This window comes from Neoarius graeffei, chromosome 3 (assembly GCF_027579695.1).
Source record: "Neoarius graeffei isolate fNeoGra1 chromosome 3, fNeoGra1.pri, whole genome shotgun sequence".
NCBI lineage: Eukaryota > Metazoa > Chordata > Actinopteri > Siluriformes > Ariidae > Neoarius > Neoarius graeffei.
Genome location: NC_083571.1, coordinates 61,191,623 through 61,263,711, shown reverse-complemented (window position 1 = coordinate 61,263,711; position 72,089 = coordinate 61,191,623). Strand labels below are relative to the sequence as shown.

Sequence of the window (72,089 nt, the reverse complement as noted above, 5' to 3'; positions counted from 1 at the left end):
GACCACGAAGAATAATCATTACACAATCAATGCATAACTAGCCATGAATCCTTCCTCCAGTACTCAGAATTAGCCCCGACTCACTGATCACTGTCTATTTACTGATGGACAGATAATGAAATAGAAATAAATTCTTGTGTATTCAGTAGAAATACAAACTCTGCTCCAAGCCACTGCTGTTTAATGAGCTAGAAGAATTACAAACTGTTTAATGAAGGGTTGGGATGGATGGATGGATGTTGACCAGCTGAGCAGAGCTTGGCTGGACATTGGATGTGTTTGGAGAGGATGCAGATGGTCAATTATCTTTGACAGATGCTCTTTTATGTGGCAATGAGAGTACTGTTGGAAACAAATTGACTTGGTATTTATGTCCCAGCTAACAAACAAGAAATTTGAATTTCTCTCTTCAGGACTGATTCTCAACACCTCACTCTCAGTGACTATGGTAATAGTTTAGATTTTAGCTGTCATGAGTTGGAATGATGCAATTTCACTGAAAACTGGAGAAGTGAAATCATTTCTCAATACATATGGCAAGGTGGTGAAAATTTTGGCTGAGAGCACTGAAAGAGATAAATATCAGACTATGACAGTTACACTTAGTGGGGGAAAGTGAACTCCCTTAGACCACAGAACTCTCGAATGCTAGACTGGAAGGTGGTTGGAAGGTGTTGATTAATTTTCTACAACAGAACAAATTCATATAAAACATTCACAAGTGTGGAATCATTGATATGACCTCAGCTATGAAATTTTTTTTTATATTTATGGAAAAAGTCTCCACTGTTAGCACTTTGTAACAGAACTTTGAGAGGAAAAGGCTGGTGATTACAGTGTGACCACGATAAATAATTTCAAAACTTTTCCCACCTTTAATGTAACCTATAATCCGTACAATTCAATTGAAAAACAAACATTTGTTGTGGGGGAGTACAATAAGTTGGTTGCACAAGTGTGCACACCCTTAAACTACTTTGTTGAAGCACCTTTTGATTTAAATTACAGCATTCAGTATTTTTGGGTAGGAGTCTATCAGCCTGCCACATCTAGACTTGGCAATATTTGCCCACTCTTCCTTGCAGAAGCGCCCCAAATCTGTCTGATTGGAAAGGCATCTCTTGTGCACAGCCCTCTTCAGGTCTGGGCTCTGGCTGGGCCATTCTAAAACTTTTTTGGGGTCATCGTCATGCTGAAAGATGAAATTCATCTTCAGCTTTCTAGCAGACACCTGAAGGTTTTGGGCCAAAATTGACTGGTATTTAGAACTGTTCATAATTCACTCCACCTTGACAAAAGCCCCTGTTCCAGCTGAAGAAAAAACCCAAAACATGCTGCCGCCACCACCATGCGTATGGTGGTGTTTTTGTGCCAAACATGGTACCTTTTGGAATTGTGGCCAAAAAGTTGAACCTTGGTTTCATCAGACCATAACATTTTCCCCACATGCTTTTGGGAGAGTTGTATTTTTGCAAAACTTAGCCAGGCTTAACCTGGATGTTTTTCTTTGTAAGAAAAGGCTTGTCTTGTGACCCTACCCCATAGTCCAGACATATGGAGAATACAGGAGATTGTTGTCACATGTACACAACCAGTACTTGCCAGAAATTCCTGCAGCAGTGTTGCTGTCGGCCTCTTGGCAGCCTCCCTGACCAGTTTTCATCTCGTCTTTTCATCAATTTTGGAGGGACGTCCAGTTCTCGGTAATGTCACTGTTGTCCCATATTTTCACCACTTCTTGATGACACTTCACTGTGCTCCATGGTATATCTAATGCCATGGAAAAATTTTTGTCCCCTTCTCCTGACACCTTTCAACAATGAGATCCCTTTGATGCTTTGTAAGCTCTCTGCAAACCCTGGCTTTTGCTGGAGGATGCAACTGAGGAAATGTTTGAACTTTATTTGGGGTTAATCTGTCATTTTAATTGATTGCAGGTGTGAACCCAAAAAGACCGAATGCTGTAATTAAATCAAAAGGTGCTTCAACATAGTTTAAGGGTATGCGCACACATGCAAACTGCTTATTGTACATTTATTTTATGCTCTCCACCCCCAACAGATTTTTCAATTGAATTGTACAGGTTATAGGTCACATTAAAGGGAGAAATTTTGAAAATCATGGTCTTTTTTACATCAGAAAAATCTCATTTTAACGGGGTGCATACACTTTATATCCACTGTAACTGTTTTTATTCTATTCACATTCACTGCATAGAAGTAGTCATGCACTCATAGCCTAGTAGTAGAGTAGCCAATCCGCTCATATACCATGAGTAGAGAAACAATGTTGCTGAATCAACCGAGGCCAAAATAAAAAAGTACTTGAAGAAACCAAATAAAAATGCAAAAAAGGAATAAGTAGTATTTGATGGCAAGAACATTATTTTTTCAAGAATTATAGCATTTCACAAATTGCTACAATCATTTTGCCTGTTTACATTCATCTTTAAGCATTAATAACTGTTGGATGATTTTTTTTTTTAGACTGGTTCAAAAGCTCAAAGTAGTTTGAAAATTACACAACTGAAATGCCCAAAGAATTAAATGCCTAAACCTATTCTACACCTTGGCACAACAGCAAGACGACACTTTCTACAAAAAAAAAACAAACAAACCAAAAAAACACTAAGTCAATTCATGCAGCCATCAATTGGTTAAGAATCTGCCTGAGAGGAAATTTTGGACATTTTGTACAATTTATCAAGTTTGCAAATCAAAAAAAATGCTCCATTTCTCAAAAGGCAGATTCTGTCCTGGCTGTGGAATGGTGACTAGCTGTCCTGGCAGTTTTTTTTTTTTTTTTTTTGGGGGGGGGGGGGGGGGGGGGGGGGGGATGGTTTGTTCATGGAGGTATGACCAGCCAGTCTACATGTGTTTTGTAGATTTGGAAAAGGCTTATGACCATGTCCCCTGGGGGCTTTTGTGGGGGGCACTGCAGGAGTATGGGCCATCAGGGTCACTGCTACGAGCCATCCGGTCCTTGTACAACCAAAGTGTGAGCTGTATCCGTACATTTGGCACAAAAAGTCAAACATGTTTTCGGTGGGTGTTCGACTCTGCCAAGGCTGCCCCTTGTTGCTGATCCTGTTTGTGATATTCATGGATGGGATCTCAAGGCACAGCCAGAGTGAGGAGAGTGTCTGGTTTGGGAACCTCAGAATTGCATCTCTGCTCTTTGCAGATGTGGTTCTGTAGGCTTCTTCAGAGCACGACCTTCAGCACGCACTGGGATGGTTTGCAGCTGAGTGAAGCAACTGGGATGAAGGTCTGAGGCCATGGTTCTCTGCCAGAAAACAGTGGTGCACTCCCTCCAGGCAGGGAGTGAGTTGTTGCCCCAAGTGAAGGAGTTCAAGTATCTCAGGGTCTTGTTCACGAGTGATGGTAAAATGGAGCGTGAGATGGACAGGCAGATTGGAGCAGTGTCTGCAGTAATGCAGGCGTTGTACTGATCCATCATGGTGAAGAGGGAGCAGAGCCGGAAGGCAAAGTTTTGGTTTTACCAGTCGGTCAGTCTACGTTCCAACCCTCACCTATGGTCATGAGCTTTGGGTAGCGACCAAAAGAATATCACGGATACAAGCGGCTGAAATGAGCTTCCTCCAGAGGGTGGGTGGGCTCACCCTTGGAGATAGGGTGAGGAGCTCAGACATCTGAAGGGATCTCTGAGTAGAGCCACTGCTCCATGTCAAAAGGAGTCAGCTGAGGTGGTTTGGGCATCTGATTAGGATGCCTCCTGGGCACCTTCCTTTGGAGATTCTCTGGGCATGTCCAACTGGGAGGAGACCTTGGGGTAGACCCAGAACACAGATTATACATCTCATCTGACCTGGGAGCACCTTAGGATCCCCCAGGAGAAACTGGAAAGCATTGCTGAGGAGAGGGATGCCTGGAACACTCTGCTTAGCCTGCTGCCACCGCGACCTGACCCCGGATAATTGGAAGAAAATGGATGGATGGACAAATGTCTCAATCCTGCAAATGTGGACAAAACAGTTCTTCCACTTAATCTAGTCATACATGCCTTATAGCCAACTTGGTGCTACACACCTCATCAGCTATCAGCTCATGTATGACAATTTTGTGGAATAATTTTTAAATAACTGCTTTAACAAGTGATAAAAAGGAGCCAACTTGTTTCATGGACATTCAACAATGTTAGATGATGCTATAAAACGGCTAAAAACCATGACGTGTTCAATGTAATCAGTGTCAAATAGCTGTAGCACAAGTGGAATAAAGCGTTTCAGGACATGAAGTAATGGTAATCGTAACTGTGTTGCATCAGGTGGCCGATTATTTTCCTAACAGCTCACCCTCCAAGTGGTTTATTCTTTACATATGAAGTATGATCTGCAGTTCATGTAGCTGTGTATAGAAAAGGGGGGGGGGGGGGAGGAGTATTTATCCCTCTTCAGCTTCAGTAATGTTACTAATCCTTACCTGGGTCAATAATTCACACTCAAACTTTGTATTTCTCATCTCATTATCTCTAGCCGCTTTATCCTTCTACAGGGTCGCAGGCAAGCTGGAGCCTATCCCAGCTGACTACGGGCGAAAGGCGGGGTACACCCTGGACAAGTCGCCAGGTCATCACAGGGCTGACACAGACACAGACAACCATTCACACTCACATTCACACCTACGGTCAATTTAGAGTCACCAGTTAACCTAACCTGCATGTCTTTGGACAGTGGGGGAAACCGGAGCACCCGGAGGAAACCCACGCGGACACGGGGAGAACATGCAAACTCCACACAGAAAGGCCCTCGCCGGCCCTGGGGCTCGAACCCAGGACCTTCTTGCTGTGAGGCGACAGCGCTAACCACTACGCCACCGTGCCGCCCACTTTGTATTTAAAAAAAATAAAATAAAAAGGAAGCCATTGATCTTTTTCATACATGAATTTGGAGAGGGTGTGGAGATTAACATGGGTTAAGTGGTGAGCCACTCAAAAAAAAAAAAAAAACACTCCGATTTGCACATGAAGCAAGCTGGAGGAGAGGAAGTTCTCCCTCAGTAGCATGTGGGTGGGTTTGTGTTGACTGCTATTTGCTGAAAAAGGCCAGAAGCTGGAGACAGACAATTCAGCACAGGTTACCGTTTATACAGCTTTGTTCATTACATAAGGGATAAAGTCGGATTGATGTGCTGGAAAAGGAACCTAATCAGTGACAGGCTGGTGTAATGTGATACAATATGGAGTTACAGAAAGAACACACTCTGGGACACTCGTACCACATCAATTTGTTAATGATTACAATTTATTACTTGGTAATAAATGAAGTCATTTTTGAAAAATCCATTCAATCAATTACTTTTAATGTTGTGGAATGTCCAAAGAAAGTTTGCTCTTTTAATCACTGATAAAAAAATTAATTATATATATATATATATATATATATATATATATATATATATATATATATACTCCTAAAATGTTAAACACTTCCTTATTAAAAACTTCATATGGAGCATCTGCCATAAATGAGAATGCACAACAAGAACAGGTACATTAATATAAACCCAAACCTTCCTGTCACCTACTACAACTATTCAGGTCTCCTTTAAGGCCAATTTATGCTGACAACGCAGTCCTCGCAGATGGCGTCTGCGTAGCCCCCCCTTCGCAGACGCTCTGCGCGCACCTCCCAAAAATTGTGACCACCGCAGAAGCCTCGCAGACAAGAGGGCTCTGATTGGTCCACTCTACATCCGCTGTACACGCACTTCCGCTTCCCTACTTTCCCAGTTTGGTTTGTTTTCACTACTGCCATTTTTAAAAACACGAGCGAAGATGGAGCAGCACGAAGAGCGGTTGATCGAGGAAGTACGTACATCTATACGACTCCAGTTCTAGTCATAAGTAACCGGAGGATAAACACTCCACTAACCACACCCACCAACTACTCCTAGCGATTTCGCGACTTCGCGCCCCCTTGCGTTGTGGCGGTGAATAACATCACACATGCCTATTACTCCCCGCTCAACGATAAATTACAACTGTCTGCAAAAAGCTACCTGAGAAAGCCTTGTCGCAAGAGCATGCAGAGGCCTTTAGTCCTCTGTAATATGAATGCAGGTCAAAGGTCATCCATCTGAGGCACACTGACTAAAGAACCTCAATTTCTCAGCACTTCCTGGAAAAGAGTGAGCCACCAGGCTGGGTGGTTCAGCAGAGGAAAATAAAGTGGACAGACAGAGCTAAATGAAGACGACACGGCGAGCAAGTGGAGATTTGATTTTTCTTCACAAAGCCTCCCAGCTGTTTTGGCCATTACTGTGTGTATCTGCTTGTTCTGAAGTGTCCTGAATGCTGCTTGTTATCCAGTGACTCTCATTGGATAATGACTCGTCATTGCATCAGTTTTCTCTCTCTCAGTTTTTTCTTATTCTGTGGCCAGAATCTCATCATCTTTCCTGCTGAGATGCTGAAGCACTCAATGAGCACAGTTGGAGGGCTAAACAGTGTCTCTCTCTCACACACACCACATGGTCATGATTCTAGATGCTATGGAGAGACCAGCTGCTGTGCATGTGTTTACAAACAGGGCAAGGGAGGGGAGAAGAAGTCTTGACACCAAGTATAAGGTTTACATTACATTTTAATAGAAATACATTTCACAAGTTTGCAGTTACACAGAGAATAAAGTGCATCTTTACTGTATCTAATGCTGCCTTCAAAAGCAGCCACGTTTATTGCAATTATGACATGCACTCAAACGCCTCGCTAAAGTCAGCCATTTATCCATCCCAATCATTTTAGGATTCTCCCAACATTGTACTTCCAACCTAAAGGGTCATTTATGTACAACTCCTTTACATTCATTCAGATTTCACATGAAGGCAGCATGAAAATCAGATTCAATTGATTCACAAAAAGAGACATTTACCACTTGACCATTAGACACTTCAACAACCTGAATATTAAAGCCTAGCAGTTTTCATCACCCCACTCTGGGGTTAAGGTTAGGAGAGTCCTATGCAATTTAAAAATACATGATCCAATATTCATATGATCTCAAGAAAACGGAAACATCGGACAAGGGAGCGAGTGCTGTTATGACCCTGGATCATAATGTGTTCTATTATTGATTTCTTTGTTGTTGCTGTTCTCCCTCCCTGCCTCAAGGGGATCCCTTTCATTTGTTCCTGTGATTTTTCTTGAAGGATTTTCAGTATCAGGTGGCAGCAGCTGATTGGACCATGGTTAATTACACCCGTTTTAAAATGCTTTCTGGAGAAGATGGATGCGCTTTACTTTCTCCTGATTCCCAACAGGATTGTGCCTTGTATTGTCAACTGATTGAAGTGTTTGAATTGTAAATATTTCCCTAAAAGCAGTCCAGGTGACTGTAGGTGTGAGAAGCCCCTTTTTGTTGTATTTTGTTTATGTTAGAGAATTGGGTAAGATCCCTGCATTGTGTCTTATCCCGCTAAGTTAGTGGAGATTTAAATAGATTGATTTACTTATTTTGGACCATGCTCACCCTGATGCTAATTTTAACCATGTTGAAATAAACCAGTTGTGTTTTGGACTGCAATCAGCTATGGCACTGGTCATCCTTGGGAGTGGGGAAAGGGGAAGTAATTTTTATGCTACATTCTGGCTTCCCCTAGGCCAGGGCATAACAGCACTTATACTGAACATCAGCACAGCTGTGAACTGGCTGTACGTGGCCTCGTGCTGTAGCTAATCTCATATAACCACAACTACAAGGGTGATGCTGCTTTTATACAACAGTGATAAGCATCCCCTCCTTGAATTGCCACCTTAACATGGAGGAGTTTGAATGCCTCAGTGAGTCTAGGAGCCTTGTCTGGAGCATTTGCCCTGGTAGAGTCACCCAAGGCATACAGGTCCTAGATAAAAGGTCAGACCAAGAGCAGTTCTGAAGACCCTTATGAGAAGAAAAACAAGGACCCAAGTGCCTTCGCCCAGATCAGGGATAAAAGGGGCCCCATCCTGGAGCCAGGCCCAGCCTGAATGAGTGACACAGAACCACCCTCTTGTGAACCCACCACCCGCAGGAGGTGCTGGAGGGTCTGGTGCATTATGGCTTGGGTGGCAGCCAAAAGGCAGAGGCCCTGGCGTATTGATCCCCAACTAACAAAACTGGCTTTTGGGACATGGAATATCACCTCTGGTGGGGAACGAGTCTGAGCTTGTGCATGAGGTTGAGAGGTACCAACCAGATATAGTTGGGCTCACCTCAACACATAGCTTGGGCCCTGGAACCAGATTTCCTGGAGAAGGATTGGACTCTTCCATGATGGCGTTGCCAAGGGTTAGCAGCGCCAAGCAGGGGTGGGGCTATTGGTAGCCCCCCCCAGTTCAGCGTACCAACATTGGAGTTCTCCACAGTAAATGAGGTGGTCGTTTCCCTGTGCTTTAGGGTTGGGGGACGATCTCATTTGTGCTTGTGACAAATCGTAGTTCATAATACCTAGCCTTCTTGAAGTCCTTGAATGGGGTGCTAGACAGTGCACTGAGAGGGGACTCCATTATTTTACTGGGGGACATCAATGCTCACATGGACAATGACTGAGACCTGGAGGGGTGCGACTGGGAGGAATGGCCTGCCCGATCTGAACCCGAGTGGCGTTCTGTTGGACTTCTGGGTCATGCACAGTTTGGCCATAAGGGTGTCCCATAAATGCATGTGGCACGAGGACACCCTAGGCTGTAGATCGATGATTACAGTCATTTCGTCTGATCTGCAACTATGTGTCTTGGACACACTGGTGACAAGAGGAGCGGAGTGGTCAACTGATCATTACCTCGTGGCAAGCTGGGTCAGATGGCAGGAGAGGAGGCTAGACAGACCTGGTAGGCCCAAATGTATAGTGAGGATATGCTGGGAACATTTGGCAGAGGCTCCTGTCTGTCGGATCTTCAACTGCCACCTCCAGCAGAGCTTCAACTGCATACTGGGGAAGGATGGGAACACAGCCTGAATGGACCATGTTCCATATCTCCATTGCTGAGGCAGCTGTGCAGAGCTGCGGCTGCAAGGTTGTTGGTGCCTGTCGTGGTGGTAATCCCCGAACCTGGTGGCGGATACCTGTGGTGAGAGGAGTCAAGCTGAAGGAGTCCTATTGGGCTTGGTTAGCCTGTGGGTCTCCAGAGACAGCTACCGACAGGCTAAGCAGAATACAGCTCTGGTGGTCACTGAAGCAAAAACTCTGGTGTGGGAGGAGTTCGGTGAAGCCATGGAAAGTGACTTTTGGTCAGCATCGAGGATATTCTGGCAAACCTTCTGGCAGCTCAGGAGGAGGAAGCAGTGCTCTGTCCCAACAGTTTACAGCCAGTGCTGTTGACCTCAACTGGGGACATCTGATGGTGAAAGGAATACTTCAAGGATCCTCAATCCCACCTTCACGTTGTCCAAGGAGAACGCAGAGTCTGAGGGTGCTTGGGAGGACACACCCATCACAGGGGCTGAGATTACCAAGGTGGTTAAAAAGCTCAGTGGCTGGGCTCCAGGGGTGGATGAGATTCACCCAGAGTTCCTGAAGGCACTGGATGTTGTTGGGCTGTCTTGGTGGACACACCTTCAAAATTACATGGAGATTAGGAACAGTGCCTTTGGCTTGGCAGACTGTGGTGGTGGTGGTCCCCCTTTGCAAAAAGGGGACTGGAGAGTGTGTTCCAACTATAGGGGGAAAAAAAAAAATCACTTCTCAGCCATCCTGGGAAACCCTATGCTGGGGTGCTGGATAGAGTCTGGTCAAGAGTCAAACCTTGGATTCAGGAGGAACAATGCAGTTTTTGTCCTGGTTGTGGAACATGGGACCAGCTCTTTACGCTTGCAAGGGTGCTGGAGGGTGTGTGTGGGAGTTTACCCAATTGGTCTACATACGTTTTATGGACCTAGAGAAGGCTTACAACCATGTCCCTCATGGTGTCCTGTGAGGAGTGCTTCAGGACCCACTGCTGCAGGCCATTCAATCCCTCTATGACCAGAGCAGGAGTTTGGTTCGCATTGCCAGCAACAAGTTGGACTTGTTCCCAGTGCATGTGGAACTTCACCAGGGCTGCCCTGTCACTGCTTCTGTTCATTACTTGTATGGACAATTTCTAGGCGCAGCCAAGGGGCAGAGGGTGTCTGGTTTGGCAGCCTCAGGATCATGTGTCTGCTTTTTGCAGATGTGGTCCTGTTGGCTTCATCAATCTGACCTCCAGCAGGTACTGAGATGGTTTGCAGCAGAGTGTGAAGCAGCTGGGATGAGGATCGGCACCTCCAAGTCCGTGATGCTCAGCTGGAAATGGGTGGAGTGCCTACTTTGGGTGGGGGAAGTTGCTGCCTCAAGTGGAGGAGTTTAAAGGAGATACGCAGAGCCTTTATTTTTAAATAAATTTGAGTGGATAGTATCTATCCTTGACTCTTGTATGCTGCATAAATGGGGAATTAAAAAAACAAAAAACCCGACCGCAAAGTTGGTATTCAAGCTGCTCCGCTGAGCCAGCCAGCCCCGAGTACGTGATGTCACCGTAGTAACCGGTTTTAAGGCCGAGGCCTTTTACAGCTATAGACCAAAGTCATAAATTTATGGTGAAAGTAAGAAATACAGTTACCAACTTGCTCAACTAAGACTGATTTGACTTCATTGTGGGTTGACTCATTAAAACAGGATAGGTGTTATAACTTATGCAACATACATGTACCTGCATGCATTTTCACTGATCAAACGTAAAAAGCTAATTAAATAATCAAATGAACTGAGAATCACATTCTGAAGCAAATTAAATAATCTTATACTGGTAACTTAAACAATACAAGTTGCATGTATTAATCTAAATGCAGGTAAATGTGTTTTTTTAATCCAAATGACAGTTGGAGCTTACCCGTCTGCGTTCTTACTTCTTGAAGGCCGATATTGTGGCCGGTTGTTTTTGAAACTATCTGACTTGCAGTTGTTTGTTTAGTTCTGTTCATTCACTTCTTCCACGTAAGGGAGATAGCAGCAATATCCAGTTTAGAAACAAGACTGGTCCACTCATTTCTTCATTTTCTCCATGCTGAGTACTCCACCATTACTGCTGGGCTCAGGCAATTACTAAAACCCAGGATGGAACGGAACGTCACTGGTTTTAGCAACAACTGCAGGGAGGTTACTGCTCGAGCAGTATGTCCCATCCCATTCTGTCCTGGGTTTTAGCAACAACTCTTGGCTCACTCCAGGAGAACTGGTGCAACTGAACTCACTTTGCTTTTAAAATAAGCAAATATTTTCCTTTTCTTGTAGTTTCTTTAATTGTTGATACTGCACCCTCTTTCAATACAGGCTTCTAGCCAATGCTCAACAGATCAGAGGTCTCGTACAGTAAAATGTGCAAAACAGAGGAGAGACCACTTCGTAGCCGCCCAATGTACCCATGAACTTCTCACAAAATGTGAGAATCTTTGCAGTTTGAACATTCTTGGGCCATGAATGCAATGTAAATCCAGCTTCTGTCATGTTGCTGCACCAGCCAAAAACAAATCTACATGGCATGGCGATAAATTAGCTCAAAATGGAGGATCAGAGTTGCAGTCAGCTCTGTTTGAGTATAGCGGAAATGGCGAAGAGACCAACAGACTTCCTGCTGCGACGTTATGGACATCAAGGTCACTCACTCAGACTGCTACCTACATGAATCATTTTAAATCAAAAATTACTATTAGATTTATTGATAAAGCTTAAAACTATTCCTGTGCCATTCTTGAGGTCTCAAAGCATTTCTAAACGAAAGTGAGGCCATGGCTCTGCATACATGCTTTAAGTATCTCAGGGTCTTGTTCACGAGTGTGTGTGTGTGTGGGGGGGGGGGGGGGGGGGGGGGGAGTGGAAGTTGGACACAGATCAGGGGGGGCAGCCTCAGCAGTGATGCGGATGCTAAACTGGTCTGTTGTGGTAGAGAGCAAGCTGAGCCAAAAGGCAAAGCTCTCAATTTACTGGTCCATCTACATTCCCACCCTCACCTATGGTCACAAGCTATGGGTAGTGACCAAAAGACTGAGATCACGGCTACAAGCAGTTGAAAGGAGTCTTCTCCGCAGGGTGGCTGGGTTCTCCCTTAGTGATGGGATAAGAAGCTCGGTCATTCAGGAGACTCCGAGTAGAACCGCTGCTCCTCCACATCGAAAGGAGTTAGTTGAGGTGGTTCAGGCACCTTGTTAGGATGACCCCTGGATATCTCCCAGGAGAGGCTCTCTGGGCATGCCCCACTGGGAGGAGACCCCAGGGCAGACCCAGGACACGCTGGAGATTACACATTTCTCGGCTGGCCTGGGAATGGTTCAGTATTCCCCTGGAAGAGCTGGTGGAGATAGCCAGGGAGAGGGAAGTCTGGGCAGCTCTGCTTAGGCTGCTCAACCTGGGCCTGGATAAGTGGCAGAAGATGGATGGATGATATAAACAAGAAACTGATAGAGTAACATTGACAAACCATTTAACCATATTTGTGTTCTGTGAATGGAAATTGGAAATGGATCCTGAAGAAGCCACACTCACTGAAAGCCCATCAGCTAGTTTTCTGCTCCTTGGGTCCCACAGTGATGTCCCTTTTATGTTCATCTGATGAGCTTTCATATTTCAAGTTATTTTCATGAAAAATCTCATTTGACATGTCTACTGATGTTAACACACCAAGAGTCAAGATTTCAGTTCACTGTTGCTAGAAATGAAACAGAAGCGTGATCCACACAGTTTAACATCCCAGTGCAGTTATATTAAATAAGCACTCTGGGAATGCTACACAACCAGTCAGATTAGTAAACCAGAACCAACTTCTGCATTTACTTTAAAAAAAAAAAAAAGACAAAATTAATCTGATCTTGCTGAGCTTCACCTCACAAACTCGTCATTAAAACGTTAACAGTGAAGCAAAAACAGGAGAAAAAAGTCAACAGAAGAGTACATTATGATACTCATTCGTGTTGATTTACAGAATCAAAACAAGGTTTGCAGTACCTTAGAGTATTTAATTGCACCTGTAGTGTGAGGATAATGCAAGAATATTGTTTAGTGGATTAACAGGATTCCTTTGGCAAACAATTCAGTTTTTGTCCTTGAGCATAGCCTTGCCAGTGACAGCTTCAGGGTTTTAAAAATCTGTCCACGTGTAAACAAAATCCATGCCAAACACTCTGCATGCACAAACACACGATGTTTTCCTTTGCTTACCTTCTCACCCAACATTAATAGCTTCAAGAAAAAAAGTTTGTGTACACAAGTATGAAATATAACTAGAATGAGCGCGCACAGTGTATGGTGGGATGCATGTTGTTCCTGAAGTTGGGACTGCTGGCTCAAAGTGGCCGAGTTAAGGGTTTCTAACATTATTACTGGAATATGGCTTACTGTAATTAGGGATTGTGCTCGAGTTGGTTACTGTGACAGGACTACCAAGTGTTATTTGGGTTAACTTCACTGAAAGTAGGCTTAGAGTAACTATGGTTAAAGGTTAGGGCTACTGAAGTTGGGTTCAAGTGTAGGTACACTACCGTTCAAAAGTTTGGGGTCACCCAGACAAATTGTGTTTTCCATGAAAAATCACTTTTATTTACCACCATAAGTTGTAAAATGAATAGAAAATATAGGTCAAGACATTTTTCTGGCCATTTTGAGCATTTAATCAACCCCACAAATGTGATGCTCCAGAAACCCAATCTGCTCAAAGGAAGGTCAGTTTTATAGCTTCTCTAAAGAGCTAAACTGTTTTCAGCTGTGCTAACATGATTGTACAAGGGTTTTCTAAATCATCCATTAGCCTTCTGAGGCAATCACTACGTTTACATGCACATAGAGAATCGAATTTCTGCCGTTGTTCGACTGAAATCGAAGTTCAAAATGCCACCTTAATTCAGCTGAAATTGAACCGAACTTGATTTCTCGGAATCGAGCTACACGACCTAGTTTATGCGATTTCTGCCGAGCTACTTTGTGCATGTATACCCTATCGAGCTAGTTGTCAAGCTACTTCCGGAAGTGACGAGTGACGAGACCACAAGTGGGAAACACAACAGCCTCGGTCGGCATGACAACAGTAGTAGCGAGCAGCAGAAGAGGTCAGGAGGAACAAACGAAGGAGAAAATGGCGATGTAGAGCTCTCTGAAGTGTGGGTGGAGCACAGAGGACGGCAGGACAAAGCTTCTAGTACTAATAGGCTTTTTATTGTCAGACTTTTCAGTTTAACAGCCTACTTTTATTCTTGAGAGAAAAAAAAAAAAAAAAAAAAAAAAAAAAAAACAACACACGCGCGCGCTGTGTTCTAGTCCCGGGATGAGCTGTCCCCTCTGCTCTCCCTCTGCCTCCTTAAATAGGGCGCGGTTACTGGGAAGACACACAAACTGGTTAATTACCGTCAGGTGAAGTGATTCTGCCACTCACCTTCCCTGGCTCCGCCCTCCTGTCACAGACCGGCGCTTGACCACGCCCCCACTGCCACAGGAAAGCAGAAACGTGCACTTCTGGAGCAATGAGGAGACAGAGTTCATGCTCATTCAGCTTAAGGAGTTGAATATATTAAAATTCATGGACAGGAGAAAAACACGCAATGGAGAACACGGAACTGATAACTGTTTACACTCTTGAATAGCTCTTCTTCATGACGACAACCAGAAGTGTACCAACACGATGGGGCGTGTTGCGCCACCTGTGGCTCGGGTGCACAATGCACCTCACACAATAGCCCGATTTCATTGTGTGCATGTAGGATTGGATTTCTCTGGCACCCTGCTGGGACCTTCAGCTCGATTACTGACAGCAGCTCGATTTGGATGTGCATGTAAACGTAGTCAATGAGCAAACACATTGTACCATTAGAACACTGGAGTGATAGTTGCTGGAAATGGGCCTCTATACACCTATGGAGATATTGCACCAAAAACCAGACATTTGTAGCTAGAATAGTCATTTACCACATTAGCAATGTAGAGTGCATTTCTGATTAGTTTAAAGTGATCTTCATTGAAAAGAACAGTGCTTTTCTTTCAAAAATAAGGACATTTCAAAGTGACCAAACTTTTGAATGGTAGTGTATTTTTTTTAAGCTTCAGTAACACACAAGGCAGTGTAAATACTCTTCAAAGAGTAAATAAGTGTGAGAGACTCAGACTGATCTACCCACGTGTTTTTTTTTTTTGGGGGGGGGGGGGTGCTCCAGAATAATGGCTAAGTAATAATTGGTTATCAACCTGATAACAGTGGTAGCTTAATTTCACGCATCACCATACGCTGTTATATAATTAACAGAAACCCTGCTGTGTGGGAAAAGCCTGGTATTCCTCAGTCTTACCAGTTCAAGTTTGAGGCGGCCATAACGTACAGCCACTCATTATTACATCGTAAACCCTGACAGGAATCAGGACTCACACGAAGCACGCTTGATACACATCTACTGAGGAAAGAGCGTTAACACGACAGGGTTTTGATTTAGAATTATATTTTCATTACAACCAAATAATGGAGAAAGTGAGGAACCATTGAAAGGGAAAATAGAAACTGGGACTCTGGAGAAGCATTGTGGGTAATTTTCACTCCAGTAGGTAATTAGCATCATTAACATGCAGTGTTGGACACAAACCCTGGTGCTGAGAAGATTAATAATCCTGTTAATTTGGATAAAATTGTGTGCCATTTGTTGACTCAAAGTTAAACTTAAAAAAAAAAAGTCATGGAGCTTGAAAACGGACATTTAAAAAAAAAAAAAACTTCCACTGAGCTCTGCAGATTGAAGTACCTGTATGGCAGTGGCGGCTGGTAGTCTTTCAAACAGGGGAGGCTGGTCGGTTACGATATTTCCAGATTTTAAAAGAAAAAAACAATTTTGCCCATACTCTTGCCTCTGATCTGGCTGATTGATGGCAGGGTCACAAACTGAAATAACAGGTTCTTTTGGCCCATTAGCCTACTGTCCAATATACATGATGGTGGTGTTGGGGGGGGGGGGGGGGGGGGGCGCATATTTTAACATTTTATATTTTAAAATTGTGGCATGTTTAAAAATTGACCTCGGCTGTGTTTTTGTTTAAAAATGTTTTCCAAATTGTAGCTGTGTTTAATTCATATCCAGAAAAACATGTATTCCAATAGAATATACTCAGCATAAACACTTTAAATAGATTCTATATTTTTGGTCCATCCATGACGTATTACTAAAGTAGCCTATTTACTGTTGTTGATGTGGGTCACTTGCTGTTAGCAATTCACTTTCTCGTACCAGGAGAGCTAAAAGGAACGAGTATTATTCCCTACCTTTTTCACCAAGTCAATTTGAGGCGTTGGTCTACCCTGCTCTTTAATTATTTTTTCCTCGAAAGGAAGACTGGCAAATGGCTTCGCCAAAATTAAATCAGCAATGCTTGGCATCCGTGCGCAGCTTTCTTGCTAGCTGACTAGCCCCCTCAAGTTCAGTCACTCAAATAAACGAAATTTCTGGAACCAAGATAGCAAACTTGACAACACTATTTACAATGAAAATATATACAAACTAAAAAAGCTGGTAGAAACCGTATGTAATGAATGAAATCGAAATGTAAGCTGATCTCTTACAATACACCACAGCACTCGCGAATCCGCATGGGACTGAACTGATGTTGCCAGATACTGCTGACGTTATCCAGCCCAAAATATGTTCAAAACCCGCCAAAATGCACTTAAAACCGCCCAATCTGGCAACACTGTACCGCTGCCTGTCTATAGTTGAAACGAGCTGTCAAAGAAAATATCCGGCCGCTTTCACCAATCACCAGTCTCCTCGCGGAAACTGCCATGTCCCTCCCATGTGAGGCTCGGAGTCCGTGGGCGGGCATTTTCGCAGTATGTGTCCAATAACCGTCTTGCATTTTGAGATTGACCAGCACATAGCTCCCAATCCACTGAGGCTGGGCTGCATTGCGCTGTCACGAGGGGGAAAAACTCACGCACACATTAGGTGAACTGGGGAAAGTTATAACGGAATGATTTCGCACTGTAGTTGGGTTGAGCACATATTTCTATGATTCTGGATCTGAAATAGCAATGTTATAAGCTCGGCTATAACATAAGCCTAGCACAATTCATCCTACACGATGTTCGTCATTTTTAGAGGAGGTTGAGCCTCCTTCGGTGTCTTAGAGCAATCGCCCGTGCTGTATGGTAACCGTGCTGCTGAACTACGAAAGGCTGTTTTAGTCTTAGGAAATTTATTTTTATGGTTCTGTGGCTGAGGAAACACATAGTACACTATGACTGCATGCAAGCATGCACACAAGAATAAGAGCAAGAATCCTCAATCTATGAATGTGATGCTTCCAAGTCCATGATGCCCCTAAACACAGCATTGATGCAATTTTAAAAGATGTTCTGATATCTGGGTCACAGGTGTGTGAATTACATTACAGGCATTTAGTAGATGCTCTTATCCAGAGCGACGTACAACATATCCAGAGCAGCCTGAGGAGCAGTTGCAAGTTAGGTGCCTTGCTCAAGGGCACCTTCAGCCATTCCTGCTGGTTCAGGAATTTGAACTGCCAACCTTTTGGTCCCAAAGCTGCTTCTCTAACCATTAGGCCATGGCTTCACCATTAGAAGACTTGAGGCATCCACTGGTATTGAGATGCACCTACTGATTTTGACCAAGCTGCTTTTTTCCCCCTTCAGTACAGCAAGAGAAATGAAGCCGAAAGGCAAAGGATGTACCGACGTCCGTTGACTAAAAATCACCAAAGAATAAGTCTAACAGTATTTCCTTTTGTTGAAGTTTGAATGCTGAAGACAAAATGGCTGTTCCTTTATTTCTGAGAACAATTAACAGACCAGTATTGTATCGTCTAACCAGAAAACAATTTATTTCGTTAACTTTTTAAAAAAAGATTTTTCAAACGAGCAATTACCAAGTTTAGTCGATGCATATTTTGCAGGTAAAGTCTGTAAATTGCATTTTTGCCCTTTTTCCTCACTAACGCAGTCGTCGATATGCGCATCAGCCCACCCTCTTAAATCAGCAGCCCTGTGTGCAGAGATTAAATGATTAAAAACTGCGCTACACTTTAGCCATTAAGGATAGCCATTGGGGGGGGGGGGGGGGGAGGAGGACCCACACACATGCATGCAGTGTTCATAATGAGATGCAAATTAGATGAAAACCAGACCCGGCAGGTGAACAGTCAAGCTTTCAAAACCGTTAAAAGACATTTTAAAAATCCATAGATATCAAATCTCAGGAATAACTGCCCAATCCTGATTCACAGCTAGAAATAAAGGACACGTCCTATGAAAGGCCATTAATTTATTTGTAAAGCTCATTACCAACACATAGCACCTCGCCACTTGGTAAACTTGTATCACAACACTCATTCTCTGATCTGAAAGTGAGGTGTTTATTCATTTCAGTTTCTCAAAGACAACCTGCATCTCTCACGAGAGAGGCTGGTGAGAGAATGAACATTTATACCTACTATAACGCAAGTGATAACCAGAACTAACTTGTTTCACAGACATTTCACAACATTAAAAGTGCAACTACAGACAAAAAGGACCTTTTAATGAATAAAAACGGGCATCATAAAATTACTGCATTACAAGACAGGAAAAAACCCACACACACTGGGTTGTGCTGTTACTGGAAAATAAAGTCAACTTCTGGGTTGGAACAGTAACTGCTTACCATTGGGCCACATCCCACTGCACTGTTGTTGACTGTCCCATAACCACTCACCCACAACCATTTAATCCCTTACATAACATAACGTAGGATGAGGAGTGTGACATGTCCACATTACCACTTTCACACTTCATCTGGATGCAAATAAAGGCTGTATGTTGATGTGGAGCAGGTGCTACCGACAAACACTGCTGTAAACATCTGTCAGAGGAAATTCAGCGCACGATGAATCACTCAGCCTGGAACAGCTTGATGTGCACACAAGGTGGCTCCCAAGAACAATGGTGTGAGTAAGAACAGCAAAGGGGGGGGGGGGGGGACTAGTGTGGGTTGTGGCAGGGCAAGTGTATATAAACAGTTATTTTTAAGCAACCTGTTGGGGATGACACTGGAAGTGTTCTGTCCGACCCGCACTTACTGTGGTCCTTCAGTGAGGAAGTCCAGCAGGCAGTTGCATGGGGGGGGGGCCTGAAGCCCAGGGGACCCAGTTTGTTCACCAGATGCTGTGGAACGATAGTATTAAATGCTGAACTGAAGTCCAGGAACAGCATCTGTACGAGTGTTGTTCTCCAGGTGTGCAAGGCTCAGGTGAAGAGCGGAGAAGATGGCGTCTTCAGTGGAGCAGTTTGGCCAGTAGGCAAACTGGAAGGGGTCGAATGTGGGAGGGAGCCTGGAGGTGATGTACTTCTTTACCAGCCTCTCAAAGTACTTCATCATAATGGGAGTGAGTGCAACAGGCTGGTAGTCACTGATGGGGGGGGTTGGCACTGGGATGATTGTGGCAGTCTTGAAACATGATGGGACTTTGGCTTGATCCAGTGAGGTGTCCATTAGAACATGAGCCAGCTGGTCTGCACATTCCCTGAGCACCCGACCAGGAATATTATCGGGGCCTGGGGCCTTCCGCATGTTGACTTCTCAGAGTCCTCAGCACCTTAGCTGTATCAAGACAAAGTGCCTTTTCATCCTGATGGGGAACAGCCTTCACTGCAGGAGTGTCATTTAGTGCCTCAAACCTCCCAAAGTTGTTAGAGTTCATTGAAGTATGTGTCATCACACTCAGGAGAAGCTATCCTGTAGTTTGTGATGGCCCGTATGCCTTTCCACATATCCCTGGTGTTGGTGGTGTCATGGAAAAAATCCTGGATTTGACTGAGCACACTGCTAATCTAATGGCACAGTTCAAGTTTGCTCTTGCTGTTCTCAGTGCCTTCTCATCACCAGACTTGAAGGCTGAGTTCCATGCCTTTAGCATTTTGCATACTTCAGAAGTCATCCAGGGTTTTTGGTTGGCCTGGGTGGCAGAGCATTTAAGGATTTTCCACTAGGAAACCAACTGGTCTGGGCAATACAATCACAGGCCCCAGAGTCCATGTGGCTGCACCACTGCGGCATATTCTGTGATGCAAAATGGTTCACCAATCACCATACAGACAAACACTACAGTGACTACACAGTTATCAAGAGCAATTACCAAGCACAAATGTTATGTCAAAGACACTCAAAGTTACAAATTAAATGACATCGGATTCTGACATCAGCCATCTCAGTAACCAAATTTTAGTTTTGTTTTTCTTAACCAACATGATCATGTGTACATCTTATAACATAGATCTTCGTTTTCCTTGTTAAATGTATACCTACATTGTACTTGGTTAATTAATTGGAACTGATTGAACCAAATGATGAGACATAACATGGTTTAAAATATGGTCTCCCAGTGAAGCATTGACTAGGAGACCAAATCTGGCCACTGGGAGACCATTTGGTCTCCCAGTAACCATGTTAAAAAAATGCTCTGCTGGGTGGTGCTCTATGTCACTGACATCCTCCACGCATTTGTTGATGTAGGCTGACACATGGCATACTCATCCATGTTATGCTAATAGGTGGCAGCTTCCTTGAACATGTCCCAGTCCATGCACTCAAAACAGTCCTGTAGTGCCTCCATAGCCCCCTCAGACCCACACCCTCACCAGCCTCACTGTAGGTTTCCCTCTGATCAACAGGGGCTTATATGCAGGGACCAACATAATGGATAAATGGTCAGAAGAGCCAAGGTGGGGGCGGGGGGCTGCTTTGAATGAATCCTTCATGTTGGTGTAGGCTAAGTCTGTGTTCACTCCCCTGGTTGCACAATCCACATGCTGGTGACAATGAGGGAGGAGTGTCATGTTTGCTTGGTTAAAATCTCCAGCCACAATGAAAAAGCCCTCAGTGTGAGCAGATTGCAACTCACTGATGCTCCAATAGAGAACACTCATAGCCTCCTTTGTGTCATACACAGCAGTAATGGAAACTAAAGTAAACTCCCTGGGAAGATAGAATGGTCTACAGCAGGGGTGTCCAAACTGATCCATAAAGGGCCGTGTGGCTGCAGGTTTTCATTCCAGCCATGCAGCAGCACCCTGATTTGGTTTATTCAATCAACTGACACACCCACCCTTTAATCAAGGGTGGGTGTGGCTGCAAGTATTTGTGTGAAGACAGTTCAATTGATTGAATGAGCCAAGTCAGGTGTGCTGCTGCATGGCTGGAATGAAAACCTGCAGCCACACGGCCCTTTATGGATCAATTTGAACACCCCTGGTCTACAGTTTACAGTCAGAAGCTCAACGTCCAGTGACCAATGGCTTGAGACAAACAGCATTTTTACACCAACTGTTGATATAAATATATAAACCACCCCCTCGGGATTTACCACTTGGTACGCAGCTCTTGTCAGCACGAAACGTAGCTAGCCCCTTGATGCCAACAACATTGTCTGGAACTGAAGAGTTAAGCCATGTCTGTCAATTTTAGCACAGCAGTTCCTCAACTCTCATTTTGATGTTAATTCCAGCTGGAGATGATCCATTTTGTTATCCAAGGAACGTTAGAGAGGAAGACGGATGGAAGCAGTGTTTTATAAGGGCTAGCTTTTAGCTTCGCTGAAGAGATTAAAAAAAAAAAAGAATCTTGAATCATGTTAAAAAAAAAAAAAAAACACTACTAAGACCTTGAAAGGTAAGGAGAAAATGTTCCAGTACCATTTTACTTTATAGGTTTTCAGCACGTCATTTTAGTCCTTAATCTGCTTATATTTTCACATGGTGCTGTTCATAGCTAGTGTTCTGCCAATTACAGTGTTGCTCCATGTTTGAATTAACACTGACTGGAGGGAGCTATAATTGGTGCCCAACAATTAATCTTGATGTAATGAGGAAAGGCAAAGCATACACAACTTAAACAAGAGTAGCTGGTTATTGTAAATTAGTACTAGATTTTTTTTTTCCCCCTTCTGTGGAAATCATACTCCTCTTTAAGAGTATAAAACCATAATTATGTACAGTTAGTATTAAGTATTTGGCAAAGTGACTCCTGGCTTACGTAAATCTTATTGTAGTCAGGAGTTCTACAACAATGCCACATTTCCACCGATTAGAGCTGTGTATTAAACACTTAAATAATATTGACTGGCTTTAAGTGGTATATTAGATGTATTCCATTCAGTGAGCATACTACTGAACGAGACAAAGACAAGTAGCTGAATAGAATACATCTGATATACCACGAAAAAAGCCGTTATTACTACTTCAATAGAACATTATAGCTTTTACAAAAAGAATTGGGGGTACCGATATTGAATGCTGATTCTGATCAAGCATAATTCAATGTTCTGTCAATCCAAAGTCAAAGTTCTAACAATTAAAAAAAAAAAAAAAAGGTTCAAATCCAAAAAGCCTGAACAACCCAACTTGTATACAAGCCATGTACAGGTTGACATTTCAAAGTTACTTTTGGTAGTTCATTGTTACATTGCAGTTGTTCAAAACAAAAGGGCTTTGCTGAGTGAAGTCCTCTTGTAAAAGCCCGTCACTTTTCCTCACCTCCAAGTAGAACTTTGACAATATTTCCACTATTGCTGTCTTTTCCAGTTTTTCGATGTCCACTGGTATGTTTTTCCTCTTGTACATACACATGAATAACATCCAGTCAAGTTTTGGTAGCCTTTCGAGTGTACAACATGTCTCTTTCAAAGTTCTCTCCAAACCTTCCACTTTTGACAAACCTTGCAGCCATTTTTGTTTACAAATTGTCATGGTCACTCACTAGCACAGAAGTTTTACATCGATGTATCTCCTCCAGTTTTTTGATGTCCGTTGGCATGTTTTTCTCTTGTAAACGTGTGAACATCTAATGAAGTGTTGGTAGCCTTTTGAGAGTTCAGCACATCTTTAGTTTCAGTTTATTTAGCGCTTAAACCTAGCACTTCTCTCTTTCCTGGCCGACAAACAAATGATTGTGCACATGCGCAGAAGTGGTCATTGGATCTTCACGAGCGCCGATGTGATGTGTTGCCTTGACAAAACAATATTGCATGCTCATTCTTCATTGGGGAAAGTGGCGTAATACATGGAAGATAATCACTATAATATTGCATGCTATGAAACCTGCTTGAAGAGGAGAGTACATGTTTTTATTCCATTGAAAAAAGTACTGTATGCCTAATAACCACCGATATTGGTTATTAAACCAATAAAATGATTGTCGGTTGCTAGCATGGAAGTTATGTCTCTGATGTCGTGTCTTGACAGCCATGCAATATCAAACCATATTCAATGCTCATTCTCCATTGGGGAGAGTGGCAGAATACACTGAGGACAATTGATATGAGAATTATTAACCACCATTAGTTATTAAACCAACATCAGTGGTTCGACATACAGGACACTTTAGATGGAATAAACAGGTACTCTATTCCCTTCTAGTGGGTTTCATAGCATGCAATATATTGATTATCCTCCATGTATTATGCCACTCTCCCCAATGGAGAATGATTATTGAATATGGTTTATAATATTGCATGGCTGTCAAGACATGACATCACCTAGACATAACTTCCACACTAGCAAGTGACTGAATTTGTAAACAAACATGGCTGCCAGGTTTGCTTCATTAAATACGGAAGACTGAGAAAATTTTGAAAGAGACTCATTGAACACCCATAAGGAATGTGCATAATATTGGCTGGCTTTTTTTCATGGTACATCATGAACTCCTCTCAGCTAGCATGATATTGAACTCAACTCCAACATCATGCTCGCTGAATGGAATACATCTGACATACCACTCAACACCAGCCAATATTATTTAAATATTCATAAGTCTCATGGCTTTGAGATGGTTAAAGGAGAGCACATCACAATCTCATTTTTGGAATAAAACTTTTACTCTCTTCTCATCAGGCACATTATCACTTCTACACAGAGGAAAAAAAAAAAAAAAAAAAAGAGACCAGTTTTAACAGCAAAGCTGTGAAGTCTCAGCTTAATATGCTGTGTGCGCACATGCATTTTATTGCAACACCATTTTGGATCTGGTTGCAGTTTTTATAGCGTTGGCTATAAAAGCCGAGCAGAAAGAGAAACATTGCCCTGCCGCAGCATCACTTTACCTGCTGTTGTAGAACAAAACCAGCAAAGAGAGTCAGTCATGGCTCCGGTTTAAACACCGAACTTTCAGTGTCATTTATAGCACCAAGAATAAACTAACGAGTAACCCCATCACTCCCTCATTTTCTCTTGTAGTTAATCAAAAAATATGGAACTTAAGAAAATACGGTCCATCCTGAAGACTTTCCTGCAGCATAAAACGTAAAGGCCGACACTGGAGACTCCTTAAAACACCTTGTAGAAAACGTCACTATGGCAGTGAATAGATGCTAACAGAACATTGTTAAAAACAGGTTTATCACATCCCTGTCAAAGAGCTGTTTCTAAAGAAACATTACAATTCCAATGAGCACATTCACAAACCTGAATTACAACAGTATAAACTGTTACAGATGCTCTTATCCAGAGCGACATACAACATACCAGTAGGGGGAGCAGTAAGGGGTTAGGTACCTTGCTCAAGGGTACTTCAGCCAGTTCTACTGGTCTAGAGAACTGAACTGGCAACCTTTTGGTCCCAAAAGCTGCTTCTCCAACCATTAGGCCATGGCTTCCCCCTTTTGAACCAATCCAACATGTCCAGTTTCAATTCTTCTGGCTGTTCCTGTTCGGGGTCACCACAGTGAATAAAGTCCTTCCATCTCCTCCTGTCCCCCATATCTTTGGGTCACACCAACAGTCTTCCACCACACCCATAGACCTGATCTTTACTCTTCCAGTTTTCCTACCACCTGGCAACTCCATCCCCAGCATTATTCCCCCCCCCCCAAATATACCCTGGATTTCTCCTCTGTACATGTCCAAGCCATCTCAATCTCACCTCTCATGGTCTCCAAGCCATCCTACATGTCCTGTCCCACTAATATACTCATTTCTCATCTTGTCCAACTTCGTCACTCCCAGTGAGAATCTCAGCATCTTCAGCTCTGCTACCTCCAGTTCAGCCTCCTGCCTTTGTGATTGCCACAGACTCCAAACCATACATCACTGCTCTTACCGTCTTGTACACGTTCCCCTTCACTCTTGCTAGCAACCTTCTGTAGCAAAGTCACTCCAAACACACTCCTCCAGCCATTCGAACCTGCTTGCACTCTTCACTTCTCTTCTGCACTAGCCATTACTTTGTCCAATGGACCAGATATTTCAGCTCCTATTTTGACTACCTCTATTCCTTGTACAGTGGGGCTTGAAAGTTTGTGAACTCTTTCAAATTTTTTTTATTTCTACATAAATATGGCCTGAAAGATTTTCCACACAAGTAGAGAACCCAGTTAAACAAATGAGACAATATACTTGATCATTTATTTATTGAGGAAAATGATCCAATTACATATCTGAGTGGCAAAAGTACATGAACCTCTAGGATTAGTTAATTTGAAGGTGAAATTAGTCAGTCAGGTGTTTTCAATCAATGGGATGACAGTCTGGTGTGAGTGGGCACCCTGTTTTATTTAAAGAACAGGGATCTATCAAAGTCTGATCTTCACAAGGTTTGTAGAAATGCATCATGGCACAAAGGAGATTATGAAGACCTCAAAAAAAAAAAAAGCATTGATGCTCATCAGGCTGGAAAAGGTTACAAAGCCATCTCGAGTTTGGATGCCACCAATCCATACGTCAGACTGATGGTGTACAAATGGAGGAAATTCAAGACCATTGTTACCCTCCCCAGGAGTGGTCAACCAACAAAGATCACTCCAAGAGCAAGGCATGTAATAGTTGGCGAGGTCACAAAGGACCCCAGGGTAACTTTGAAGCAACTGAAGGCCTCTTACATTGGCTAATGTTAATGTTCATGAGTCCAACATCAGGAGAACACTGAACAAATGGTGTGCATGGCAGGGTTGCAAGGAGAAAGCCACTGCTCTCCAAAGAGAACATTGCTGCTTGTCTGCAGTTTGCTAAAGATCATGTGGACAAGCCAGAAGACCACTGGAAAAATGTTTTGTGGACAGATAAGGCTGAAATAGAACTTTTTGGTTTAAACGAGAAGCATTATGTTTGGAGAAAGGAAAAACACTGCATTCCAGCATAAGAAACTTATCCCATCTGTGAAACATGGTGGTGGTAGTATCATGGTTTGGGCCTGTTTTGCTGCATCTGGGCCAGGACGGCTTGCCATCTTTAATGGAACAATGAATTCTGAGTTATACTAGCAGATTCCAAAGGAAAATGTCAGGACATCTGTCCATGAACTGAATCTCAAGAGAAGGTGGGGTCATGCAGCAAGACAACGACCCGAAGCACACAGGTCGTTCTACCAAAGAATGGTTAAAGTTAAATGTTTTGGAATGGCCAAGTCAAAGTCCTGACCTTAATCCAATCGAAATTTTGTGGAAGGACCTGAAGCAAGCAGTTCATGTGAGGAAAGCCACCAACATCCCAGAGTTGAAGTTGTTCCATATGGCAGAATGGGCTAAAATTCCTTCAAAGCTGGTGTGCAGAACTGATCAACAGTTACCAGAAATGTTTAGTTGCAGTCATTGCTGCACAAGGGGGTCACGTATGCTGAAACTAAAAAGCAACACTTGCTTGCAAAAAAAAAAAAAGCACCAAGGATTAGCATGACTGCAGATGTGCACTTGTCAGACTTGAAGCCAGTGCTCTTTAAAATGTTAAGAACCACAACTGTTCATTTTTTCACCACCAGAAAGTGAGAAGCAGGGACATGAGCTCCAGTCACCTGACTAACACACTTTCTTGAACATACTCAAAAGCACAACTGCGAGCTTCAAGTGGAACACAAGGAGAAAAATCAATACCCCATCACTGCTCTTCTTCATACAGCAGGAGCTACAGCCACCGCTTCGTCACACTGCAATTAACCACCAAAACTGGGACACAAGCAGGAAGAAAAACTTTAATAAACTGCTACATTTAAAAATGTAGCTTCTTGATCTTATTGACTGCTAATTAGCTTAGAAATTAAAATAAAAGAATAAGAGGAGATTTGAGACACACAGACACTGGTATCACATTTCAGTCAGAAATGCTTTGAGGGTTGTTTCTTTTTAAAAAGCAGACATTATGGCTGTATGCAAAGATGCCAACAAGAAAGTCCTAAAAGTCTGGATTCAAAAACAACCCAGAGTAAAAGCTTACTCTGTATAATTGTTCAAAATTAAAGTACGTGTCAGACACTGCACATAAAATGAAACGAAGCAAAAAAAAAAAAGGTGTCTCCAACTAGGAATGCAAGATAGCTTATTGTTCAAATGTCTTGGAGAGAAAATAGTCATTATCTGTGAGGAAAGAATCACAGGATGCTCAGATCACAGCTGGGACAGAAAATACGAGAAATTTGTGTTATTCTATCCACACTGACTGGATATGAGCAACCGCATGGTCCAATTGGCTACTCTACTACTAGGCTATTAGCTCATATACCGTGAGTAAAGAAAAAAAAAAAAAAAGGCAGAGCGTGTTGCTGAACCAACCAAGGACGAAAAATACTACTCGAAAACACAACCCCCCAAAATACAAACAAGTATCTTATGCCAAGAACATTTTTATTTTTCAAAAAATTAGCATTTCACATATTGTTCATTTTGCCAGTTTGTTGACATTCATCTTTAAGCATTAACTTGTTAAAAGTGTGTCTCAAAAGCTCAAAGTAGTTTGAAAATTACATCACTGAAATGTCCAAGGAAGAATTAAATTTAAAAAGCTATTCTATACCTTGGCAACAGTAAGACAGCACTTTCTACAACCCCCTGCTAAAATCAATTCGTGCAGCCATCAGTAGGTTTTTACGAAGTCTGCCTAAGCAGAAGTTGTGTCAGACGTTTGTTATTTACCGACTTCGCAAAAAAAAAAACCCTCAAAATCCAGTGAATGTGGATAGAATAAAACAGTTACTCCACTTATTGTACATGGCTTATAGCCAACTCTGTGCTATGTGCCTCATCAGCCATCAGCTCATGTACGACTTGATTTTGTGGAATAACAAATATTCACAAGATTGGCTAAGACCTGTCAACCCTTACATACTGTTCAACACTGGGACATCCAAAATACACCAAGAGAGCCAATGAGCTCAATAACCTGTGCTTTTTTTTTTTTTTTGAGTACTTTGAGCAGTGGGTGAGAGATTCTCAAAAACTCAAGTCTGAATACATCTGCCTATGACGCACAACAAAAGCAGCAAAAAAATAAATAAATAAAAAAAATAAAAACCTTGTGCTTTTATTAGAGAAACCACAATACAATCACATCCTTCTGTTTTCTCTTTGCTCAAAAGGACCAAGTGGAAAAAATTCCTAGTTCAAAGTTCATGTAAATATGAACATGACGTGAAAGTAACAACCAAGGCATGTCCTTTCCCCTTCAGTGAATTAGCTAGGGTGGGGGGAAAAAAAAAATCCCTACTATGGCTACATGGTAAATGTCAGCACATTGCAGTGAGACACAGGAACCATTTCAAATCTTGAAGAGTAGAAATAGTTGTAAAGCACACTGTTTGCTAAACAGTGTAGGGTGGTGATTTTTGCACTAGCCTGCTCAGAACCAACAGCCATGAGTTCATCAGCAGTGCTTGTCTCCATCTCAATATTGCGACCAGATAAAGTGAAAAATGCATGTAGCACAACAAACAACGTAAACCAAGAACAGATACAAGTTCACATGTGCATCTTCGTTGAATCATTTCTTCCCAACGCTAATCCCCATCCTTGCTAAAAATGAACTTGTTTACACTTACTGACCGCTCTGTTACCTTCTAGTAAAACAGTAAAATAAAAGCTCCATGGACTGTAACCACCTCAGCTCAGAAGGCTGTTTAGAAGTGTCATACTTGGTGCACATGTTTGTCCCTGAGCTTCAGGATCAGATTTACAAACCAATTCATGCATAATTTTTATTTTACACAAGTCTGTGATTGGTTAGTTAGAACACCAACCTTGTGCCCCAACCACAGCTGCTTTTACTGAAGACAGACCTCAGACTCAAGCTGGCTTGCAAGATTAAACTTGACTGACCAAGCCAGTGTTCAGTTTTAGCCTCTCATTCTTTGGTCACCAAGAACAGGCAAGTTAGCCAATTACCTTGAGCTGAGGGTAAAAATCAAGACAAGACATCCAAGTTGTACTCAAACTATTCTTAAAACAATGTTCTAGGCAGTCATGCCTCAGCAGTTAATTAACTTGCTTGAACTGAACCCTGAAGTATTGTTAAATATGAAACAAGAGGCACTCAACACTTCTCCCTCCCTCAATCCCACTGCATTTCAGCACTTTCCAGAAGCTTTGTGCTCGTCATGGTGCTGCATCAGAGCGATGCCAAGTGTGCAGTCGGATTAAAGAATTCGATCAGCAGTATTACTCTGAAAAGTTAAACACGTCATTTGTTTACACAAGTGGACTGACATATGGACAGACCATGCGCTGGCAGAGTTCTGGAGGACTGCAGTGGCAAATCCCTTCATGAAACCACAACACAATGCTGAAAAGCATAAAACTTTTAGGGAGCCAACAATTAAAGCAAACCAAAACACTCAAGGGCAAAGGAACTGAAGATACAGATTAGGAAAGAAAAAAAAAGTAGAAACAAAGGGAAAAGAAAAATGAAGTGCATGGGACAGGACAGAAAGGAATAGGACAAAGGTGTGAAAGTCAAAAGGGAAGAAAAGGAACAAGACAACTGAAAGAGAAAGAAAAGTGACAGCTGAAAAGCATGAAAGCCAAGAACAAAGTGGTGAGAAAGGCAAGGAAAAAAGTGTAAGCTAAAGACCAAAGGAAATAAAATGAACAGAAAGGGAAACAAAATGCAATAAAAAACACAGTGAAGAGCAACCATCACAGCTCCCTTCAATTTATTTATTGATGTACCGAACATGAAAAAATACAAAGTATTCAAAACACAAAAGAAAAAAAAAAAAAAAAAAAGCAAAAAGAACATGTACATCTTGTAATACAGTGTTTTAAATACTCAAAAAAAAAGTTATATTATATACCCCAAAATTCAAAACTCCGCTATGAATAAGGTTATACTGTACAACTTTAAATAAATAACGCACACTACAGAACTGAGACTACAGACGGGACACGAAGGCTTTTCACGCCACAAACGGGATCCAACTTCAAATTTTATCAAAGCTGTGTAAATGCTAGCAGCTGATTGGTCTCTGCCTCCGAGCATCATTGGCTGTCTTTAAGGGAAGGGGACTGAAAAAAGAAAAAAAAAACCCTATGTGGCATGAAAAGCTCTCCCTGTCCCCAAGCAGCACAAAGCCACAGTTCATCAATGAAAAAAAAAACACCCAAAAAGAGAAAGAAAAATGTAATGCATAGCACACTGCCACACATCTGGGGAGTCTGAACTGCACTGTTAAAGGCTCTTTCCTTCATTAAGTGGAGAATAAAACACCATCGTGTTGCTACGGTCACGGAAAAGCCTCGTCAGGCTCCCCTCATGAAAATACAATTTACACCTAGTTTAAATTTTAAAACGGGTTAGAATATGTATCAAGTATAACATGAAGACAAAAACTAAATCAAGTATTGTTCAAAACTGTGGCTCGTCAATTTTTACCACAAATATATTTAATGCTTATAGAGACTTAAAAAAAAAAAAGTAGAATTTCGCAGAAGCAAGACTACAGACAAAGCCACCAACAAATCTGATACAGTATTAATGCATCAAACAGTCTCAACTAAACTAAGCAAACCAAATTCTTTGCCAAAAAAATAAAATGTTCCTACATAGCAAAAAAACAAACAAAAAACCCTCAACATAAAGTACTTATTTACAGTAAGGTATAAATCAGGAGATTTTCTCCCTTCGAACACTTCATTCTCAGTCGATTTTGTTCTGTTTGCAGGCATCGTCGGCCCGTTGTCCCCCTCATTCAGAGCAGCTAAAACCTTTGTCAGCATTTCAAGACAAAAGTGTTTAACAAGATACTAAATACAGCACTGAGACCCTTTCTCCCCCCCTTTTTATTTTACAAAGGAAACCATTGAGGAAGAACTGATTCACCCAAATCGCTCAACCTACAGATTCCCTCATCCTACATGCGTGTGCGCACATGCGTGAGACAGTGTACGCGTGCGCATATAATAAAACCTTCATGTTTTGGCAGCCTGCATCTCAAAAATATCAAATCCGAACACAAGCTGTGGAACACAAAGACCTCAAAAGACAATCTCATCAATAAATCGTTCCAGAAATTACCACCACTGCAAACTGTCTGGTAGTGTGAAAATCTCACAGGGTGTCGTACGAAGATAGTTTCTCAAAGTCAAAATATTTTGCTCCATGTCCAGTAAAAAGTTTCTCCAAATTTTCTCTTTTTATAAAAATAGACACTTTTTTTAAACCCACTTCAAAGAGGTTCGTAGCTCTTTGGCAAGGTACTGCTTTAAGAATTTTTTTTGTCTTTATTGTTTGTTTCCTCAATTTAACAGGAACATTTATGCAGCCAATGAACTCAACATGAGAAACTAAACATGGAAAGATTACCAAAGTTTCTTTTCAATATTAAACACATTGAAAACGGCTCAAAATAAGAAAATTAAAGAAAGGAGAGGAAAAAATATGGAAAGATATATGATGGGCACGGTCGCCACCCAACGCATGCTATTAAATCACATTTCTTTTAAAGACCAGAGAATTGTACGAAAAGAGGGAAAAAAAAAAACACAATAAACAGTTTTCATAACACCGATTTGCAAACATGTCTGAGAAAGTTTGAACATGTTTCACGCTCATTAAGCTTTGTGCGTTTTGTTAGTTTTGAACGAGACCTGCAGCACTCGGTCTCCGAGGCGATAGCCATTGAGGCTGGCAATGGCCATGGCCGCCTCGTCGTAGTTGGTCATGGTGACGAAGCCGAAGCCTTTGCACTTGTTCGTGTTGAAATCGCGGATCACCTTGACGTTTGTCACAGCGCCGAACGGCCCGAACATCTGCCACAGGATGCTCTCGTCTGCGTCAGGAGCCAGATTGTACACGAAGATGCACCAGCCTGTGCCTGCATGACCAGGGATGTTTATGCCCAGACTGGTGACGCCATCAATGGTCATGGGAGAAAACCTACTGCAGAAGAAATTACATCATGGGTAGGCGCACACAAAACAGCTGGACTTCTACCTTAACATTGTCTCTTTGGAAGGAAATTATACTTCAAACACCCAAATGAATAAGTAAGTAGCAGATGAGAATATATTGAGTAATTACTAGGGCTGTCAATTAAAATATTTAATCGTGATCACCACATTGTCCATAGTTAACTCGTGATTAACCACACCATTCTTAAAATGTACCTTAAAGGGATATGTTTTTGGAGCATGGACAAGTCTGTTTGCTTTATGCAAATGTGGCCAGGTCAGGAAGGATAAGGCTGGACACAGCACAAATTTGTGGGCATTTCATTCCACCACTGCATTTAAAATGTAAAGTAGGGTTAACTGAGGGTTCAGCACAGTGTGAATATAGTATTTTCCTCGAGTTCTGTACTCAACTTCCAGCCTCAAACCATGTGCAAAAAAAAAAAAAAAAAAAAAAAAAAAACACATCATGTGGACACTAGACAGTTGTGTCCATCTTTAAAGATACAAAAGCCTAAATAAATACATTTCAAGCCACACAGCTTAAAGATGTTTCCCAGTAAAATGCAATAACTCCATGGTAAGCAAAAACAGCATTTATAAAACACTTTCCCAGAACTCAAATTTCGCAGAATACTCACTCACTCGTGTGCAGCCTGCACACTTAAGGCGTATTCACACCTACGTTGTTTGGTCCGGACCAAACGAACCAAATTTCCCTTGGTCCGGACCTTTTGGGTTGGTCTGAATACAAACCACCGAACTCTGGTCCGGACCAAACTGCAAGGTCGGACTCTGTCCGGACCAAAGGAACTCTGGTGCGGACCTTTTGGAGGTGTGAAAGCAGACCGGACCTAATCCGACAGTTTTGCTTTTTTTGTACCTCGGGAGCTTCCGTCGTTTGTCGAGCATTATGGGAAACAGAGTCTTGACACTCCACCGCAAAGTGCAAACACTGTTTCGGTTGTCAAGGGAACCTTACAACAGTCGTTCAATCATTCAGACCAGTGGTAGGCTAGACTACAGAGTACAAAAAATGAGTAGGGGGCAAACGTGGGCCGAGGAAGAAACGCGTACCCTTGTGGATATATGGGCAGATGTCCACATATCTGAGCTTCTGGAGAGAACACACAAAAATGCCGACGTGTTTGCTGTATTCAGTGAGAAAATGAAGGGGTTCACGCGCTCCCCAGAACAATGTCGGCTAAAAGTGAAGAAACTCCGTCAGACCTACATTAAAATCAGGGACATTCTTTCAAAAAGTGGCAGTACTAGCGACGCAAAAAAGAAATTCATCCATTACGATGGATAAGGCGAATATCCCGACACATACCTCCTCCGTCTTGCGTGAAGAGCCAGAACTGTCATGATGTGCGCTCATCAGCGCTATCCTCCGTAGCCGCCTTGCCCTTTGAAGTCGTCGTTGATAAATTACTTGTACAACAGCATAGTAATCGCACAATTGTGAAAACAGTAAAAACTGGAAAAAACATAGCTTTGATGACAAAAAGAATAACAGCATGGAAAGCCTCCATGACTACTTTTGAACTTAACGCTTTGTGCGCGTGTCGTCTCTGACCAATAGCTGAACGACCTCAGGGCGCGTGGCTTTGACGACAGATTTTGGTCCGCTTACTAAAATGTAGTGTGAAAGCGAACCGCACCAAAATGAAAAAAAATAAAAATTTGGTTCGGACCAAAGCAAGTGAACTATCCTGGTCTGAATACACCCTTACACACTGGGACCTGAATGCATCTTTTCTCCCCTCTGAACCATCAAAAGCATACATCTTTAAGAATATGCTTTTTTAAAAAAAAACAAAAAAAAAACAACACTTTGTAAAGTGCATTTTCTTGCCACATGTGCCAACCAGCTATACCGTTGGCACACGCTACCTCATGTCCCGATTTCCCAAACGACAGCGGAGGGGGCACAAAATGTGCATGCATTAATCACACGTTTTTAAAAGTAAAAAAAAGTTGACCGACAGCCTTAGTAAATACACAAGTACATAGGTTAAGAGTACACATTAAGCACAGACATTACCAATACAAGTACACAAGCAAGCATGTACAGTATACCACAAGACATTAAATATACAAAGCATGCACATTACCAAGCACACGTACTTACATGTACTTTGTGCAAGTAATTATGCAGGTATGTACACAAACAAGTACCAAAAAACCCTGACTCGTTTTCGCAAAACGCCATAAAACAGCACTGTTACTATTGCAATGTTCTACGTGTGTAGAAAATTGGGTTTTCCTTTTTGAATGCATTTTTCCCCCCATAGAGAACACAACGTGTACAGGTTAGTGGGAGGAGCTCATCACAAACTTGATGTTAATATTCCATCCTCCATCATATTTTTTTGTCTCACTGGTGTACTGAATGAGGCATCGGATGTGCTCCAGGACTTTCAGCTCCATTCATGCCATGAAGCCATTTCAGTTTATCCGGGCGTGTATTTAAAGAGTGATACCAGGACTTTTATGAATAGCAAAGAACTGGAAAAAAAAATTGAGAATTCAGCTTGGAGAAAATGAAGAGAAGCCACTTGTATTTAGTTTGACAGAAATCTACTAAAATGCTAATGTTTTTCTCCCCCCATTTGCTCTGTGGAGCTTTTGCCAAAAGGGAAGAAAGTCTATAAATAACTAGCGAAGGAGTGTGCAGCACTGCGTGTGTGTGGTTGCAGTCTAGAACAGCAGGGCATGAATTATTTCAGCAGGTTTCAGATTAGATCACACACTCCGCTGAGCTTCTCTCAGCAGCCACATCCTGACAGGTGTGTTCCTACCACTACATTTCCACACACACACTCCATTTAGGAACAGTATGAGCTACATTTTGCTCCTGTAGAACCACAATGTGAATTCTGACACTTGGAGACGCGCCTGTATTTAAATTATGATCACAGTGCAGGAAAACAAGTTCAGGTTTGGAGGAGTTTCTGCCTTTGCTTTTCTTCAAACATGAAAATTTAAAACCACATTCATTTTAGAGGACATCCTTTCCACTCAGTGAGGTACAGCAATACAGCCACGATCTCTCACTATTGCCAAGTACAGGAACCAAGTACCCTTGTACAACTGGTTGAAACAAAAAGCAAAGAAAGGCTTTCCTGGTGCAACAGTCTGCCAAAGGAAGTTTCCCACCCTAATCTCTCCAAGCTTTAAAAGGAATCACAAACTCACAAGGACACTGGAATTTATTTGCCCACAGTGATCTTTTGGCATCACTTATATTTCTAACCCATGAACCAGTTAGACTGAATCCCAAAATGGCTTCCTCTTCGCGGTTTCCTCACGACAGAGGCATCCGAGATCCAGCCACAAAAGGCACAACTTCAATACAGCTTCATCCTGGTCAGGTTATCCGTGGATCCCAGGATTCAGTATCTGGAGTAATTTTTTTCTTCGTGCTCTCACAGAAGGTGGTCGCATTTCTCTGCTCTCCTCTCCTTTTTTTTCCTGCTTGTGCTCTTTGTTTCATCTTATCTGCCTATACTTTTTTTTTTTGAGAGACTCTCTCCGCATTGAATTTCTAAACTTAAAAAAGCATGGATTTGATAAACTGGTCTAACGAAATTGACAGTTTCTTGGTTCGGGGGAACCCACCTGTCCTGCCGGAACGTCTGTGGAGGACATTGGAGATATCTACCTATTCGGAACAATGATTACCAGACTTTTGCTGATTGGATTAGGCATTGCCCTGGTATATCGAGGAAATCAGACAGTGACCGCTGTTCAAAGCCCCACAAAGCTGCCCGATATGATTAAAGCGGTGGGCAAAGCTGTCGGCACTCAGATTGTGGCTATAGAACTTGAACCACAACATGCTTGTCATCTTGGAGACGCTTTCGGCTTTGCAAGGACCAAGTATTTCGGAAACCAAATGGAACTGAACAGAAATGGACGAGTGGTGTGGACGTGTAAAGACTGCGTCTGTTCGAAAGACCAAACAATCTCCATCTTATTGACATTCGGCTCCCTGAACAGCACCAGCCTCGATCAAGGCCGTTGCTGGGACAACATTTCCCCCAGAAGGTCACTGCTGGGAGACACTCGCATTCTTCGCATTCCCTTCCCCAATTTTCCACGGTCGCCGTTTTTCACCCCCAGTGTGACAAGCGGGTGCGTGACAAGCGGGTGCGTGACCAGCGCTGCTTGCATGGCTGCAGGAGTGGACAGCTGCTTGCTTGCGCTGGGTTACCTCTACTTCCTCCCCTCCCCCCCCACCACCCTGATTGCCCCCTCCTTCCCCAAGTCCCATGTTTTAAAGTGTACTTGGGTTGTGTGCTTGTGTGGAGGTTTTTAAATGCTCCCACACTGTACTCCTGATAGGAGCATAGTGCGGGGGGGGGGGGGTGTTTCTTTTTTCTTCCCCTCATCTTTCATGTTACTACTCTGTTTCTTTTTCTTTTATCCCTGTCGTCCTGTCTTGTTCCCCCTCTGTAAGGACAGGTTGGTCAATTTCACTGGTAACAGTGACAAAAGGTTCATTCATTCCTTCAATCAGTCCATCACTGAGCACTATTCACACCATAGCATGGACAGTCTGCCTTCCTGCACACTTTTGGGAAGTGGGAGGAAGCCCGTTCAGACACCGAAACTGCATGACTGACCTGAGCTCAGGATCAAACCCTGGAGCTATTTGCTGGGGGGGGGGGGGGGGGGGGGGACCCTTTGCACAACACACTTAAATTTGTGCCAAGTATTGGCAGCCCAACTTTTACATGTATTCAATGCTATAGCAGGTCAACATGATGCTTCCTTAACACAGCAGCCCCAAACAAAACCACATTACTCATTTCAGAGTTAACTTGACAAGCTCTCCATAATGCTACTGAGAGTTCGAGGTGTTGATTTGTTACTGTACCATACTGTCCAGTGAAACCTCAATATTAACTGTAGTCTTTAGGTCAAGCCTCATGTTTGGAGTTCAGTAATCAAGTACTGAATTAAGCAACATGCTGCTCAGTTTGAGCAAGTCAAACTAAAATCCACACACTTACCTTTTCACTCCGTAAGCCATGTTCAGCAGGTTGTCCAGCCTGAAAAGAAGGACGACCATTAGGACAGAACAATGAAACTCCTACTGTTAGGAATACAACATCCATGGATGCTTTACATGATGCAACAACCATAAGGCCAATATACAGAAATAAAATACTTTGACATCTCACTAAACATTTAATTCATTCTCAGAAAGTCTGGCTGGCATCATTGCATGTGCAGATCAGATGTTTGAATTTCCACTCTGCCAAACAGATGAGCAAAGCATCCAATAATAAAGGACAAAAGTCTGATCTAGCTCTAATCCGAGACATGTACTGAAACGCTCAAATTAAACCTGCACAATTTCTAATTCAGCAGAGACTCATCCCGTGTTACCTGCACATACGCTCAATTATAGTTATATGCAGCACAGTTGCAGTGACAAACAGCCTGGCACATTACATTACTCCTCACTAAAGTAATGAGAACTTTATCCTCTGAATTACATTGAAACTAAGAAAACCACCTAATCAAACAACCATCTAAACCGAAAATCTGTCCCCACCACCTTAACCTGACTTCCTGCAGATTGTTACGGATGTTACCTGAATCTCTGAGCCTGCTGTGCGAGTGGTCCTGGGTATCTCCTGTTTGGAGACTGGTAGAGCTGAGAAAGCAGAGCCTGGCTGGTTTTCTGACTCGGGTTGTTGGCGAATTTCACTGTAATGGGCTCAGTGGCTCCGGGAGGCTTCTGTCCATTCAGCCCCTTAATGGCCTCCTCAGCCTCGATACGCCGATCGAAGCGGATAAAACCCACACCTCGAGAGACACCTGCGCACAAGAGAAAACATGCATTACAAATTTACCATCAATAAGAAAGATCAGACTTCACTGGCTTGAAAATATTTTGTTCAATACCCAATGCAGCTCAATCACATGACCAAGCAGCTTAAAAAAAAAAAAAAAAAAAAAGTGAATGCCAGAGCAATCATGTTCGCATATCCTCAATATTTTAGAGGTCACTTCTCTTTCAGCTCCATCCACCAATCACACTTCTACTACACCATTTCATGATTGTTGCTGACAAGAAAACAGGCAGATTTTACCACTGAACTTTATTCATAATGCTACAGCTAAACTGTAGATGCCATGTCTTTTTGCCACCCTTCCTTCCACCATCTCCCTGCTGTTTTGTAAAATGTGGTTTCTCTAACTTTTGTTCACTCCTGTTCTCTTTTAAAAAAAAAAAAGTCCTTTAAATGGACACTGTTGATCTTCACACAGATCAAAGTGAAAGCGCGCACACACCCAATCTTACACAGGAAGTGAGAGAAAGCAAGAAAACAATGAGCCTGCACAAGCAAAAGACTTGGCGCTTTGGAAATGGAGAATCAGTCTGACTGTAAATTCATTTTAAAGCTTGCTGTGAAACGGGCACTGAAGCAGCACCTGTGGGGAAGATGGTGGGAAAGGGGGAGAGACCAAGAGAGGCAGATTTCATTACACACTGCCTTTCTCTGCTCCAAAATCCATTTCACATTTCATCCGTTCATGCATATTTATGACCAAGGGGGACTGGGAAAGGGGAAAAAAAAAACCCTCATTTCTAGAGACTAAGGAGCAGCACCTGTAATGTCCTCCAGCAGCTCTGGTGTTGTGCGGAGACGTTAACAAGACAGTCTTGTTGGAAAAATGGACCAGGTTCGTCTTGTAGCTCTGGGTCCTTTGGAACGGTGATGCAATTCACTCACCTGTGACCTGGTCGACGAGGATTCGAGAGGTGATGATGCGACCATACTGGGAGAAAAGCTGCTCCAGCTCCTTCTGGGTCATGGTTTTGGGCAAACCACTCACATACAGGTTAGCGTCTCGGATGGAGGCCGAACTCGGACGGGCGTAGGACACCTGACGGCACAACACAGGTTACACACGGCTGAATAACTTTACAATGCAGATTTGTGTGTTGGGGTGGGTGGTCAGCCATTTTAATGCCATTTCTTTTGTAGAACACAAATCATGCTACGGTGGGCATGTCCCAAATCTCTCAGCTCTCACACCAACTATTCACTGTGGAGGTGATGTGAACCCCTTCACAATAAGATTTGGAAGAGATCACAATCCAGTTTTGAAGAGCACTGATTAATATCCACACAAGCAAGCCTACAGACGTTCAGTTTCACCATTTAAAAACACGCATGTGAATCAGGAACAGGTGACATTTTCCCATTGCATTACTTATTTTCAGTCTCTATCCATTACTAAAACTTGTTACTACATCGACCTGAATAGTAAATGCAAGCAACCAGAAAAACCACAGCAAGCTCAAAAAAACCCAAAATGGCTACAACTGAAAGCTTGAGCTAGCTACTTTACAAACATCAAGTTCATGGTAAAATGCTAGCAAACAAGTTCATCTAGCACAACATCCATTATGGCAGATGTGCATTTCATAAAATAGTAGCTACAAAGCGACACCAATCATTGTCCGATTCAATCATGTCAGGGTTATCATTTGTGACGGTTTGGAGAAGGGTGGTCAGGTGTCCAAACTTTTGGTGATTGTGTAGATGGATACCACTGCAGGGTACATGAACAAACAGTCATGTCCACTGAGGACATTCACACGAGACCACAAAGTGCATTACAGGATCAATCACTGATTTCATGACCACACCCTAAATCTGATCGAAGCATGAATGCATTCCACTGTGCAGCAACACAGCTGAATTGACCTCAGGCCATCCTTAAAAATAAATAAATAAATAAAATCTTTCCTGTCCAACGGGTGGGCAAAAAAATTTCAGTCAGGAGGGAGGGATTTATTTATTTTTTATTATGGATGGATAAGAAAATCGCAATGCTGTGTTTGCTTTTTCTTTCAGTACTTTATTACAAAAGCAGACATTTAATAAAATGACAGTTTAATAAACTGAAACTTGTACAAAAACTTTAAGTTAGCATTTTAAATGCTGACTGCAACATTTGCAAAACTTTTACAAAAGGTACTTAAAACGTCCGACACACGGACTTTTTGTAGTTCTAAATCGACCGTTGGGCCTAGTTCGGATGAAATTACACTAATAAAATGATCACTGAATGATTTGTTTTTCTGAATCTTTACTATTTTGTTGTTCGCTAGAATACCATTTTGCGATTTCACACTTAAGCAAATGTTTGAAAACTCCGGATCTCCTTCCTTCATGGTGGCTGCCATTTTTTTGTGCATGCATGCGCAGAGCTGATTCGACAGGGCTTTCCACAAGCGCCGGCTGCCGGCATACAGCCGACTACACAAGCAAGTCCAGCCGGCTACTTTAATAACTATTTTTGTAGCCCACAGGCTCTAAATATTAATTTTCGATTTTAATAAAATTAAATGGTTTATCTAACGGACTGACAATGTCCAACTGAATCACACTCAAGTTGTGATTTGCGCTGTTTGTACCGATAATAACCACAAATTCCCCGCCGACTTCGTTGATTAAGGGACAGTAACTCATCCGCGGCCCCGACATGCGGTGTGCGCGCACGTGCACTCGGTGGAGGCAGTAGTGTGTCGGGGCTGTCAGAGGGGACAGAAGCAGAGATAACACTTTTGTCTCTGGTAAACCAGTCTTCTCTCATTCAATTACGTGCTGGCATCAAGACACTTGGTTGTAAATGAAACCAAACTGAGTCATTGGAGTGTATTTTCATACACAAATGGAGAAATGTTCGCCGAGTGTGTAATTGTGTAGCCACCACTGCAGACCGCTGTCGTTAATTCATAGCATGCTCAGCTGCGTGAATGTGTCATGCACCGAAAATAAGAGATTTACAAGCCAGGAACGCCTCATGATGCAATACGCAAGAAAAAGATTTACTGCCATTTTACTTTGTATTTGAGTAAAGTGAATAAATAAATGGTCTGTGGAAAATACATTTAATCCTGGGAACTGCGTGCACAGGAGTTTGTGTTTACACTCCCCCCAGCTGGCTACTTATTTGTCATGGCTGGCTAGTATGAACCTTAGTGGAAAGCCCTGGGAATGCGGAAATGTCAAGTTCGATTTTAGATTTACGAACCCGAAAAAAAAAAAGTTTTTTTATTTTTTATATATATATATATATATATATATATATATATATATATATATATATATATATATAATTTTTTTTTTTTTTTCTTTCAACCGCACAAACAGCACTCACCCGGCCGGTGGACCAGAAACAGAATTTTTTTTTTAATATGGCCTCATTACAAGGAGACTCCAGGACTTGTGCTTTACTGACACTGCTTAAATAAAACAATCAAGTCTAACACATTCATACATTCCAAATGACAAGATATTAAACTTAAGCCCTCCGCTGTATCGCCAAGGTTTCCACACCAATTTCTTCACTTACCACCACAAAGGATGACTGCTAAAACAGCAGTGTTTAACTCCAAGCAAACAGAATTTAGTGCACAACTCCATGGCAGCCAGTCAGTCATTCCCATAACTGTACCATTCTAAAGGATTCCAGTTTCCTTGAGTGGCATGTGAACACACCTTGGAACTTAAGTGTATTAACATGATCGCACTTCACTGCCATTTATTTCCAACATTCACTGCCTTTTTTTTCCTTCTTCGTCAGCCTTTGAAGCACCAGCGCTGTGAAACAGATTTTATTCACAACATTAAATTCACACACAGCTTTGACAGGTCAACAATAGCGCACACTCACTCGAGCCTCTAAGCTAACAACGCAATCACGCCCAACCACTGTCTATAGAGTGAACGCTTTGGAACAGATGGAGATATTTATAACGCAGGAGACTGCAACACCTCTCCAAACTGTGAGCTGTTGCTGCTCAAAACACCGACCAAATCCCTCGGCTCGCGAGCGGCCCCGACAACGAGCATATGCTAAGCTGCTTTTGGCAAAACCACAACAGCATGGTGCACATCTTTTCTTTAAACCATGAAGATGAAGGGAGTTTCACTAAAATAATAAGCCTGACTGCTTGCCCTGTGAAGCGCTTTTTAAACGTTATTCCAGACTGCACACCATGTTACACAATCAGACCACTGTGTAAATTTCACACCATTCCTTTAGGTTACACTTGTCTTAAGCAGACATCTTTTCACACAAGTAATAAGGAAATAATCCTAGACAGATCTCTCACCCATTTCATTTCAGACGCATTATCTAGACAGCTAGCAGTGCTAAAGCAAAACCGATCCAGGAACAAGAGGACTAATTCACTGTCAAGTTTTACGCGACAGTTTTTTTTTTTTGTTCTCTGACTGATCAGTCAACAAAGCTACAAAAACGCTGGGATAAAGGAAGCGCTGATGGATTTCCCACTACAAAGCATTAATGCATTTTTAGATTTAACACAACAAGCAAGGACGAGATATCCAAATAATTCTACATACAGGACATCGGCCTTAAAGAATATGCTGAGCAAGTTCTGTAAACATCCATTTACTCTTCTTGTGATGCTGCTGGACTGACCAGACACGGTGTATTTTTTATTTTTTTTTTTAAATACAAAGGGACCATTAGAATTGTGTCCCAAAAGCAAAACTGGTCACTGTACAGTGTACACATATCTAGGGCTATCAATTCATCAAGCAACTAATAGTTTTTTAAAAAAATCCTTTAATAAAATTTACTGCTAATTTCAGGACAGTTTATTAAAAGGTTTCGGTGAACTGTACAAACAGTCCAAGATGTTTTGACAATTTCTTCCTCTTATCCAATAGGGGTGTAACAGTGCATCAGTGTGACCACATGCATCAAGGAAATGTGTGTGTGTGTGTGTGTGTGTGTGTGTGTGTGTGGGGGGGGGGGGGGGGGGGGGGGGGGGGGGGGGGGGAAGCAATTTGATTTAGTTTTATTCAAAACTAGAGTTTTGTAATTGTCCAGAAAAAGTCCTTTCAGCCATAACTTTTCAAACTGTTTAAAACATTGATCAAACAAGCAAAATCATGAAGCTGCTATCATGAATCGAATCATGACTGAAGTGTGACAACCTTTAGTGTACAGCTTAACACCCCCCCCGCCAAAAAAAAGTTTTATATATCTGCCAAGGCTACAGCAAACAGGATTTTATTTTATGCATGAAACCAGAATAAAGTTGTTCTTAATCCAACAAAGCATTTTATGGCAACCCCAAACATCTCACTATATAGGCCACATAATCCCAATCACTAGCTGACTGGATGCATCCTTAACCTCACTGTTCACTACTTGTATGTAGGATATGAACACCACGGTCCAAATTAAAACACTGCATTACAGGATTTACTGTACTTCGTTTCTTAAAAATTGCACCCGAACCGTTTCTTCTTAAAATCTTTGCCTGAAATGGACATCTTTCAGCCATTTGCTTAGACACAAAACTGTCAGCAAGCAGCAACTTAATATTAAGTGATACAACAAAGCAGCACCAGTGTGAAGACCTGAAATGTGAAAATCTTTATGACCCGAGTGATGCGAATTCATTCACCAATAAAACAGCGATACATGAACTTGGAACATCATCCTGCTTCTGTTCCATATTCTCCAGTTCATTTAGTCCACAAGTAGGAAAAGTAAACTTCATAAGCTTGGCACTTTAGGACATATCTAGAACTGTAAAATAGCTCTGGTTTTTGTTAAACGTCCCCTGTCTCTCTTCCTCCCCAGCAGCCCTGCCTGGGTGACTGTGCACACTGCTTATCTGCCTAAATTTAATTAGAACGCTGGCAGATGCGAGACGCTGGCTCGGCTCCGCAATCTCAGCCACGTCGATAAAAACTGTCCGCTTTTAATTAAAGCTCTGAACGGAGTCCGCATGCACAGGAGCTGCGTTCGATAAACGCCACCAAACTTGCCCTTGCTTTTCTCCACCATGTTCCAGAGAGCAGATGAAGGGAGTGTGCTGCCATAACTCACTCATCTATCCCTCTGATGAATACCTTCCTTCCCTCCTCTAACCACATTTGTCCCAAATTCTTCCATATTTAGCTTCCCAGCTTTTCATAATGCTTGCAGACGAGTCACAGGCTGAGCATCAGCACTCCTAAAAGAGCAGGAGGAGATTCCCCCCCCCCCCCCCCCCCCCCCGTGTGTTTCAGCACGATAAGAAAATCGGAAACAGTCACACTGCTGCATTTAATTTCAACCTCTGAAAATCTCAAATTGTGATTTGCAAGAGTCGTATCACAGATCCACCAACTCAGAATAACGGGGGAGTGAGGGGTTAAAAAAAAAAAAAAAGCAGGACATTTTCAACAGTCCTTTCACAGGTCACTTCCCAGCTAGAGAACACCGTGCGGATATACACAGTTTGAGTGTAAACACCAGACACTGATGGAGGAAGAAGCTGCCACTTGTCTTAGTTCTGGTTTATATACACCACTATTTCAGGGAATATTTAATTTACAGCCATTTATAGTTCTAAAAAAGGCGTTGACACACGTCAATCATTCCAAATTCACATGTCGATTAGCTCATGTTTTTACTGGCGGGAAGAAAAAAAAAAAAAACTTCAGACATTTGAGTGATAACCTCAACCATGTACACTCGTGTTAAAATGCAGAATGTTGGCAGGTCTGATCTCAAATAGTACATTTTTATACCTGGTCCATTCCCAAGCCAATTTCCTCTTCTTACCTTGATGGTTTTGGTTTGCAGTCGCAGTCCATTTAGAGTGTTGATGGCTTTTTCTGCATCTTTAGGATCCACATAGTTCACAAACCCGTAGCCCAGACTCTGTCCTGGAATAAAACAAGTGGGTTTGATATTACTTTTATATCATTAAATAGCCAAGCTTTTAAAATCAAGACTATTTACAGTTAGTAGCTCCAAAATAACTGAATTTTTCAGCATTGCTACAAGCGCACAAACTCCAAACGCATAGAATTTCATTCAGAAAGTCTCTGGATTGTCAGCTCATTTCTCAGTGAGAAATATCCAGATCTAAAACACAGCAATGCCAATTTCTTCTGCTCTGAGCCTGAAATGACTTCCCATGCTGATACACATCACTGCACTCACACTATTGGTGTGCAGATCATGTGGTACATCATGAAATTTAGCTTGCACATCAAAAAAAGTCGCCTTTTGGGGGGGGGCAGACCTAGCAGTCTTTAGATGTCGGATTACCTGGTTTCCACTGCATGACATTACTACACATCATACTGAGATGTGAGCAGTAACTCACTTCAGTGCATGCTGTGACAAGGAAAGTTAATCAATTGTTTCGTTTAAACAAGTTAAACATTTAATCCATTTCTAATTACAGTAGATGGAAACAACTGCTCCCTCACTAGTCTCAATTCCCCCCCAATGAGAAGCTGCAAAGCCCTCCGATTCTGAAGATCAGTGTCTCCAGGTTTTACCTCTGTACAGAATAGTAAAGGGCTGACACTGGAGACTCCTTCCATAAAAGCTAAATTTATCCTGACAACTTGAGCATCAGCTGTAAAAGTCCTTGTGCATGTTGTTACTATAGAAACAGTGACCTTAGTAAAGCCTAGGTCACAACCGGACACAAGATTTTTTGGCTGTGCGATTTTTAGCGTTTCCCCAAATCACTGCGTTTTTTTTTTTTTGTTCGTGGAGAAAGACGCACGTTGGCCGCAAGTTTGTCTTGCAACCTGAAAAAAACGTAAGCGCCCGTAGAGTTTGACATGACAAAGAACCTCTGCGGCCGGTCTGCGGCTCGAAAATCAGCACGTCACACGCACGCCCTCCATGCATTTCACGCACGCCCTCCGTGCGTTTCTTGCACGTAGACCGGCCGTAGGAGCACGTACGGCTGGTTATGACCAAGGTATAAGAGTGCATTAATACAAGCCAGTGATGAACTCAGTCTCTAAATCATTTGCCAAAAGGTGAATACTGCTACACCAGGTGATTAAAAACAAATCATTTATTAAAAAAAAAAGTTAAAGAGTGGCATGCAAATGTAATGAAGGCTGCACAGACTTCACTTGTCTATGCCAAGTCACAACACTTTGAAAATCGATATCACAAACGCACTTCATCTGAATAGTTTTAGACCAAACTTCGTAGCATCTTCTGTGCTTTTAGGAACATCCTTCATAATTTGTAATTCTTCCTCACTTATGGTGACCAATCGATTAGCTGCCATTTTGCTGAGTCACTCAAGGCAATTATCGAGAGGTATATGGCATGAGCCACTTCTGGTAAAATGACGCGCTCTGGTTTCTTGGCAGGCAGAATTTTCCCATGATGCCTGTGGGCAATTACAAACTTTCTTTCCAAGGCGTCAGCTTTCAATGCTGCGCAAAAAAAAAGGAAATAAAAAAAAGGCAGAAATACAAAAAAAGTGTTAAGAAATAAGCAACGAAAAGCATTCAGAAACCGCTAACAAATTAGACTTTTGAGGCCGCTAGCCGTTTACTACAAATTACATGACAAAGCAGCGTCAAACCTCATAATGACACTATTTTAATCCTAGAACTAAAAGCCATATAATAAACTCCTTAACCTCACCTGCTGTCTTTACAGGAAAACAGACTTCGGTCTTTTTCCATGGACCCGTTTCATTTTCCCATAAAGACGTTGCACCCAGTTAATAAGCAGTTAATCCAAGTCTCTCAACCAAATCAGCACAAGATTTCATATAGGTCACCTTCATATTTATAAACATTAAATCAGAACCATGGATTTGGCAGCAGTGGTACAAGATGCCAATATTCTTTCCCATTAGAACGATTACAAACTGCTGGCATTGTGACAAACCTGTCGCTGGCAGGTGCCCTCATCCAAAGCAATTTACAAATGTAAAATGTCTTACCTCATGCCTTGTACTTCTACGTCACTAACAACTGGAGCAGCAGTGATGCTAGGATTTGATCCTTCCGATCAAAAGCCTTAACCACTGAGCTACCACTGTCCAAACTCGACCAGATGTTTTTGCTCCAAACTGGTTACCTGCGAGTCACTTCAATTTACCTCATAACCAAGAAATTCTTTCATGGTGTGTGTGACTGTGCAAGATGGCATCATGTAGCTAGTGGTTGCTGATTACAGCAACTCCTGCCTTAAGAGGTGGTTACATTTCTCACACTGCTACTGTAATTCCCTTTGGTATGAATAATGTGATCCATCCATTGAAAAGAAAGTGAAACAGCCTTTAGGTTCATTTTTAGCAATCATGAGGGGCTGAAACACCTCAAATGCAATATCCTGATACTGTAAACAAACATGCAAATCAGCCATCGGGTTATTAAAATTCATCACAAAGAAGCAGTCTCTTCATCCTTCTCACTGGATTGAAGCAACTTGGCAAAATGGCAAAGTTTCTCCTCTGGCCTGATATGATGGACGGTTTTATTTTAACAGACACTGGGGAGGGGGATAAAATCAGACTGCTGCTATGACTCATCAGGCTGAGCAATGAAGATCTCTGTTCTCGTGAATAATTTCAATCTCAAATCTGCCTGGGAAATAATAAATAAATAAAAACAAAAATAAAGCTCAACACCCACTCCCTTCCACCACATGGTAGCAATGCAATTTCCACAGCCAAGATGGAGCTGCTGGTCAGGTTCAGCTCAGCCTCCTCCGCTACAGCGAAACCTTCTAATGATCAGCACAGACAGCGAGTTTGCAGAGAGGATGCTGTGCCAAATCATACCGTCGAATCCAAAAAAAAAAACCCTGCAGCAAAAAGAGCAACAGAGAAAATCCTACTCTGGGTAGAGAGGGTGGGTTTTTGGGATCCCCAAAGCTCAACCATCCTGAACGTGCATCACTGCAAGACAACTGAACAGAAGAAAAAAAAAAAAGATAGGGTAGGGAAAAATACTCCAAGCTTCTCAAAAAACAAACTTGTGTATACATGAGCATATTTTGTTTAAATCGAAATATGCAGACATGGATCACCACTTAAATCCAAGACTTGGTAAATCCAACATGCACCACTTAACTCCAAATGAGGAGTTTTCTTCATGGACATCCAAGAATCGTATTCTATGAAAATCCCCTGGACACAAGGCAGAACACACTCAACCAGTTTTGATGGTATTTGAATGCTTGCACATCAGACTGGATATTCAAGTACGCATGCACACCCAAACTACATCACTTTCTGCAAACATGCTTTAGAAATCTGTACAAAATACTCCAACACGGCATACGTGCAGCAGATACACCAAGGCCACAAGTTTGAAGACATCTGACCATCACACTCATACCTTGTGAGCAAACATCCCATTCCTGACCAAGTCCCACTCTTCTGGGAAAACTTGGAGTGGCTATGGAATGTGTTCATTCAGCCTCAAGAAGTTTAGTGAGGTCAGGCACCGATTGTGAGGCCCTCCGGAGTGCAGTCAGTGTTCCAGCTCATCCCAAAGGTGTTCAGTGAGGTTGAGTTGAGGACAGTTCTTCCAGTCCAACCTTTGCAAGCCATGTCTTCATGGAGCTTGCTTTGTGCACAGGGGCACAGTCATGCTGGAACAAGTTTGGGCCTCTTATTATTCAATGCTGCTAGAGGCTTTAATTGAAATAAAAGGACTGATCCTGCATGTCATTTAACAAATCGCAACATCATCAAAAATTGCAAATGTCCTTTGATAGCCAACAAGATGAATTTACCACCATAGCGTCTTCCCCATAGCTTGGGGGGGGGGGGCACATGAGGTCCGTTTTGGGGGAGGGGATAAATATGCATCTTTCACTCACCAAAACCAACCAGCAAAGTGCCAATTAGACTGGTGGAATATTCATTCGTCCCCAAGAGTGTGGCTCTAAGCATCTGCTTTCGCTATAATTGGCTCCCCGTTTAGTGTGCTACTGCAGGAGATCTAACAGAAGTGTGCTTTAACGAGGAAACCAAGGAGCTGAGCTAGGAGGGAAGGAGAGAAATGAAAGATTCCATCTCTGCAGTGACAGAGGTCAGGGCTAAATAAAGGTACACAAGTAGATCTTTGTCATTGGAGCCAGAAAGATACCTGGAGCAGAAGGAAAAAAGCAAATTCTCCAGGACAATGTTCAAACACAGGAACAAGGCACAAAGGACTACAAAGCCAAAAAGTGCAATGGTAACTGTGTTCAAACTGAGGAGCCATAAATCACAACAGTGTACAGAACCTGAACTACAGTCAAGCGTTGTAGAAATAAAAATCAGCCATAATACCTATAAGAATGGAGTCCAGAAGATAATACTGCCTTCTGAAGTACCGACAGTGATGAAGTATAAATCAAGTGATGGATTCTGGGGAACAAAGACTTGGTCGGGGCATTAAGAGTCTATGACCGGCAGGGGTGTTTACACAACAGTGGTGTCTCAAGACAAGGCAAGCTTTATTGATCAGCTGATTTCACCACCTGCTCTAAGGGATTTTTTTTTTTAAATACACACAGTACCAACTCTCAGGACGAGGCCAATCATGATCATGTAGAACAAAGGCACTTTGTGCTCCTCAGAATAGAAGCACTGCTGGGCTTCTGGTCTAAGGAGGTGCTATGATGGACACCAAGAAACTTTCACGGTTTCCACAGTTGCATCACTGATGGGCAGCAGAGAGGGAAGAGACACGATTGTAGTTTCTTATTCTAAACTGCAAGTCACTCAGTCCTCTCGGTACACTTGTGGACATGTGCCATCACCACAGCGTTATCAGAAAACTCCATGTGGCTGGAGATGGTACAACAGACCTTAAGTTTAAAAAAAAAAAAAAAAAAAAAAAAAACACACACAATGAGTGGTCACTCCTCTTGGTTGATCTGCACAGTACCAGTCAAAGTTTGGACACCCAATTCACCGTGTATTCATTACGTCACTTCATGGCAAAGTAATGGATGTCCTTTCTCTTTACTTAGTCGAGCAGTTCTTGACGCAATATAGATTACTACAGTTTGGAACAGGGCGATTTACTGTTTATCATTTAGGTCTGAAGTGAGGCATACATGTTAATTAAAAAGCATTCCAGGTGACTACCTCATGAAGCTGGTTAAGATGATACCAAGTGCGCAAAGCGTCAAGGTAAACAGTGGCTACTTTGAAGAAAAACACTTGACTACAATTCCATACGTTATGTTTTCAGTATTGTTCTGCAAAACTGTCAATGTAGGAAATCTAAACACAGAAAAGCTTATGAATGTGTACACATTTTACTGGTACTGCGCATACACCCCACTAGCCTGTGAGCAAAAAGCAGTTAGCTGGTGGACACTGCCAAAAGACAAGCTACAAGTTACTTAAAAAAAAAAAAAATCCTGGATGCAAGAAGGTCCATTTCAACATTACTGCTACGCCATCTTGGATTCGCCAAAAACAACGGTTTCTCCAAATCGTTTACAAACTCAAACCTCTTCAAAGGGGGGCCCCATACAAGTAGTCATTATGTAAGCGCTGAGGATGAACTGACTTGGCTTGCACAATGGACAAGGATGCCTCAGTGTTCAGTGTGTTAATACAATGTGTAAAAACATCACTGATCAACCAAGTTCAGTTTAGCAGTATGGTACTCCATTTTTAATTGTTTTAGTATTTTCTTATCAACCGACATGCAGATTCGGTACAATGGGGCCACTGTAATTGGCGCAAGCTGTTGTGGTTTCCCATGCCATGATATACATACACATTTTTTATATATATTATATATATATATATATATATATATATATATATATATATATATATATATATATATATATATATATATATATACACACACACACACACACATACACACATCCCTATGGCAAAAGCTAAATAAATAAAATAAATTTATATTCCGTCATCTTTTACTCAATATTAATTTTTTTTGCCAGGTCCTTTATTTTTATTTTGTGGAGTGCACTTGTAATAACCTGTTCAAAGCTTATTAGAAGCTTAACAGCTAAATACATCACATTTAAAACACTAGTGCACTTTTTGGCTTTATCTGTAACAGATTTGATTCAGCATCCCTGAACTATGATGACGCAGAATTTCACTCATACAAGCCTGCTTTACTACAATGAGTCGAAGTGCTTGGCTTTTAAAACAACCGACTGAGCCACATTAATTACAAGTTAGAGTGCAGGAATTAAAAAGGTTTACAGTTATCCAGTACACGGCATCACTGAGGTCGATAATGGCTCAAAAAGGTGGGTTACGGATCAGGTATTGGAGAACGTATATCCAGTATCAGGTTGTGTAACAAAAAACCATAAACACCAAATGGGAGCCTATTCCCAGAACCATTTACATAGAAAGGGACTTGGTTTTACTATGTTAAGGTTGATTATTATAGTAAACACAATCACTTTCACTGTAAAAGTGGCAAGCAGTTTTTAAAAACAAGTTAACAAATGAGTTGATCTCTTGATAAATGTCTAACAGCAGACACATAAAACCAAGGAGAAGACAATTAAGCACGATGAAATTCTGTCCTTTCTTGCATGTGCAGTATCCTTAACTTTTGCTAGCCTAATTTCAGTGCAACCATTTGTTACCGTTTTGAACTGAGCTTGTGCTCTGAAGCAGGTACTGAATTAATTCTACATCACAGTCATCTGAACTTGACATTAGATAGCAATAGAGAAAGCTAGAATCGATGTGTTCACCGTTGCAGAAGACTGTAGAATCTAATTGCACTTAATTTAATTCATCTCAGAGCCAAGGAGCTGCAGAGCCCATGGCATGCTGAGTCAAAGTGTGTGGGGGCAGAATTAAAAAAAACAAGTGTCTCGAATAAAGTCAGTAATGTTAAACAACTGAATGGCTCTTTAAAGGGAGTGAGCCAAGTTGCTTTGCTAGCAGGGAAGTTCCAGAACCATGCTTGCTGAGGAGAGGAAGAAATAAAAATTCAGTTTATGTAGTACCTCTCACACCCAAGGTCACTTTACAATTAAGAGGAAGAAAGGAGGGGGGAGTCCACCAAGAGAGGGTCAGGATGCAATTCCAAAGGCATAGTGACCACAGTCCGAAAGATAAAATCCCACACCACCTGCACAGCTGCCACCGGGCAACATTGCTCAGAACACCACGCCAAGTACAAAAGCACAGCCGCAGACTGCTGGACAACCCTGATGTTAAAAAGCGCAACGAGCTCATTGCAGTCCATAACGAGGAACACTGGCATCACCCACAGTGGACCAAGGCCTGAAGGAAACAGATGCCAAAACTGGGTCCAGAGCTACACCACAAATGGACAAAAATCACTCAAAAAAACCCCACAAAAGTAGTTTAAAAAAAAAAAAGCAGCAGCCAACATGCATGGCATACTCTCAACCAGAAACAGGTGAGAGTAGGAAGAAAAGCAGAAAAACTTGCTTAGTTAAGACAACCAATCTAGCCAAGCTGATTTTTTTTTAAAGGGGGATTTAATAATCCATTTCATAAATGCTGGATGCTGAGAATATAAAGCAAAGGAATGAAGAGAAAAGCATGCCGAGAGCTTTGACTTACTCTGGTATTGACTCTTGGTAATTGTTTACAGGACCAAGTTATTAAAAAAAAAAAAAGGTCTTGTATTTGAAAAAGAAAAAATGTGCAACTGCTTTCTGTTTGAGTATTTTTACTCATTAAATAAAAACCAGTTAAGATGAATCTAATCCAAAGTATTTCTGTACCTTTTTTCTTCATTTAGAAAACATGAATTTGATATTAAAGTTGTACACAGTATAAATGTTTTGTAGCCTGAAACCAATTGCAGGCTACATTCATTTAATCTACATTCTTTGGCCACTTTAATAGGAACTTGTTCTTCATTCCAAGATTGCTGCTCTTAGCTGCAGGAGTGGAACCCAACATGTTCTGCTGTTGCATGCCAAGATGCTTTTCTGCTCACCACAGTTGTAAAGAGTTGCTATGAGTTACAATATCCTTCAAGGCCCAAAAAAAATAAATAAATAAATAAATAAATAAATAAAAAGGCTTAAACCAAATCTGGCCATTTTCCCTCTGACTGCTCAACAAGGCATTTCTACTCACAGAACTGTTCCTCACTCAAGGTTGTTTGTTTTTTGTGCCATTCTGTGTAAACTCGAGACACTTGTGTGAAAACCCCAGATGATCAGCAGTTTCTGAAATCCTCAAACCAGTCCATCTGGCACCAACACCCATGCCACAGTGAAAGTCACAGATCACATTCACAATTTTTCCCCATTCTGATGTTTGAAGTGAACATTAACTGAAGCTCTTGATTTGTTATCTGCATGATTTTATGCATCGTGCTGCTGTCAAGAGATTGGCAGATTAGAGGACTGTATAAAACTGTTGTTCAGGTGGATGGGCGTTCCTAAAGTGGCCGGTGAGTACCCTAACAAAGTGATAGTGAAAATGCCTACGTTCACCGTTGTGTGCAGTGTGAACATGGCCAGGGTGTAGTACAGTTTGTAAAGTTGCAGTACTCAGTGGTGACTGAGGTGAGGCTTCACAGTAATGACAGCTTTCATGTAGGATGTCCATTTCGTAACTCAGAAACAAAGCCCACTGCATGCCCACGTCCACAACACAATAACCAGCAGCTCTGATGAGCAACAGCCAGTTTTAGTAACAACTTCCTCCCCTGATGCGTTTGTGACCAAGACACAATTGGGAACTCACTGATTGGGAAACAGACCCCAAAAGACTGACTTTAAAAAGAAAAAACAAGCACCTTACAAACCAGTAATCTAACCAATGTAAATTCACAGAAATCTTCAGAAGAGACATTCAGGCTAGACAAACATCAATGGCACTTCCAAACACGATTACACACTTATTTGGGACACACACACAAGTCTCCTGCAAGTTTCATTTTGATCATTGAAATCATGTGTCCAAATGAACAGTTCCTCAGGTATGATGCAGAGAAAATGGATGAAAACATCCTGGATGAAAGTCAAATCCATGTTGTAGATCCATATGGAACCGCTCCTTTATAATTCTACACTCAATTTGTATCCAAGTTTCACAATAAGATTCTGTTAACTGTCTAGCTGTCAGACTTAAAACATCCAAGATTATACATACAGGACACCTTCAATGGAATATATAAAAAAAACCCTTTCTATTCCTTTCTAGCAGGTTTCATTCATTTGGTTTAACAGCATGCAATATTAGCACATCACTTAGCCTACGTGTATTACATCACTACTCAATGGAGAATGAGCGTTGAATACAGTTGTCAAGACGCATCACAGACAAAACTTCCATGCTAATGAGCAACCATGACAATTTGTAAACAAACAGCCACCAGGTTCATAACGATGCACTGAACACCTGAAAGGAACATGTATAATACTGGCCGGCTTTATATCAGATGTATTCCATTCAGCTACTCATCTTTGACTCATTCAATATCATGTTAGCTGAACAGAATATCTGATATACCACTCAACACCAGCCAATATCATTTAAATGCTCAATTATATCGTTTGCAGAACCTCATTCCATATACAGAGTATGTAACCTGTATTGTATACTTTTTTGGTCACAACCTTCAGAATCTTCCAGGCTGCAACTCCAAGGTCTCTGTACTTCCATGCTCTTTTCCAGCAGAACACGTTCCTAAACACTGTGTGTGTGTGTGTGTGTGTGTGTGTATAATCAAGTATTTTTTTTTAATTGGATTTCGAGCATTAGTGTCAATTTTATCCCCAAAATTGGAAGTGGTGAGTGGTGGATTGAGAAGATATCAGATCCTGGAACAAATTGCAACGGTTGGAATTGAAAAACCAGTTTTTTGCTGGACCTGCATGATTTTTGAACCGACATTTATACTTTAACAGTCTAAGAGGTTTGTGTCAAAGGGTTTCACTTAAGTGCTTCACTGACATGCTTCAGTTTAAAAAAATAAATTAAAAAAAACCTTAAAAGAAATCCATAATGAGGTGGGTATTGGCATCAACTGAGGCCAGGACAATGTTTGATCTGCCTTTTTAAACTCCAAAATCCTTCCTGAATGATTTCTTACAGTAACAGTACTCTGAAAGCATACTATCCCCCACTGGCAACTATGCCACAGGTCTAACCAGTAATCTGGTAAAATGTGACGGAATTGAACAAAATTGCAACATGCGCATTACCGACAAAGAAACCTGTCAAGTTTTGTGAAATTCCTCCAAAAATTTAGGAGCTGATTTCAGGGGAGTACCCTTCCCAGGACAGACAGACATTGCCATGACAATCCCCTTTTGGGCCTTTCAGCAAGCAGGGGATAAACACAAAGCTAGAGGAAAAAAAATGAGACTGAAAACCCCTCACCTGTGATTTTGTCTCGTACGAGTTTGCAGGACTCAATCTCTCCAATGCTGCCGAAGAGGCTCTTGAGTTCCTCCTGGGTCATGTTCTGGGGCAGGTAGTTCACAATCAGGTTGGTCTTGCTGTCTTCCATGCCGCTCGACTCCACCGGTGAGGAGCAGCTGTTCATCTGGTTCGGACCGTTGCTCGTGTTACACGTCGGCCCGTTCGAGAGCTGCGTTTCCATGGCAGCAATTACCTGCTAAAGAACCCAAAAAAGGAGCGGAAAACATGGTCAAGAAACTTTTACCTTCCATCTTGCAAACATGTCATCATGAGCCATTTTGCCTGTAGGTGCTGCCTGTGCGAGCAGAGACTAGAATTGGAGTGCCTTTAAAATGGCCTAAAAAGGGGTTAAGAAAATGTTCCATAAAGTTGAATTCAGACAAACGCAATTAATTTTTTTGGAAAGATTAACCCTAAAGAGGATAATGTATGCAGAAAGTCATTTAGTCAAATCCTATTTACCCTTTAACTGCATATGATCCATCAGTAGTCTGAAACCAGGAAAACCACATTATCACAAAACAGGAAAGTTCACATCCATGTACATGCACAAAATCTTGAGCAAACGTGTTCCATCTCCCCCACAAACCTTATTTCTCCCTCCTGTAATGAGCCGAAGCTACACGCGCCCGTCAATGATGCTAACTGGATACACACAGGTAGGGGTGATGTTTAGGATGCAAAAGTATTGAGATCCTCTGCAGAACAGCAGTGCACTATTAAAGCTTATTTTATCTTCAGTAAGAAGCCAGACCCATTCATCAGGAGAATTAACACTAACAAACACCTCTCTAGCACAAAGCACCTGAGCAGTAAAGCATTTCCTAATCAAATTAACATTAGCACCAAGTAACATCAAGCAGAAAAGACAGTAAATACAATTAAAGCTCATTTACCTCACCAACACATGTACAGTATACTTTAGCACTACATCTTCACAACACTTTAAATAAACTCCAACAGCCATGCCTCAACAACCTTTTCCTTCAGGGAGTTTTCGCTTGCCACCACCACCTCAGGCTTATTCATTAGGGATAAAATTAGTGCGCATGTTTAAAGTCTATTTTTCTGTAAAGCCGCTTTACAACAATGTCCGTTACAAGCACTATACAAATAAACTGACTTCAATAAAGAGCCATCTTCCAACACCCTTCAAGCTAGAAATGGGGCAAAGCAGTTGTTCAACAGTTCTTTTGTGCAGTAATTTGGGCATCACACTGAATTTTTTTTTAAATTAATTTTATACATTTGTTTCCAGGTCATGAAATGTTGCCATTCCTCTATAATCCTACAGGCGGCGCACTCAACCATTGACTGGCAGCACTGCAGCCAGCATGGTAGGACCAAATTATTTGCCAACTGTTTAGAAATAATTATGGCAGATGAAAGTGTGAGCTACTCTTCCAGTGTAAAAATTAAATGTTTGGAGGAACTTTGGCTTTCAGGACTTAAGTGGTAAAAGGGAGTTGGATATGAGCCATGCACTAAAACTTTACTTTTAATTTTATACTGTTGCAGTTGCTAGTTAAAAGCTGCCCTTGGTTTTTGCAGGGGGAAATAATGTTAAGGCAGCTGGGCCATAGAAGGTTCACGCTGCACGCTGCACACTACACGCGTGTAAAGAAAAGTGGACAAACGTAGCATGACTTGCTCTGGGCCATAGAACGGCGTTCACGTTGCATGCTGCACGCTGCACACTTCACGCGTGAAGCATGAAATGAACATGCACACTTTTTTCTAGGCGTGAAGATGGAAATTCCAGTCAATGCATGCGGTCACCGCCGCGCCAGCCAATCAGAACGGGTCTAGGGAGATAACTATGCTTTCAGGGGAAAACTTCAGAAAAAATATAACTGAATGGTATAATTGAAAAATAGTTCTTCATCGGGATTGTCAAGCAGATTATAGAATGTTCGGTGAAATTCACCACGGGTTTCTCTCAGAAGGAAGTGTTCTCGGCTCCAAATTCTGTTCCTTTTTCTCTTCCTCTGTCTCAGTAAAAGCAGAATGAGGCAATCGTCATCATCCGAAGAGTCCATATTGTTGGTTACTCGGTCAAAGTCGAACAGACGCAACACGTGAACATCCAAGCATGAAGTTTAATGGCCCAGGGTCCGGTTCTTCACGTGAACGTGTAGCGTGTAGCGTGCAGCGTGAACCTTCTATGGCCCAGCTGCCTAAGAGTAAGCTACATTTAATTACTTGTATTCATTTCAATTGGGCAGCCATCGAGGAGGGGGGGAGCTTTCACAGTATAAAGCTTTAGATGCATAACTTCCTTGGTTCAAGGTTTTTAAAAAGGTTGATAAAATCAGTATTGACTGGGGATATTTATAGGACTGATACACAAATCACAATCCAAAATCAAATCAGCACGGAGGTATTGTGATATTGTATTGGACAGCCTCCCTGGCGATTCCCATCCCTACTTCAATCAGGATCAAAAACCACCTTTCAAAAAACATCCTTCCACAATACACGCATTTTCCTACACCCTAGAACACACGCCGATTGATCGTGTTCAAAATGACATTCGCCCTTCCTGAGGGAAGATGACCAGCTTTACTAATGACAACACATCCACCATCAACACATTTTCAGGTGGCTGATGAGGCCAAGCTTTACACAGTGTACAGGGGCAGTGAGAGATGCTCATGGGCAGAGGTGGTACGGCTCGCTCAGGCTTTACATGTTGCGTGTTTTGACTTTGCCACAGGGATGCATCTTTGGATACTGTTGTACACCATGCAGAGCAATTTTCAGCAAAGGTCTCCCGGTTCTCGTGGTCGAGGCCAAAGTCTTTCAATGAGGCTTTGAGCGCATCTTTCTTTTTCTGGCCACTATGTGATGGTGCTCCAGTTGCCAATTCTCCATACAGGATACGCCTCGGGAGACACTCAGACAGCAGAGTGATGACCAACCCAGCAAAGCTGAGTCATGCTAAGCACTGCAAGTTCTCTCATCATTCCTGACTGTTCCAGAACTTGTCTGGGATCTTGTCCTGCCATTTTATCTTCATTAGTTTGCAAAGGCAACTGAGGTGGAAGTGGTTAAGCTTCTCTGCAGGTCTCTGGTAAACAGTCCAGGTCTCCAACGCATTACAGGAGAGTAGGGAGGACTACTGCTCTATCGACCTTGGTTGAGAGGCTCATGTTCAAAATACCCTTCAGCAAAACTCCATTCAACCAACAACCACCCCCCCTCCATCCAATCCACCAACCTTGTTCAACATTTAATCCATTTCAATACACTCCAAATTCACACAAACACTAGAACTGCAAGAAGCTACACCAAAATCAAAGTTTTCAGGACAGAAATTTCGCTTGAGTTACAGTTCACACCTGAAATCTGTCTCTGTACAGTACTAAATAAAAGCAGGGACTCGCAGCAAGTTTATTTTACCATTTCCTTTTTCATAATGTAAGAGGAGAAAACTAGGAGCCCATCTGACATGTAACTGAACAGGACAATGTAGTTAAAACCTTCCCTTATGTCAAACCTTCATACCGCCACCTTTACCCGCTCGACTTTCCAAGCACTCCCTGACTTGAATTTGCCATTATGTTATCACATCTTTGCTTCCTGAAGTTTTAATTGCATTGTTTATGCATATAGGTTTGAACACTAACCAGGCAAGTTCACATTTTGACCAATAGGATAAATAAAAGCACAAGGTTTAAACTACAGTTTAGTGTTTGGCCTACTATTGTTCCTGTAGTTCAGCATTTCAGCATTTTTTTTTTTTAAATCCTTGCCTTTACAACACTTACATAATTACTAAAAAAAAAATAAAAGCCTTACTCAAAATATTACAATCACTTCCCTCTTTTTTTTTTTTTTTGGGGGGGGGGGGGGGGGGGGGCACATCATTTGAATCGAATCTTAAGCAGAAAAGGAACAGATCTGAGAGACATGACAACTGAACAGCTCGAGTTAAAAAAAAAAAAAAAAGTCAAGTTTAGTTTTTGACAATGACCCAGGATTGTTCACCCTCCCTTCCATGACTCAACCACTTGAGATGTAATGTGGAGCACCACAGGAAATTGGCCATGACTGGAATGACATGGGAGGGAGGAAATACAAGATAAATAAAATGAGTAAATAAGAAGAAAGTCCCACAGACCCCAGTCCAAGGCTCAGCCGCCCACGAGCCACTTCTAAGCAGAGAAGCCACATCACACAGCCTGACTGCCATGTTAGTTTGGAGATGCCGTCTGCAAAAATGTGGACACAGAGCACACCGTGTTAGAAAAACACACGTCAGAACAGATCACATCATTACAGAAAGTAGGAGAGGGGGATTGGGGGTTTTTTTGGGGGGGAACTGGGGAAGCCATGCAGACATTTAAGCCGTTTATCACCAATCACCACTCCATACATCACACAGAATAGATGCAAAATATTCAGAAATTCATTATTTGTAGTAAAAATCTGTGTAGGTCACATTATGCTCAAGTCTCCTTCACAATCCAACCTCAATTTATACTAGGGATGTTAACCGATGACCGTTTGACCAGTGGTTGACCAAATCAACGTCAACCGGTTAATTTTTTTTTGTCTGTTTAAAAAAAACAGTTTTGAAGCTGCCGATTTTGGAGCGGAGAACCTGGAATTCTGTGTTGTAAACACTTGGGACATGCCATGCGGTGTAAGGACGACAGCTGACAAATCCGAAACACCCATTCAGTCATGTCCCGCCCCAGTTGAAGACAGCTGACAAAATCAAAAACACCCAGTCATGTCCCACCCTCCCGCCCCAGTTGAACACAGCTGCCACTTGGCATAAGAAAAAAAAAGTGTAGAGACAGGCTTTTTAGCTTACAAATTATTTTTTAATTATTAGAAGGCACATCAAGTTTAGTCCTGCCTTGGCCAGTACATTCTGAAAGCATGTTTCAGTCTGTAGCCAACAATGCATGTTACTGCAGATCACATCTCTCCACACAAACTAAAGGCGCAGATGCCGACTTTTTCACGGCTGAATTGTGCAGATCTGATTTTTTTTTTTTTAGGGGGGGGCATTGGAGTGTGAACAATTTCAGAGTAAATTCTGTATTAAAATTACTAAATAAGCAAATGCCGTTACAGTCCATGAAACATAGGAAGTACGAGAAGAAAACAGCAAATCAGAAAGCTGCACACTTGCGCAGCTTCCACACAAACGTGCACAGCTTTGATTTACTGTTTTCTTCTCATACTTCCTATGTTTCATGGACTGTAACGGCATTTGCTTTAGTAATTTTAATACAGAATTTACTCTGATGAAATTATTCAGACACTCCAACACCCCCCCCCCAAAAAAAAAAAAAAAAAAAAAAAAAAATCGGATCTGCACAATTCAGCCGTGAAAAACGCGGCATCGGTCAAAAGGCACGCCATTTGCATCCCTGTTTAAACTCATAGGTTAACCAACTTTAACCGGCTAATGAGGCTCGGTGGTCGGTCAAGATTTTTAGTTTTCGCCATCCCTAATTTATACACACTGGTACTTTAACCACATTACATGCGCATGTACTAAATCTCCTGCTTCAGGTGATGGAACCCTGGAATTGACCTTGACAACCAAAATCATAAATAACTTTCAGGACAAGGCGGCACAGTGGTGTAGTGGTTAGCGCTGTCGCCTCACAGCAAGAAGGTCCTGGGTTCGAGCCCCGGGGCCGGCGAGGGCCTTTCTGTGCGGAGTTTGCATGTTCTCCCCGTGTCCGCGTGGGTTTCCTCCGGGTGCTCCGGTTTCCCCCACAGTCCAAAGACATGCAGGTTAGGTTAACTGGTGACTCTAAATTGAGCGTAGGTGTGAATGTGAATGGTTGTCTGTGTCTATGTGTCAGCCCTGTGATGACCTGGCGACTTGTCCAGGGTGTACCCCGCCTTTCGTCCATAGTCAGCTGGGATAGGCTCCAGCTTGCCTGCGACCCTGTAGAAGGATAAAGCGGCTAGAGATAATGAGATGAGATGAACTTTCAGGACAATTAAAGCATCAGTTCACTCCAGAATCTGTTTTATCTTGGATGAGGATCAGTGATGTACTGAAGCAACTGGTGCAGGTCCTATCCAACATAGAGGTGGAAGAAAATAAAAACAAAGGCTTCATGTACGTATGTGAGTGCTGGACAGCAGAGATGACTGTCCCAGCAAACTTGTGCATCTCTGCAATGATTCATTTAACAGTAACCTTGAACAGCCTCCACTTTTCATCTGTTCACACATTTAACAAGGAGAAAATGTTCAAAATCAGCCAACGCCATTATACACAAGCGCGCACACATGCAGAGAGATTTGATTACTTTAGAACTCCATTCTGATTTCAGATGAAAGGAAAAAACTCACTGCTTTTCACTCTGCTGCTCAAACATGCCACAGTTCCATGATCAAGCCATGTGTGAATGAAGTGTGCTAAACTGAGCAAAGAGGTCATGAAGTCTTCTTTCCTAAAGTGTAGTTGCTCATCTGCACTGTACTCCAGTAGAAAAAGTAAAAGCTTCCCTTTCAGTGAAAAGGTTCTTTCAGAAAACATTAGGTCAAGGCTTTACCAGCATTATTCCTAATCTCATTATTTAGCATTTGGGCTGAGCACAGGGATATCGTGATAAATTGTGCGTCCTGAAATTTCAGGAGTATATATGGGTTCATCTCAGAAACCGGTCTCTCATTCAGGACATTATGGTCAAAAAAATTCTAATTTCACTTTTTTTTGCATTTACTTAACACAATGTTTCTTTTGTCATGTTAAATAAGAATAAAGATAGCACCTTGCTTTATCTGGCCTCCACTGTGGAAAATTAACGATGTTCTGAAGTTCACTCGCACAACATGGAAACGTATGCACTTAAAAATCCTCTTTAACCAAGCAATACATCTTTCTGTACACATTTCTTTAAATGCAATTACTGGACAGAAAAACGTTTAAATTTTACTCCTTAGTTTCGAATGTTCATCAGTTACACATTTTATTAAACTTTACTTTGTTGTGCCTGCAGGATATGTAGATACACCCATTATTTTTGTACTAAAATCATCAATTAGCATAGCAATACACACAAATTTGAAACGGTCACAATATCCCATTGATTTATTCAATTATTTGCTTTTCATAACTAACATGGAAACGTTTTTCCTTTACTAGTTTCTTTTTACAGTGAAGATACTTGTATCACATCTGAACAAGTTGCAGACTTACACACTGCATTAAAATGTAACCACTCATAACTTAAATTTTGATTACAATTCAAATGTTTCTGTAAAATTGATTTATATATAAAATATCATGAAGAATTAAAGCCTCTACTTCACAGATGAGTGAAAATATTGAATAAATTTCCTTTGATTGCTTGGGTTAAAAATGCCAAGTTATGACAATTGATTATTCACTTAAATATGAATGATACATTTTGGGTATTTGACATGGCAAAATAGGACTGTTTGCTTACGAAATGACAGTGAAATATAAGCAGCAGTGATGCTGTTAAAAATGACCCTTTCAATAATTCATACCGTCATCAAAACAATCCATTTTCTCATCCGATCAATTACATACAACAGGGACGAGTGGGTCCTGATGGAAAAAAGTCACTAAAACATCTTGAGAGCACTCAAAGTAAGGGGGGGTCTGGGGGGACACCCCCCAGGAAATTTTCAAAATGAGACCCTACACACCCCATTTCCTGCAATCTGAGCTGTAGTTAAATAAAACACCTGATGCCCATTTTCATACTTAAAAATAAATAAAAACCCACTATTATATAGAATATGTATCAAAATCAATACATGTATTGCATTAATTCAAAATATCTACTTTATGGGGACTGGTCATTAGTCACTTGTTTTTCTAAAAAATGTCCATTAAAACGCCGTTATTTACAGTTCCATTAATAATTCAAATTCATATATTCAATATATTGAATTAAATAAACATTCATATCTTATGGAGACTGACCTTTTCCTAATGTCTGCATTACTTGTATAGGATTTCTTCACAATGTCTAAACTTTAAAAGTTGACTGTCCGCTATAATTCAAATGATCATATTCAATGTATTGAATCAAACAAATGCATATTTTATGGGGACTGTTATTGTCCACATCACTTGCATGTTTTCTTCCAAAGGAATGTGTCTATTTACACTTTACAGTTAGTTATTTTTGAAAAATCTCATTTGACTTCTTCAGCTTCTTGGCCAAAGCCAAAAGCTCAGTCCTCTTTTTTCCTTTTTCTTTCATTAGCCAGCTCCACCTGTTTTTACATGCTCTAACCTGGCTCTCTTCTGCCCGCACACTCCCCTTGCTTTGCTAAACTTTATACCAGCATCAATTTCACGTACCTTCGCTTCGCTTGTCAATAGTATTTAGCATCTTGAGAAAAAAACGCCGATTAGAACACGTTTTTGATATGCAGCTCACGAACATGTGCAAGTTTTGATAAAAGAAAACTGATATGGGTATCTTTGTAAAAACTTTTGATTGGCTATTATGGTCTCAACATCAATGTCCTGACCAATAACAATGTAGATAACATGAATTTTACATCACAATGAGATTAAACGAGACTAAAGATGGCAACTTACAAATAAATGTGTAAGCATCGTTGGAGTCAAGTTTGAACAGCATGAAGGAACATACCCCCCCCCCAAAAAATCAACAGATTTGGCATAAAGGTCATTTTTTTAATCAGAAAAAGCAGAAACTCATCCCTGATACAAAGAACTACTGAGATATAGAATAAAATGTGTGATTTTTTTTTCCTTGATATGAAATTGTCAATTTCACCTATAATCTGTGAAAGAGGGGTTTTAAATACAAGTGACAGGAACAGGCATGGCGGCAGGTGAGTCAGCAATGGCAGGAACCGTAGGCAAGTCAGCATTGACGAACAGATCTACCCGCATAAAGACCGCAAATGGAAGCACGATCAACTCCTGTTGGAGTGGAAAATTCCATTCTACACATGCAAATTGTTAATGTGTATCCTTCTGTGCGCACGCACAAAAAAAAAAGAAAAAAGAAAAAATCCACTACGGTAAAAAACCACAACTCATTTTATAGCTCAGAAATTCATACAAGACCAGCTACCATTGTAACATTCTGTAAGAAACATTCTATACCTTTCAGCTTTCGTTTTAAAAAACAAAATCGCAGATTTAACAATTTTTATATGGTGTAGTGACCAAGTTACTACTTTTGGTGAGGTAGTGACCAACACACGATCGTATTGGTTTTAGGCAGGGCTCGAAATTAACTTTGTCCCCCCCAGTGGTCCCGAATTCTGTGTTGTATTGTCCCGAATGGAAGCAATAATGTCCCCATTTTTTTCCTCTCTGAAATAACCAGTGGTTAATATCATATGAAGTTACTATATTTGTAACTATGCGATTTTGAACCCTTTATCATTTTTACAATAAGTCACAAGACACGAGCAACACGTCCTATACATCATCTACTTCAAAATTACAGTCATTGCATTTTCAGTTTATTAAACTTTGGCGATCTCACTGTATGAATAGATACCCGTTTATTTAAAGGGGCCAACTAGCTCATTCAGAAAATGTTTCAACTCCCTACATCTGCAGTACACTTTAGTTGAAAATAAGACCCCTTTTATGTTCATTTCATCTACTTATACCTTGAATATCTGTTGGCACTTATAAGGCCAACTTATAATTTTCACCATTACCGTTATCCATTTTTATGAACTTTCCGTTATCCATTTTTATGAACTTTCGCTGCCGGGTGCAAACGTTAGCAACATCAACATAGTGCCAGGTCCTAGCTTAGTTGTGCTGCTGACGGACTAAACTTTCTGAACTAGAAAGACACCAAGAAAACTCACTTATTCTGTTGAACGGTATCTTCCGTCAATATCATCCACATCATTCCTGTTGTACTTTATAACGTGTCTTAACAGTGTTCATTAAGTTCATTCAGTTGCTAGCGTTGCCTGCAGACCAGGCGATGACACTTTGGATCCTGAAGGTCCCGGAGACGTTATGTCTGGGCTTTCAGTTTCTTCCCCGCGGTCGGTCCGCTTCAACCACTTAAGCATTTTTGTTCTGGCAAGAGTCGGCGCAGCGTGTGCGGTAGCAATTCCATTCCAAGTCCATATAACGTGGACACCGGCCGAAGGTTCTAGAACAGAATGCGCTGCTCTGTAGCCTACGGATGCAGGTGCATCGAAAGTGAAGCTACTACGTATTTTTTGCTGTTAACGTTTTAAAATTAAAACTGACAAATTAGGTGAATGTCTACGTATGTTACGGCTTTGTAAATAATATTAATGTAGAACTTTTTTTCTAGATCTATTTTTTTCCATTGTCCCGGGATTGTCCCAGATATGATAATTGTGTCCCCTGATGACATTTTTTATGGTCCCCGGGACACCGTTAGTTTCGAGCGCTGGTTTTGGGTATGCGGAAAACAGAGTTACGACGGTGATCAAATATTTTGCATGTTTTATTACGGTTATGATTATTCTGTGAGCACGCCAATCCTTAGGCTGGGCAGACACTGCGATTTTTGGCCCGATTGAGACACGATTTCCACTCCTGCGACTATTTTGGAGATCGGGCCGATTTTTGGCTCAATCGTGCGTCTCGGATCGTGTAGTATACATGGGGTAACAAGCGATTAACACCTCACGACCTCCTCCCGATCGATCGGATGAAAATCAAACATGTTTGAAATCCTGGTTGCCCCTCGTGAGGCTATCGCACTGTTGAAGCAGTGTCACGAGCCGATTCACCTCAACCTGTCACACTGCACATACGCGAACACAGATACTGAAGAGAAACACTGAGCAGCACTTCCGGTCTCCTCTTCTTCACATAGATCGGATTTATGGCTCTTTGATGGGATCCGCATCTTTGTGATCCGTTCTTTGAAAAGAGCCGTTCAAAAGACTGGCTCATTTGGCTCCTTCTTTAAATATTTATTCAGTTTTAAGAAGACAGCGTCTAAAGAAGCCAGATCCCTCTGCTTAGACAGTGACATCAATATTTCTGGACATACCCTTTATATAATGCAACCTAGACTTACATTATTGTAACCCCTAAACGCTCATAAATAACCATTAAAAAGCAATGAGGGCTTCAATGAATGTCCATGCAGAACGGCTTTTCTGTAAAAAAAAAAAAAACCCACTCAAGAACAGTTATCAAGACCGCAAGAATATTTTATAGAAAAACACTTTTACAAAAATATTTAAGTCTGAGATACAAAACATAAATAAATAAAATACAAAAATGGAAAACAAAATGACGACAGAATAAATTAAATGAACGTCCGTGCAAAGTAGTTTTCCCACAATATCATTAATATCACACATTATAAACCATCTGAAACAGTACAGAAAAAGAACGACAGAAAGAATGGCTCCCCCAGCTTGAGACTGTTCTCATCGTTCATGCCTAGGAGCCGTTCAAAAGAATTGGTTCGTTTGCGAACATCACAACACTATCACGTTGCAGTTCTGGATACAAGAATCTGGAAGTACAGTGTGAGCAGTCAGATCGCATTCGAGCATCGGATCGTATAGTGTGAGAACAGGAATCGTAAGCTGCGTGCTGCTTACCCCTGCGATTCACTCGTACAGTGTGAGCAGCAGCTAAATACCGCGATTGAGAGGAAAAAAAAAAAAAGTGTCTGCCCAGCCTTAGGTATATAAAGTTACAACTTAAAACACAATTAATGATAACTGTAGACTTCAGTGGACTACAACCTTAAGGGAATGTGATATCGTTAACCATTTATCATGTCCCAGATCAAGCCACCATTTTTCCACAAATTTGCAGAGTTTTTGCCAAATTTTGCAAGAGTATTCACATCCAAAGATAGAAAGAAATACAGATAAAACTTATTTCAAATTAAAGTCAACAGCACCAAAACCATATAGTTTATTGACTAGTATATTTAGTGGGGCACCCCCACAGTACCCAGTTTCTGAGACAGACCCTCATTTTTTTTATATATCTCTCTCTCTCACACACACACACCTTTTATCAAGTGCATCAATGAAACATGCACACAGACCAAAAGCATTAAAAATGTATGAACACCGAGTTAATAGTAAAAATCTACAGGATTTGTTTCAAATTAATTTTGGATAAAATGGCAATTTCCAGACTGATAAAAAGCTCATGTTAAACTCTTTCCTGAACATTTACAATTGTAAAACCAATATTTGTTAGAATTGATGCTCATTTTCCAGATACTGTAGACTTTAATGCAACATCTGCAGGTAGTTGGGAAATCTCTAAACACAACACAAAACTCAATCTCACTGTTGCTGATAACACTAATGATGCACAGTAGCTGAAGGCCAAGAGCGTTGGTGTACAATACAAACTAAGCAGCAGAGTACAGTGAAGGTTCTTAACACCTCATTCTTCCTGGTACATGTTAAAGATGAGCTTATACCAAGATTGGACCAAAATGTGATTCAAGTGTAGTGACAAATCAAAAGGATTAACTCAAGTACAGAAACTGAGTAAATGTATATTTCTGATCTATGCACTTTATGCCTTTAGAAGTTGTTTAATTTTGTACCATTTAATAGCGTGGTGACCGGGTCGAGAGACTAGGTTAGAGTAATGGCTTCACAAAGTTACAATAAAATACCAAGATGCCAAAATAGGTCACATATGTCACAAAAGAAACTAAAATGGTGTGATGGGAAGGAATAACTAGAACTTTTGTCCCAATTACAACCCAACCTGAACTTGCTAAAAGGATAAAATACCGTATACCACTTAAACTAGAAAAACACTGACAGGAAAATATATTACACGTTAATGAGGTAGCAATTAATGGTGGCAAAATATTCATAACTAAGGTAAGTTCTCACAGAAAACATAAGGAAGCACCAACATGTAACTGGTTACATGTTCAGAACTGCACTTACAAATAGGAAAATATGGTATATTTACTTTATGACCCGTTTACAGCCTGAATTCACAACCATATTTTTTTTTGGGGGGGGGGGGGGGGGACAGTTGACCGAGCATACCTTAAAGGTTTAATTAAATAACCCACCAAAACCACAATGAACCAATGCTGAAAACAGCATTTTGAACTTTAATTCAATCACTCTGAAATGCCAACAAATCAAACCCCTACAATAACCTTGTGAGCAAAGTATACACGCCATTAGCAATTTTTTTCCTCTACATCAGAAAAACCTCCAAGACCACAATAAAGGATTTCAAAACTTCTCCCACCTTTAATGGCTCAGGTGGATAAGGCGCCATACCATAAATCCAGGGACCCAGGTTCGATTCCGACCCGAGGTCATTTCCTGATCCCTCCCCATCTCTCTCCCACTCATTTCCTGTCTCTACACTGTCCTATCCAATAAAGGTGAAAAAAAGCCCCCCCAAAAAAATATTCAAAAAAAAAAATAAAGCTGGTTGCATAAGTGTGCACACCCTTAAACTAATACTTTGTTGAAGCACCTTTTGATTTAATTACAGCATTCAGTCTTTTTGGGTTCACACCTGCCATCAATTAAAATGACTGAACTTTATTTGGGGTTAATCAGACATTTACTCAGTTGCATCCTCCAGCAAGTGCCAGGGTTTGCAGAGAGCTTACAAAGCATCAAAAGGGATCTCATTGTTGAAAGGCATCAGTCAGGAGAAGGGGACAAACATTTCCATGGCATTAGATATACCATGGAGCACAGTGAAGACAGTCGTCAAGAAGTGGAGAAAATATGGGACCGTGACATTACTGAGAACTGGACATCCCTCAAATTGAAGACACTATGAAAACTAGTCAGGGAGGCTGTCAAGAGGCCTACAGCAACACTGAAGGAGCTGCAGGAATTTCTGGCAAGTACTGGTTGCAGGGATTAAAGCCAAAAAAAAAAAATCCTGAGCCTGAACTTTACTCATGCAAGCGACTATTCACCATATGGCCGGTCGGTCGGAAGAGTTGGCACACAATATAGGCGCGCGCGCGCATATATGTGGTTGCAGGGGTTGTAATATGCGACATGAACACATTCACAGGTCAAAAAGATTGCATGAATGATTGCAGACCAAGTTTGACTTTTGAAAATGCAATACCAAAAACGGCCAGTAGATGGCAAAAGTGCACCTCACCAAAATATGCTACATGTAGCATTTAGGATTTCTTTTGATATCAAGTTTTGCTGCTAAGCTTGGTCCTTAACAGGTTACAAATTGACCTACAATCACAAGGTGAACTGTTAAAGGGTATGTGAAATTCAGTCTAGCACTGGAAAAATAACTTGTAACCATTTAATTTAGGGTACATTAAAAGGACAGTGGTTTACTTTTTAAACAGTTTTAATAATTCAAATAATTCAACAATTTCAACATTTCAATAACTGTTCATCAGAAATAATGACCAATTAAATACACATATTAATAGAAAATAGAAAGTCAAGTGTATAAATAAAAAACAAAATAGCTGGCGAGCTGATTTGAAATGGACATTTTACTTAATGCAATTTTGTCTTCCGCTTTTTTTTTTTTTTTTTTTTTTTTTTTTACACACACACACAGATCGACCAGGGGTCGCGCGAGCGTGAAGGAGAGGTCGTGTTCTGCGAGAAATGCGCACACCCATATTTTCAAGTCACACACTGTCAGTTATGGATGCCGGTACATCAGATGTTGCTCCTGGTAAGCGCGTCATGTGTGGGACAGCGCAAACAGCTCCTCTGTGAGCAGGGTCTGACTCATGTCTAGGAAGAACCTTTTTGCCACTGGATGCATATATATGAGCTTCTTGGAGCACAGCGTGCAGAAGCAAGCGCCTGGCTCCCTCAACTTCCTACGCCAACTGCTAAATGGCTTGTCATCTCGTCCAATCTCCTCCAGCCATGCCCAGCGCCATTTATTCTTCAGACCTTTATCTATGGCGAGGGTATTTTCCCCTGGCTTCATATACTGCATTAGCCTGGGCCCGCCCATCCCAAGTGTGACGCAACACGGGGGGCTGTTGCGAACTTACGCTCGCAGAGCTTTGAAGTTGCGTTAGCCAGACCAATACTGCATTGTCCCCACTCCATGAAATGCCACTCTCTCAAGGCACGTGTTAAGACGCACCCCGTTTTACTTCTGATTGGCTAATACTGTTAGTTTCAGAACCGGAGAGTTGCGCTTCTTTCCTATCATTGGCAGAGAACGAACACACTCGCAAGCCATGGGGTCATTGAACGTTTTTTCCTCCTAATTAAAATAAATTATAAATATAAATATATATATAAATAAAAACACACACTAACGATACACCAACTCACGATTCGTATCGCGATTTTTGTCCCACGATTCGATACGCCCACGATGTTTTTTTAAAGTAGTAAATTTGACTTAACATTTACTTACATTAACTATTTAATAAATAATTCAGACCACTGCAGAGAATGAGTAATATGTATGCAAAAATGAACAAATGTATATCCAAAGATGGTTTTATTTCTCAAAATACTGTTGAGCCGGAAGCTTTTTTTCGGTTCTGAAAAAGTCATTTTTCCAAATCGTGTAAATCCGTTAAGATTGTTTTTTTTTGGGGGGTGGCTCTCACTGTCTCACTCTCATAGGGCCAATGATTTTCTGTGATCGCGGAAAACAGATGGAAATTACGGAATTTTTATGGTGAAACATTGCCCGCGTGTCAAAATGCAACTGCCGCAGAAGGCTTCCACCCAAGCAGACATGCCTTCAGTGTTGCCAGATATTGCTAACGTTTTCCACCCCAAAATATGTTCAAAACCAGCCAAAAAGCACCTAAGCCTGCCCAATCTGGCAACACTGCATGCCTTTCCCGTCAAGTGATTGTGATTGGCTTGTGGCACACCTAGCCAGCCAATGAGCTGCTTGTTTACAGATTCGCTCCCCGCGTCGCAACCAGAATGGCGACCGCTTAAAAGAAATTAATGCTCTGCCAGTGGCGAGTGTGGACGCTGCGTAACTCGCAGAAGATCGTCGCAGGTCAGCGAAAAAACGACTTACTAATAGATAAAAAAATAAAAGTAATTTAAGTTTAAAATGTAATTTAAATAAAAAGTATTTCATAAATTGAAGTTTGGAAGCGCCTCTGTTTTTGGGCTGAGGAGAAGTTTGAAAGGGTGTACTGCGATTCTGCCTTCTTGTATCGCGATACAGATCGTGGCTCTGTGTATCGCGATTTCGATACGCATACCGTTACAGCCCTAAAATAAATAAATATATGCTGTCAAAGTTAACGCGATCTCAATTTAACGCGATTTAAAAAAATAGTGCCATTAACGCAAATTCTAATTTGGCCCTGCGAGTCACCCGTAGTTCCTGCTGAGGCTTGTCGTGCACTGTTTAACTGTACCAACAGGTTTACCATCCAAACGAGATCACATAGGATTACCTTTCACAGGTGAGACTGGAAAAAACACTTTTCGATACTGTTCCTTCAGTCTCCAGTTTCCCAGCTCATCTCCACCGGGTAGGTGTAGAGTTATAAGCAGTGAGCATTAGATAATACAGTGCCACACTATGATGAACGTTTTTGAACGTATGATGAATTTTTTTTTTTTTCTTTTATGGCAAATACTTCTCTTCAAAAGAAACTAATGAGTAAAATAATTTTTTTATTTTCACAGTGATATGCACTTTCATCCCTTGGTTTTCTCATCCAATATGGAAGTTATGGATGTCAGTGGCTGTGATAAGACATGTTATGCTCTGCAATTTAAAAAAAAAAAAACCCATTGGTACAAAGCAAGCCCATTCACTTTATGCTGATAAGAGAATTACTATGGTCTTTCATGTGACAAAA

General features: G+C 41.5%; 1 protein-coding gene across 1 annotated transcript; it reads right to left on the bottom strand.

The window, feature by feature from the left end:
- Positions 1 to 30,766: 30,766 nt before the first annotated feature.
- Positions 30,767 to 59,515, bottom strand: LOC132882844 (ELAV-like protein 2). The gene is given in 9 exon segments (XM_060915951.1): positions 30,767 to 30,903; positions 30,906 to 30,926; positions 31,809 to 32,100; positions 37,133 to 37,171; positions 37,721 to 37,946; positions 38,867 to 39,020; positions 44,742 to 44,845; positions 55,279 to 55,516; positions 59,444 to 59,515. Coding segments are annotated over 9 exon segments (1,191 nt in total). The 3' UTR covers positions 30,767 to 30,858.
- Between the last annotated feature and the right edge of the window lie 12,574 nt (positions 59,516 to 72,089).